This window comes from Saccoglossus kowalevskii, chromosome 9 (genome assembly GCF_978046115.1).
Source record: "Saccoglossus kowalevskii chromosome 9, keSacKowa6.1, whole genome shotgun sequence".
Lineage (NCBI taxonomy): Eukaryota > Metazoa > Hemichordata > Enteropneusta > Harrimaniidae > Saccoglossus > Saccoglossus kowalevskii.
This window is the reverse complement of record NC_140649.1, coordinates 36,619,325-36,691,413: the sequence shown is the minus strand read 5'-3', so window position 1 is coordinate 36,691,413 and position 72,089 is coordinate 36,619,325. Positions and strand designations below refer to the sequence as shown.

General features: G+C 37.5%; 5 protein-coding genes across 5 annotated transcripts; 3 read left to right on the top strand and 2 right to left on the bottom strand.

The window, feature by feature from the left end:
• The first annotated feature begins 10,986 nt into the window (after positions 1–10,986).
• Positions 10,987–13,381, top strand: LOC100378930 (uncharacterized). Its single transcript, XM_078013813.2, has 6 exons — positions 10,987–11,056; positions 11,214–11,508; positions 11,605–11,729; positions 11,822–12,051; positions 12,326–12,473; positions 12,617–13,381. The coding sequence occupies exons 1-6, from the start codon at positions 10,996–10,998 to the stop codon at positions 12,925–12,927; spliced, it is 1,170 nt and encodes a 389-aa protein (XP_077869939.2). The 5' UTR covers positions 10,987–10,995; the 3' UTR covers positions 12,928–13,381.
• A 5,032-nt stretch (positions 13,382–18,413) lies between these two features.
• LOC146739186 (C-type mannose receptor 2-like) lies at positions 18,414–24,907 on the top strand. Its single transcript, XM_085503846.1, has 6 exons — positions 18,414–18,516; positions 18,916–19,204; positions 19,313–19,401; positions 19,916–20,124; positions 20,293–20,467; positions 23,181–24,907. Exons 1-6 carry the CDS (start codon positions 18,456–18,458, stop codon positions 23,255–23,257), a joined length of 900 nt encoding a protein of 299 aa, XP_085359972.1. The 5' UTR covers positions 18,414–18,455; the 3' UTR covers positions 23,258–24,907.
• Positions 24,908–27,295: 2,388 nt separating this feature from the next.
• On the bottom strand, positions 27,296–28,783 carry LOC146739185 (neuropilin and tolloid-like protein 2). The gene is made up of 4 exons (XM_085504087.1): positions 28,634–28,783; positions 28,292–28,514; positions 27,669–27,794; positions 27,296–27,459 (listed from the first exon to the last, which is right to left on the bottom strand). Exons 1-4 carry the CDS (start codon positions 28,781–28,783, stop codon positions 27,296–27,298), a joined length of 663 nt encoding a protein of 220 aa, XP_085360213.1.
• A 6,837-nt stretch (positions 28,784–35,620) lies between these two features.
• On the top strand, positions 35,621–38,896 carry LOC144362673 (proline-rich transmembrane protein 1-like). The gene is made up of 4 exons (XM_078013809.2): positions 35,621–35,762; positions 35,880–35,935; positions 37,340–37,498; positions 38,018–38,896. Exons 1-4 carry the CDS (start codon positions 35,747–35,749, stop codon positions 38,183–38,185), a joined length of 399 nt encoding a protein of 132 aa, XP_077869935.1. The 5' UTR covers positions 35,621–35,746; the 3' UTR covers positions 38,186–38,896.
• A 1,013-nt stretch (positions 38,897–39,909) lies between these two features.
• LOC144362675 (macrophage mannose receptor 1-like) lies at positions 39,910–52,698 on the bottom strand. The gene is made up of 12 exons (XM_085503845.1): positions 52,596–52,698; positions 52,147–52,335; positions 49,675–49,822; positions 49,153–49,226; positions 48,461–48,646; positions 45,772–45,925; positions 44,909–44,970; positions 44,494–44,652; positions 43,843–43,972; positions 43,444–43,514; positions 41,592–41,810; positions 39,910–40,873 (listed from the first exon to the last, which is right to left on the bottom strand). The coding sequence occupies exons 1-12, from the start codon at positions 52,660–52,662 to the stop codon at positions 40,707–40,709; spliced, it is 1,626 nt and encodes a 541-aa protein (XP_085359971.1). The 5' UTR covers positions 52,663–52,698; the 3' UTR covers positions 39,910–40,706.
• Positions 52,699–72,089: the final 19,391 nt, after the last annotated feature.

Sequence of the window (72,089 nt, the reverse complement as noted above, 5' to 3'; positions counted from 1 at the left end):
AACGATGATATTCCAGAATCGGGAAAGTGCATATTCTGCTGAAAACTACCGTTGTTCCGGGAAAGACAGTTAGGAAACATGCATCTACTTTCTTGAACTTTATGTTTGAACAAATGTTATATGGTGTGTCATTACGGCTATAATTTAAAATCGCAATACATTAAAATATAAAATTAGTTAAATATAAAATAAGCGAGTTTATTGTTGAATATGTATTACCATTCAGTTTATTCTTATTTAAAAACAGCAAGTTACATTTGAACATAACGAATATGAACATAGCGAATATGAACATAAGTGGCGCTCTTCTGAACATAATTTGAAAATCATGCAAATTTGAACAGACCTCGTGCTGCATGGGTCAATGTACGGCGCGTGATATGCCACCGAAGGGACAGTCAATTCGTCTATTTTCCCCATATCGAATGATTCAGCGGTTTTGAATCACGAGCCACGGTGTATTAGACGATTTTAAATGCTGGTGACAATGCGTTGAGACAATGGAGTATGGAGTACGAGCGACACTGGTAGACAAAGTTTCTTCACAATATCAGTGGATGATATTCGCTCACATTCGATTATGTTCAGATAATAACGGCAGCGTAATGTACATCTAAACAACACACTATTTATTCGTACAGTGTTACAACAAAGGAACTACAATGTAACAAGGATGCAACTGAAGAAATATACAATGAGGTGTCCTTTTATAGGATTGAGTAGGATTCACACCTCTAGATTAAAGATTGGAGGAAAACACAAATATTAGATAGTAATATTGATATATCAGCTTTAACTTGACCTTGCAACAGATTTCTTTTGCGTTCGTACTGATAGTAGTTATTACTGAATGGCTTATGTGACTCGAATCTGTTTCTTTACAATATAGTCACATGCATTACTGTATGATTTCAGACATGTAACAGTTTTCAATCTCAGCTAATACAGCTTGGAATTGTATAAAATAAGGACGACATAATACAGTAAAATATAGTCTATCATTAACACTAATTTACGGAAACGGAAGAATAAAATTGAATAAACAACTAGTAATATTAATGAATGAGGAAACACACATGTGGATGATCCGTGGTACATCGTGGCCATTTCACAATGTAATCTCATCCTTACAATTAATTAAATACAAATTTAGTATATTAGTCTTATTTTTGACTCGCTGTTAACTCTGTACTATGGTATAACTATGGTATAACTCTGTACTATGGTATTGGTGATATATGAATTGGATGCCATAGGATGGTACTTGATGGCCCAGCAACCTAATCAAATATGTATTTTGCATTGTACGAGTGCAAAATAAGTTATTAGGAAATTAGGATATTAGTGTTACCGACGCGCTCGCGAGACTGTGTGGTTGAACAAGGTGATGGATCCCTACGGGTCTCGTTCTGCGTTCACGTGGCTAAGTTTCTAATAATACCACAAGCTCTGGTTTATGGCCTTTACTACCAGTGCATTCTAATCATGAAGCAGTTGTCGTTATCGCTGTTATGCTTGATCAAATATCTGAAGACAGTTCATCAATTTCCATAACTTTATTGTCTCTTTTACCAAAACATGAGAATAACTGAATAACATGTAACTCAACTTCACTAGATAAAATCACTACTTAGTTGTATTGTCCTGGTTCACATTCAAATGGGTTGTCAATCTGTTGTCATGAGTAGCACTGGCGTATTCGTAAAAAACGTATATCCCTTTGCTTGGTGTCCATCCAAAATACATGTGTTTTCTGGTTGCCTGCTTGTGTTCAACTGAACTCACTAACCTGACCTAATTATGCTACAACTTAGTTGCTAAGCAACAGTGACTGTTGCTGGGCAGACATTCTATTTTGTCCTATATGTAAATTAGTTGGATTTCGTGGTCAGTGACCTAATGGGTATACTAAATTTTATCAGCTCACAATATTTTAGTCCATGTCGGTCTTTAGACGGCAACAACAATTAGTACCAGCTGTTTTATACGCATGCGCATTGGCCGATCCTGTCAAATCTCGTCATCTGTTTTGGGGCGTGTCTAACGATGTGAAATTGCTTCAGCCATTGGGTAACGAAATTAATTGGTGTCGGTGTGAAAACCGCTGTAAATAGGCGGTAAAATGAATTTGCGCGTTTCTGCGCTGCCATTTTTTGAATTATTTGGAGCAGCAATGGATGCCGTCCATTGAATTGATACAAATCTTGTCCAGAATATGATTTTAAATGGCCGAACTTAGAGCAACTTATTTATTTATTTATTAACACACAACATCCCCCGGAGGGGATGAAAAGGGTTACAAATCAGATATTAGTAAAAGAAAAATAACCACATAAAAAGTAAGGGAACAAAAAGGCATAAAAAAAAAAAAAGATAATAATTTGAATACAAGGAATGTATTACTGGCTTAGTTTATGTAGGTGCTGCTGTCTTGTATTAAAACAGTTTTTTAAATATTGCGCTAAAGGAATAGACATTTTCTCGTCACTTAGTAATGATATGAATTTATTTTCATTACTAAATTTGTAAAAATTTGGTATACGTTTATTAGCTACAATGTAAAGTTTTAATCTTATTTTGTTGTAATGAGGACAATTTGTGACAAAATGTTGTTCATCTTCAACATGGTCATTGTCGCACATATTGCAGACTCTGTCTTTAAAATCTGTCTTTAAATTATAGAGAAATCAGTCTCGTATTGGAAAGCATGTTTCCGGGAAGGAGAGGTATCGAGGTGAGTAGATTTCCTCCCCAGGACGCCGAGTTTGGCGTCGGTACCGAGAAAGAGGTGGTGAATAAGGTGTCGGGCGGCCAACATAGTAAACCAAACTTAGAACTCGCGATACTGGTGCAGACGACTATTCGAACAACCATGAAAAATAAATGGCGGGATTTTGGTGTTGCACATTTAGCACAGAAATAAAAGACACGCCCACAGTTTGACAACAAATCATTTTATTATTGGTCACGATGTACCACAGATCATCTACACCCCCTTTGTAAACACCACATACACGATGTGCCACCATCTAATGGCGGAATGAGCGGCTTCCTTTGTGCACAATCAGCGTCAACTTTATGAGAAAAACACGACGCACTTGCGAAGCCAGACCGTCTGGTGGCGCCCTACTATTTCATCAATAACCAAATATACTATTATCCTCTTCCCGAATTGGACATTTGTTTATTTGGAGTAATTTCCAACTCTACGCCAGGTCCTTAGTAATTAATGATTCCACGTATTTATTTGGTCGTTATTTGACAGACGTAAAATGCCATAATGTTAATCCGCGAAAATTTGAACACTGATACTGATAATGAATTACAAATTTGGCAAAAAATACTAAATTTGCTATCTCATGAAAATAATTAAAATCAAAATATTTGGCAATATATTAAGTTTTGCGTCGCATGCACACGATTGAAATATCATATAAAATGGGCTTAATATACTAATGTTGTTTTTAGTTAATTGTAAGAACGAGTTTACATCCTGGAATGGCCACGATGTACCACGGATCGTGGATGAGCATCAACGATAATACGAGTAAAATTACTGCACCCTGTATGCCTGATAATTTTCCATGGGGTTTGTAAAAATAAAAACCTACTTACCCGGTGGTGTGGTATTAGTGCTGCAGTAATAAATGCTAAAGTTTTAGATTCTCACTCACCTCTCAAATCTAGATGAAATGGACGACCAAAGAGACCATACAAAATTGGGACTCTTAGTGATTTAGTGTGCTTGCAATGGAAGAAATTTTAAACTACAAATACTGCAGTTTATATCATAATGGTTTTGATTCTTTGGTTGTCTCGCGTTGGACGAATAAAATGATATCGCATGTACCTGTTGTCTAATTCAAAGCTTTAACATTCTTAACATTTCTTAGGAATATTGGGAAAACCTCTGACATTCGTACTATAATTACTATGGAACAGCATTTGATCTTTTAATTGTCTCAGAGATTTTAATCTTATCATATCATTGGACATTGGAATTTGGACAACATTCCAAATTCACTCCAGGTCCACTATAAAAGACTGTATAGAGTTGTTACCAGTTTCACAAATAATATTGTTGACCATAAGCAATGTATTATACATTATTTGCTTTTTGATATATATATATATATAGATATATAGATATACATCTGTTCTATTTTTTTTTTTATAGAAGAACAGTCTTAAATAAAATTCTAATATTTAAAAAATAAGAGGTAGTCACTAAACCATGTACTTTCACACTCAAGAAAAAGAGACATGCTGGTGAATTAGCCTTGCATTGTGAGTGTTTTATTGTTTGCAGTCTTTAAAATACCAGTTTTTTTTTTACAAATGAACAAATTAAAAAAAAGAACTGCAGACCTCACATCTTTATATTTTTGAGTGGGCCAGCCAAGTTTCCGCATACAAAAAATACAAATAATATTTCTATTTAATTTATTATATTGTATAATATTTTAAAATAAATTTACCATATACAAATTAATTTGTTAGACACCATTTCATCTTAATATTTTAAAATCCATGTCCTTATATTTGAATTTGTTTCAAGACATTTGACAAATTCATTTTAGAAGCATAACAATAAAACGACTAGATTTGGTGGCACAGTTTGCTCCCCAATTCATACTGGAATATTGCCAGCAATAATTAATAAAGCTTGTTGAGAATACCATTATTCCCGACATCATATTCAGTGGCTAGTTAACAAGGTCTACACCAGTAATAAATAAACAGAAATCATTTTGATGCCATGTTTTTTAGAACACACCGCCATCAAATTTGTATTTGGACAATACCATTTCAAGCTGCAGGGTTTCTAAACAATGACTCAACAACCAATAAACACATCTTCTACCACCAAAAAAAATTGTAACCATAAGCAAGAAAGCAACACATATCAGGTTGTATCCTGAAAATATCGAGATAGCACATTACAACCAGTCATTACAAACATGAAATCCTCCACCCCTCCCAAAAATCCCTGTCAAGTTAGTGGTTCATGTTTATTTGATCCAATTTTATCATGCCTTGCTAGGCTCAAACTTGCAATGAACAATGAGTGGATTCCAAATATAAAAGATTCCCCATTAATTCTATAGGAAGCTATAGCCAAACATATATAATTAATATATATATCTATATACTAGTAAATCTATATAGATATAGATTTATATTCTATTATTTATACATTAATATATATTCGAAAAAACATTTGTTCAACACATGATTTTTGTAAAAGCACCATTTCTGTAAAACAGCTTAGATCAAAATATCATTAGGTCAGTAATAGATGAAGTTCAATTTATGCAGTGTAGTTAGTAAACTGGATGTGACGTTGTGACCTAAACAACCAATTCGGTTTAATCAGATCTATATTAGGTTCAATGTTGAATACTGTCAGAATTTTCTGGCAACCCGCACATGCAATATCAATAACAATCAGAAATCACGCCAGTGTGCGGTACAGGGTTGATACGTTTTATTAAGCTAGTAGTGATTTCTATACATAACGGGATGATGCTAAGGGAAATATTACTAGTTATATTAATACATGTCACAATCCACATAACGGCATACAATTATAAGACAAACTAGACTACACGCTCATCAAAATTACAATAATGCGTGAAGCATACACGTTATAAGTACAAGCAGTAAATTACGAACTGGCATTACAAGTTGTTGATACAACCGGTTAGACCTAATGAACACGTCGGACAATAACATGTCCAGACTGTCCTAATGTCCGGTAAGTTCAAACGTTCACTTGCTCGACACTTGCTTCACTCCACACAATCCAGAATTCCACTTCACAGCCTTCCACTCAGACTGCGCTCCATGCTCCGTGCGTTACGACGGCTCACCACTCACAGGTCATCTGGAAAAGGGACAAGTACATTCCATAATACCTGCCGTTTTAAACACAACTAAAAAAACCATAATATGGATGCATTCAATCGGGCTACCGCACCCGGTACAGTTGAATGAACTACTAAGAAACGATTAAACTGAATTCTCAACTTACAGTTTCTATGTGTTGGCGTCTTGTCCATCTCCCTCACCTAAGGTAGAATCTCCAAGTCTCAGGAATATTCCCAAGCTGCAAGACCAATTTGGCAGGTCTCTACTCTATATCTTGGCTGACCTAATACAGCGAAGTCACCACCAACTCCAAAGCCTGAACGCCTTGCCAGATGATAGTAAAATTACGAGTCACCAGGAGTAGCATTACAGGAGATGCTCACTCCTGTACAACTGATTGACAACTAACCATATCACACTGAAGAATTACCAAGCACACTGACCTACTTTGCATCACAAAAACAGTTCTATTCATCACTCCAGCCTAGTAAACTTCCATACACCCACTTGTAAGTGCATACCACTAACTTCCAATTCACACTAGCATACCAGCACACTGCAAATCAAACTATGACCCGATTCATATACACCTGTACACTAGTTACTAAGCAACAGACTAGGCACCATTAAGTATATTATATGATGAGTTTATTCAATTCAATTTTACAAAACTATAACCTACATACACAAATTACTAGACAATAACACGTTTCTCGTTGAAAGCATATTATGAAAGGGAAAAACTGAATGACAAAAAAGTGGTTACAGGTGTGATGAACTGTGTGCACTGCAGCTGTTGAATATGATACTGCTGACAGTGATACAATACTGTGTGATAGTGGTGAATTGGAGTATGTGCCAATTCCGTGTAAAGAAACAATTGATTGTCATGTTGGTCGATTATCCTGGAATGTCTAAAATTGGCGAGCATGATATCAAATTGGTAACATCTGGCCCAGTTAAGTCAAAACCATACCCTTGCTATGACAGATATAGTGAGGTCAGAATTTAAGAGCATGTTAGAGATGGGTGTGATTGAACCATCAAATTCACTTTATGCATTGTTTTGGTAAAGAAGAAAGGATAGGTGTTTGCATTGATTGCATTACAGTGTTCGATGCAGAACCAATGCCATCGTCTGAAGACGATTAAAAGAGGGTCAGTAAATTTATCTAACCAAGGGGTACCGGCAGATCCCCATGCGTGTGGGGGGGGGAGACTAAAAAGACAGCCTTTCTAAGACCTAATAGTTTATTTCAGTTTCGACGAATGCCTCTCAGGCTTGTGACTGTACAAGCTTCTTTTTCCCGCATGATGCGTATTTTGTTGGTAGGTCTTGCGATTATAATTTAATTGATTACATTTTATATCATTCAAAATCATGTACAGGAGCATGTACAGATTGTACAGGTAGGAAGGCAGGATTAAGTGTAAGAACTTTAAAGTGTTTCTTTGGTTTTACTAAATTAGAATTACAGCATGCAGCCCGACCTTAGACACAGTAAGTAAGATAATTTTTAGGCATGGCTCGATACTATCGCAAATTTGTACAAAATTTTGCTACAATAGCAGCTCCTCTCAGTGATTTGACCAGAAAAGCTCAGCCTAGAAAGGTAGTCTGGGGGATCTCCAAGAACATGCCTTTAATCACTTGAAAGTTGTATTGAGTAAGCAACCAATTTTAATGTTGCCTGATTTTACTAAGAGTTGTATTTCAAGATTCGATGCATCAGAAGTTAGGCTTGGCATTGCAACAACATGAGGAAGACAAATTTCCAGTAGCATACGCCAGTAGTAAATTGCTAGCCAGATAGAAGTCTTACTCTGTAAGTGAAAAAGAGTGTTGCAATTATTTAGCTACCGCATTATAGCAATTACAGGTAAAGAAAATATTGATGCCGACTATTTAAGTAGGATTGAGATTGCTTAGAATTACTGTTATAATTTTTTTGACAATTTTGAGAAATGTAAATTTATCGGCAATTGATGCTGATTGACTGACAATGTACCATGGGAAGAAACAGTGTGCATTGCCGTGGGATAACTGTCTTGCTGTTTCTTTACAACGCTAGCAAGACCACATTCTATTTGGCTCTTGTGGAAACCCAGGTGGTGTCCCTGAATCTGGGCCATTTTTGTCTATAGGCTAGACTGAGGACATCATTTCTACTGATGAGTATCCTTAGTGTTCTTGCTACGATATTGTGAGACAAGTGATACAGGCTTCAACTATTAGTTTGTGAGAGTTGTATGAACTTCTCTGCAATATCCTGCTTTCAGCGGTGCCTTCCAGAATAACAGCGTTCCTCTGCAAACAAGACTCCTGTATTTCTTCGTCGTTGTGTTGCAGAAGCCATTGACTGTCACCCATCGCTACATCCTGGAACTGTGAGTTATCACCAATGCACACTTCCATAGGCCATCCCCTATTTTAATTAATGTATTCATTGTAATTTTCTGTGCTTTGTTTCTTGTAATTATTTTGAGAGGTATTAAAGCCAGGAGCTTTAACTTGATATTTTAGTGTATGTGTATCCCATTTCCAGTAATTTTGTCTTGTCTACACCATCCTAGCAGTGAATGAACCCCCTGTCCAGTGTGAGTTCTGTGAGTGCCCCTCTCAATAACAATAAGCAGGCCTTGCACTGTGACAGTAACCATTTTAAACTTGCAACTACATATAATGCATTTGAGCTGTTAGCTATTAGGTGTTATCAGAGTATTCACCTGAATGTCTGGATAGGGTGGGTGATGCTCTCACCAGGATTGGTGGCATCTAGAAAGAAAGTACAAAGCGACGTGTACGTACGAAATAAACAACATGACTGTCAGTAAATGAGATATGATTCTAATACATTACTAATTACGGGTACAGATCTGCCTTAAAAAAAACATCCGTCGTAATTTAAGTCACAATTTTTTCTATTTTGTAACTACTTCAAGTTTGTTCCCATACCAGTATCAGTACAGACTATTTGTCACAAGACCAGCTAATGTAGTAGGATTACCTGTATGTAATTTGCTACATGCACAGAATTTACTTACCAATGCATTTGACTACTACCTAGTACCAATCACTGTTATTGGGCTCTTGCCTTACCCCCAAATCTGCTGTGTTTCCTTATTTGCTCTAAACAAACGACTTTTCGCCTACCACAATCAAAGGATACAAGACCGAGCATAATGCAGTGTAGACCTAGAAACTGATATAAAAATCTAGTGTCAAGTTTTACTCTTAACAGCAACCAATCAAACATCTCCCTAGAGAGCCCGAGATATAAATCAGTGAAATCAGTAACACTTGAACATTTGACCTGCAAGACAGATTTCTAGTTTACTCTGGCCTCTAGCCACCATTAGAGTGAGATACCAGCGCTGTTGTTTTCTGACCGATGTGTTCTGTGGAGAGATGAAGGTGTTACCTTGAAGACCAAACTCGATTCTTTTGTCATATCGCTCGTACCATCATGGGCGTTGTAAGAATTCCCACGGGTGACGCTTGTATTGAAACAATGTCTTCACGTTACTATCAATAAGCATGGTTTCTAAAAACATATCCGTGTCGCTTTTAGCAAGTATGTGGTATATGGGCGGCATTATCACCTGCGACAAATCAGCCTGAAAAGCACTTGTTAAAATCACTTTTGTATTTTTATTCAATGTATTTTCAGGAAACCTACATGTGGGTGTATTGAATCTCTGTTCTATCATAAGAGTTTTTTTTTTATTCACGTGATGTATCAATTTGGATCACGTGATTCATCTTATGAAAAAGACATGTTACTTTATACTAGACACAGACATATTTGATCGGTAAAACACACTATTACTCAAGCATGCAAGTTTCAACCCAAAACGAACCCTCGACTCTCATATCTAGCAGGTCATAGAACTCGTTTACGCCCTAGCTTTTCAGCCAGATGCCTCATCGATTGTATTCTTGTCACAGGATTTTAATAGATGCCTTCATCAGCCATTAGTGAAAAGTTAGGTATGAATTCACTATTTAAAATTTCAATCAAAATATAAGAAAATATAAAATATAAATAAACAACAATAATAAATAGAAGTTGAAATTATTTTTCAATCAATCGGTGGAGAGCTTCATAATTTAGCCAAACGGTAATTAAACGTACGTTGCCCACACTAAAATTGTGCGCATTATTTGAAGTAAAAACTGAACGATAAATATGGACTGGAGTATCACCATTAAAATATTTGGATATGGGAATAGCGTGAAATGGAAATACATATTCATGTACATGCAATACATTTTGTTTACCCAATAAGCATAACTAATTCCAGTTCCTATTATTTGTTACACTACAATAAAGGTTTTATTTATTATACTATCAGCATTAACTATAACAAACTGATCTTTATGGTCAGATGTTTCTTAACAAATTAACATAAGTGCACATTTATATATTATGACGTATATACAAATCTGCGTTGGAGTAGACTGATTATGCAGCGTGCTATGCATATAATAAAACAAGCAGGTGGGACGTGCGTATACGTTAGTGAAACGATGCTCATTTAGAAAATGTCCAGCGAGTTATAATATTAAAATTACTATAAAAGGTATTACTGATTAAAAGTATAACCTAATTAAGTAAAAGTAAATACATAACGACATAACTTATCAGAGCAATTGCACGTAATGGTCATGTGGGCGACATTAAACACTTCACCCTCCAGGTAGTAAGAAAGTAGAAGTTTGAATTACCAACAACATCTGTTGCCTATTTAGATAATATGCAAGTCTACACATTTTCAAACGAAAGTTTATAAAACGTCAGCAGTTTCAGACCTACATTGTTGTTAATTGTTTATTTAAAAAAGCTGCTATATAATAAGGACACTCCTATTTTATTGACGTCATTAATGTTATACTCTATAATCTATTACATATTCGACAATATATTTTTGTATTTGTATCGTGATTACTTTAATGATGTTAATCCCTTGTAATACAAGTTAACAGACTATTGGTGATAAAAATAAAAAGATTGTTTCCTGGAGCTATGGGCGGAGGAAGGAGCATTAGTGATAAAAAGCTTGTTGAGTGCCATATGTTATAACTGCAACGTGGCCATTTGATGTGAACATACTGCAGTAAACATGGAACTTCAAACACGTCTCATCGTGCTATTTTCTCTCTCTTTGCATGGTATTTATGGAGGTAATTATGTGTTATTTCTAAATGACAAAGGCGACATAAATTCATTGATCATATTTAAAAATGTCATATTTTAAAGTTAAATTCGAATTCTCCTTAGAATCTGTATGAATTGGTCTTATACACAATATTTTTTTTACAATTAACTCTTTCTTAACAGGAAATAACGCACGTTTTGAGGTGTTTAAAGACGCGAAAACCTGGCAAGGTGCGATGAGGTCGTGTGAAATATTAGGTGGTGAGATAGCTCTGATAAAGAACGAATTGACCCAACACAACGCCATTGGTACAATCGTCGATTCTTCAGAAAACACTGACGATGATTACTGGATCGGTGCAACTGACAGGTATCGAGAGGGCACGTGGAGAGCCAAGGAAGGAAAACCACTATGGTTTACTAATTGGGGACCACATCAACCTGGATTGGATCGATCTGAAAATTGTGCAGTACTACGGTAAGTAACTCTAGTTGAATATTCCATGATTCTACTCGCTAAAAGTTCTATATACAATTGGCACCCGAACTTTTACTGTTATCTCATGTTTTTCAGTGGTTCCATGTCGTTTAAATGGGCTGCCGACAATTGTGACGATGTGCATTCTTACTTGTGTCAATTTGATAACAGTGAGGACCGTAGTGATGATGACGCCGACGATGCTGCTGGTGGTGAAAATGGTGAATATATGTTGTATGTTCGGATATATCTAGAATTCAATTTGTAATATAGTCTAACTATTCAATTGTCAATAATTGTATTATCTATTTAGATTACTGTGAAGACGGTTGGATATCTTTACATAATTCTTGCCTCTATGTTGGAAATGAACCCTTGGCATGGGACGAGGCAAAAGAACAGTGTGAACTGAGGCAATCAGAACTTGTGATGATGAATCAAATATCAGATAGTGATGTGGCTGCGCTGCTTTACAACATTATTGAATCAGAAAGTGATTCCAACAGTCCAGAAATGTTTTTAGCTTTCTGGGTTGGAATGCAGGTACGTTGACTTGTTCAGTTGCGAAATTTGAATCTATAAACGTTCTGTGTTAGTATTGCCGCCTTTTAAACCAAGCACCTAGTGACATTACAAACTCACTCTTACTACAGTATTGTTTCAAACAGTTTAATATTATAATAATACGATAGTCACAGCTCCACCACATACCATTCCAATTGTACAGAAAAGAAAAACACCATCGCATCTTGTACACATATAATCAATACACAAGACTTCACATATTTTCATGTTGTCGCTTTCCCTCAATAATTAGGAAAGTTCCAATAGACAAAGAGAAATAACTCCATACGAGAAGAAGATTGGACAGTCTAGTTATTGCACAGAAGTCGTACTTGGTGACAATGACGTCGACTTGAGTAATGAAAAGTGTGGTGCTCTTCGCCCATTTATTTGCGAGAGAAGTTAGTATATTTTTTTCTTCAAAGCAATAACCGTACATATAATTGTTGACAACAAATATCAATCAACATTGATAGTTTGAACTATAATATATGTTTTCTTTCATTCTAAACTCCCTAAGATATATTCATTTTTTAAATTACAGATAAGAATACTGCAACTAAGATTTTGCAAGCGATCGCTTGTGAGGATGACAGAGTCGTGATTGACTGTGGTCCCCTGGATATTCACGTGGTCGATGCAGTATTCGGACGAAATCGCAATGATATCTGCGAGACACCGTTACGGCGAGCTATTCGAGACGGTGTCAACTGCAGTGCTATCTCCAGTCTTGGCGTTGTTCGTTCACGATGCGAAGGCAGGAGATCGTGCAGAGTATATGCTTCAGTACGTGATTTTGGCAATCCTTGCCATGGCGTGTACAAGTACTTGGCAGTTGACTATTACTGTAAGTAGTTTAGAGAATCGCAGATTGAAAGATATAAACAAGTAAAATTGGTATTATAATATTTTATGTTCGATAGTTGTTGTGTTGACTGTTAATTACGCGATCTGTGTTCATTTTTCCCACTACTTTATATGGATACTAACAAAGAACCAATCATCTCACATATCATGGCCATAAATCCATAAATCAAAATTAAAATATGTTATTCAGCTGATAATAGTTCGATTGACACATTTTTCTTCATTGACTTCATTTTCGTCATACATAGTTAAGTGTCTCACAAATTAGACCGAATTGTAATTTCAATATATAATAATAATAATATAACATATCTGTGGATTTTCATATTTAATTCTTGTATATTACTAATGTAGGACTAAATTACTGTATTTAAGAGTTTGTATTGTGAACGTATGGCTGTATATAATTGTAAATAAATATCATTCATCTAAAGCAAGCAAACTGTCCACCGTTTGTCAATTATTAAAGTTTAAAGAAGTGATTTCATGTTGTGTAAAAATATTCTTAAAGAAATTGTCTCTCTTCTCGCTACCTTAATCCACAACATACCCTGCTGCGCATTTGTACATATTCTAATGTTCATCAAAGGTTTATCACATAGCAACGCCTGCCAAAGGCGACAATATGATGTTTGAAATGTCGATCCATCTTGGTCTGTGAATTGAACGTATGCCATTAATTAAACCTGTGTTTAATTATAGTTGTCTGTGATTTTAGCAACGATATTATACTGGAAGATTTACGGCTATGTGATGTTTATATGGTTTGTATAGGACAGTACGAATTCAATTCCCCATGTAGAGCACTTTCACAAAGTTTTCCAGTGACACCACATCTCCCACCTCTTCGTATCGTAGATCGTAACTATATATATACTGAAGTCAGAATGTCAAAATTAGGAACAAAGTCGAAAAACGTGGCTAACTATTATTAAAATGTCATGAATTTGTTTTTGCTATCTGTTGACCGACTTAATTAACTGATTATTAGCGAATTGCTGTGTTATGTCTGTCATCGTTCAGGTCTATTTGAAGTTTTGGACGGAACTTGGCTCAGTGGTTTGGAACTAATTACAAGATACTGTCACTATTCTGACATCCGTAGTTATTAATGTAGTGAACGATTAATCAAAAGATATGACGTATTCAGTACTTAGTGTGATTGGCTTTATGATTGAAGGTTACGCCCTAGAGTCTTTTTACTGCTCTGTAATTGGTTAGAGTTTTGAAAATGAATAAAGAGAGTTTGAGTTGGTCTTGGCGAATACTCCACGACAGACGCAGTCAGTCCGAGAGAGTCTTGGGGCGAGCCTTGACGCAGTCCAGTCTTGGGCGAGTCTTGGGTCAGCCTTGCGAGAGTCTTGGGGATTTTTCCCCAGGGCGCTGTGTCTGATAGAGTGCTCGATTGACCGACTAAGACGAGAGCTGAAACGTATTTCGTTGTGTGTGCCTTATTTGACTGTAAAGTTAAAGTGACTTTCCCGATCCCGTACCTCAAGGGGACGAGATAGAGAGACGAGACGAGTTTCCCCCCTGACAAGTGTGGAGAACCTGAGAGAAAAAGAATTTACCCCTGATACGTGGTGTGAGAACCCTGGGCATTGCGTCTTACGCACATTGACATCCTGTGAAGAGAAGTGAATGGCGAAGGTGTGTCTTTCTTGTGAACCGAACTGGCTCGATGGCAGAGACGAAACCGCGCTTGACGACTAACACCGTTAACAGTATGGCACCGATGTACAACGCTGAAGAGATGAAGACTTCTGAACCCCTTCTGAAGGACGCGTATCGGATAGGACTGTATAATTAAGAATTGAGCGACATTAAAGACAAGAAGATGAAAGAACGACCCCGGACTAACGCGACAAGAGAAGAGACGCTTATAGACTTTGATTAGAACTTTAGCTATTTGTATAGAGAACTGCTCGCTGGACACTGTAACTGACACTGTGTAACTCAGGACGTTGAACTCTTTTCCAGAACCCTAACACTATTGCTCAGTAATGTAATGTATTGCTTGCTTTTCCTATCGTTTTTACCGTTTTTTTTTTTGTGATGTCGAATTGTATGTTATGTAAGCGCCCAGATCTTTGTTTCGAACTGATATTTGGTGACGTGCGAGGTCCTTTATAACGATTTAAGCGCGCCTCAGTGGACAAGTATTTGCAACACAGTGTTTTGAATTTTTGTGAAGATTTATGGAGTTTTAATGAGTTTATGAGTACGGATTATGATGGGGAAAGTAATGCCCCAATGAGTTTTTCAGAGTTTTGAGATTTGTCGATGTACAGAGATATCGACGTTTTAAGAGTTGTTTTTGTTTACGTGTTGTTTCCGGAATACTTCTGACGCTTTTTTGAATTTAGAGCACCTTTGTAACGTTTTTAATGTCTTTTTGAGATAGGAGTATGGTGCGCTTATATACGTATTGTTTGATAACGCAAGCTTTTGTTCACGATTGACAGGTTTATATGTGACTCAGTAGTTTCTATCGTTTTGCCTTTTCCCCCGTCTTTTTGCCAGAGGAGTAATGTGTTATGAAAGCGAATTTGTCTTTGCATTCTGTTTCCACGCCGTATGACTTTTGTTTAGATTAACGACTTGTGAGTTCAGTTGAAGTTTATAGGCGTATATGACAGGAGTTTGATTAATAGTTTTTTTTATTCACTGTTTATTAGTTACCGCTTTGCAATGCTTTAACCGAGAGACGCATCCCTGGTAATCACGTGATCATGCTGTCGACTGCAGCGATTGGCTGATCGCTTGGTTACACCGCCACGCCTTAGTTTTTTTTGACCTTTTGATATAGAGTTTGTAACCTTAGTAACGGAGAAAGTGAAGCGAAGGGTTACCCTCAGCGAACCGTTTTGAGAAAAGTGAGTCGTTTGGTAGCCTTTCCCTTGTTTTTGATTTATAACCATTGATATTTGTGACTTTATAACCATTGTATTTAGACTTTATAATCATTGTACTTAATTAGTGTTTTACTCTTTTGATTTATTTCTTTTCTTAGTATTGTATTTAACCTGTATGACGATGAGTAGAGGACGGTATCTTTGATTTGTGAACGTGCAATGCCGAGAGGCATATCTCAGTTTGGGTGAAGGGATGTGTCATGAATTTGTTTTTGCTATCTGTTGACCGACTTAATTAACTGATTATTAGCGAATTGCTGTGTTATGTCTGTCATCGTTCAGGTCTATTTGAAGTTTTGGACGGAACTTGGCTCAGTGGTTTGGAACTAATTACAAGATACCGTCGCTATTCTGACATCCGTAGTTATTAATGTAGTGAACGATTAATCAAAAGATATGACGTATTCAGTACTTAGTGTGATTGGCTTTATGATTGAAGGTTACGCCCTAGAGTCTTTTTACTGCTCTGTAATTGGTTAGAGTTTTGAAAATGAATAAAGAGAGTTTGAGTTGGTCTTGGCGAATACTCCACGACAGACGCAGTCAGTCCGAGAGAGTCTTGGGGCGAGCCTTGACGCAGTCCAGTCTTGGGCGAGTCTTGGGTCAGCCTTGCGAGAGTCTTGGGGATTTTTCCCCAGGGCGCTGTGTCTGATAGAGTGCTAGATTGACCGACTAAGACGAGAGCTGAAACGTATTTCGTTGTGTGTGCCTTATTTGACTGTAAAGTTAAAGTGACTTTCCCGATCCCGTACCTCAAGGGGACGAGATAGAGAGACGAGACGAGTTTCCCCCCTGACAAGTGTGGAGAACCCGAGAGAAAAAGAATTTACCCCTGATAAAAACATCGTTTTACGTCATCTACAATTAGATTCCAAGATTCCATATTATGTTTAAATTTCATCAGAATCTGTGCGACTCTTGTACACTATGTGTGTACTAGTCCTGTGAAGTGATGCACACAAACACTATGTAGTGAACAGGATTTAATAAAAAAATAGGTTCTACTTGGTTCCCTAATTAGTATTATCATATATGACCACGATGAGTATTCTGAAATAGCCCACTGTGTATCGGACAGTGTGCCAGATATGGATCCCGTAAATTTAGATTGATGATAACATTATATTTACGACAATGCAATGCACATACTTGCGACGAAACAACTCCTGGTGATATACAAATAAGAGTAGACAAAAAATAATGTAGCGACCGAAGGGGGATTGGCACGAGAGGGCGCCATCCGATCTGAATGAAACGTTTCGATGTCAGTCGTTCAAAGCCCATCGTCAAATAAATAACGCCCTTTTACGAACAGATGAAATAATTTCAGCGATTTCTTTATAGAATAATCCTCAACAAAACTTAGAAACATTTCATAGAAAAATACAGGCTCTAAAATTATGTCTATTGCAAAGCAACTCAACCGTAAGCCAGTTTGACGCCACAATTTCTTGCTGGAGATCGAGTTCTACGCATGATTTTAGTGCGTTCGAAATTGTTCTATTCCAAACTGCTCATGCACACACACTGTGATTTCTCGAAATGCATATGAGGTAACTTGTCACTGATAAAAGCCATTGAAAACATTTTGAGCAATTTTGAGCAATAGTACTAGAGTGAAATATAAACGTGTATCTGTATTCTCTATGACTTTCGTAATTTGCTATGATCAGGGTAAAGAATAAACCTGTGGTTAATTTCAACAGTTTGCTGGAGTCTGATCATAAACGTGTATCAAAAAACGTCTTTACATTAGTTTTTCGATTATTTTTCAGCTCGTAACGATAGAATCAGTCAATTTAAAACTATCATATATGCTATCGAAAAGCATTTTTCATTGCTCATGAATATTAATTTATGCAAATGAACGATTATTTCTACCAATCGTGTCATGCAACTCTAAAGTCCTAGTAGCGCCCAAGTGCTTGTATGTAAATTACGATATGTTGTTTATTCCCTGACCTGTGTCTATTTCACCCAAAACAACACTCACACGCGTATCTACCTCCACATTGAAATGTCAGTAAAACGCAATGGGTTGCCGATATAACGTTTATCGATACAAATATGATGTATGCATGACAGGACGACCACCGTTTAAGAACTTATAATTCCTATTTTTGTGACAGCCGCAGCAAATCAATTACCGCTATATCCTGGGTGTAACAAAGTAAGTAAGTGTTCATACCATACATTGTATTCGTAGATACGTAATCTTATTGTTGCAGGGCTTGTGTTGCAGCCGTGGGTGGGAGATTTAAAGGCTTTGTCAGTACTAATGAAGTCGCAACACGTAGAAACATAAAAACATAAAATGAAATACAATATATATCCGACATGAATGCCACTTAGTTGTCATGGCAGCATTGTTTAGACACATTTAATGGAGTGGTCTTAACAGTACCATTTATCATATTTGGACATCGCTTTATACGAAACAATAAACAATAAGTGTTTTTACCTACCACACCTGCAAAATATGACTACTGGCATTTTATGTATGCTGTGCTTGTAATAACGCAATTAGTATTCGTACAGTAAGTTCGGATTGGAAGTCTAGTATCACTACTGGTTGTAACTCACGTCAAGACGTATATTAACATGATGTGGCGAATTCTTGTGTGTATACTCTCACTGTGTCTCCATATATCGTCCTCTGAAGGTATGTAAACTTATCTGACACCACAGCGAGTCGTATTTTGTAAACATACAACGGCAAGACAAAGACATAATAATTAGAAACGAAACAGAAGCACAGCGTAGTGGAGCGGATGCCTAGTATGTTGTCCGTACCTAACACATTCAGCTTTCGTCCATAACTGAAGATCAAATACAACATAATTTAGATACGACATTGATGTCATTAGTTCATAAATTCTTCTGCTGTTTCATGTTAATAATTCAATTATTAAAGACACTGAATGAATTCTAGCAATTTGTGAAATATGTTACGATATCCAATGATCAAAACTTGCCAACAATTAGGAAACACAACTTTAAACTAGTGAAAAGAGTATTTAGCAAAACATGATATAACATAGTGTTATGTTTGTGTTGTTAGATTACGTATCCTACAAGGTGTATACGAACGCCCAAGTCGGGTGGCAAGGCGCCATAAAATCATGCAGCAATGAAGGTGCGACGTTAGCGATGATTAGTGACTCATACACACAAAGGAAGATTGTTGAAAAGTTAGTGGAAATGGGCGGCATTACCGGCAAATATTGGTTTGATGGGAAAGTGTCCATGGATAGCGATATATGGAAAAGTAAAAGCGGATCGCCGTTGACTCATTTTAACTGGGCAGACAGGCAACCTATTACTGGTCCAAACAAATGTGCCGTACTCAGGTAATATATTGTAACTGTAATCCAAATGAAAAGCTTCACACTCACAAATGATCTATAAATAGAACAATAGACATATATATTTTACTATTGTCACTGTTCCTTTTTTAGCAATAACGGGGAATATATGTGGGAAGCTGAAAACTGTGGAGAACGAAACGGATACATTTGTACATTTCATGCAAATAACAAGATTACAGGTAATAATTGAATTGATACATATATGAACGGAACATTAACGGTTCGGATAATCTATATAGATCGATAAGGACGTTTAGTAACAATTACACGGCTCAATCCTTATTCAATCAACGACAGAACTATATATTTTGATTGAAATTTTTAACTGTGCTTGTCAACCGATTCAATTTATAATTACTCGTCGAAAACGATGTCAATCGTGTTGTAGTAGTCCTCACCATAAATAACATATTATGATCATACAAATACAACATTCTATGTTTGTATAGCAACACAACGGTGATTCATACCGATGGCTAGCCCGATAAAAAAATCATAGAAGTTTATTTTGGTGTGAATTCAATGCACAATGTCTACCCAATCACTCAGGATCAACACTGCACTCGGATACGTAACCATGGTATATGACGTCACATGTCGCATTTAAATAATACGTGACTTTCCCATAAACTGTATAAGTATAACCGTTGCATGTAATGTGTGATCGTTACCAACACGTGACGTATATTCTAGTTCCATGTGACGATAATTGGATACAATACGGCAATGCATGTTACAGTCTACGAATGGATGGTAGAAACTGGACCAGTGCTCGCGATGAATGTGCAGAGGCAGGTGCCGAGTTGGTGAAAATCAACACGAACACTGCAACCCGGTTACTATCCGTCGTAGAGAAGAAAATTGGTTTGATCATGGACAGATTTTGGATTGGTTTACATGAGGTAACGTGTTATGTCATTATATTCACAATGTCATCTCCTCCATTGTCATATTTTATCTTTTGTACGTATATACACCAGCTAAGCAGTTACGCAACCCAATCTAGTTTATATTGTTTTTATATATTTATAACATCATTGTAAGTATAAATGCTTCCACGCTTATTTCAGGTAAATGGTGAGTACGTTTGGATGGATGGTTCTCCAATCAAATGGAGCTACTGGTTGCCGGGGGAACCAACTATAAGAGATGATGAAGAATGCGTCGCTTGGGTGATCAACGATAAAAACAACGGGTGGAACAACGAAAATTGCGATTATGTTAGTCCGTTTATTTGTGAGAGAGGTAAATAAACATTATTGCCAAACGTGTAAATGGGTCCAGGAACTGTTCAGATTTGTAAATGGGTCCGGGAACTGTTGAGATTTGTAAATGGGTCCGGGAACTGTTGAGATTTGTAAATGGGTCCAGGAACTGTTGAGATTTGTAAATGGGTCCAGGAACTGTTGAGATTTGTAAATTTGTCCAGGAACTGTTGAGATTTGTAAATGGGTCCAGGAACTGTTGAGATTTGTAAATGGGTCCAGGAACTGTTGAGATTTGTAAATGGGTCCAGGAACTGTTGAGATTTGTAAATGGGTTCAGGAACTGTTGAGATTTGTAAATGGGTCCAGGAACTGTTGAGATTTGTAAATGGGTCCAGGAACTGTTGAGATTTGTAAATTTGTCCAGGAACTGTTGAGATTTGTAAATGGGTCCAGGAACAGTTGAGATTTGTAAATGGGTCCAGGAACTGTTGAGATTCGTAAATGGGTCCAGGAACTGTTGAGATTTGTAAATGGGTCCAGGAACTGTTGAGATTTGTAGATGGGTCCAGGAACTGTTGAGATTTGTAAATGGGTCCAGGAACTGTTGAGATTTGTAAATGGGTTCAGGAACTGTTGAGATTTGTAAATTTGTCCAGGAACTGTTGAGATTTGTAAATGGGTCCAGGAACTGTTGAGATTTGTAAATGGGTCCAGGAACTGTTGAGATTCGTAAATGGGTCCAGGAGCTGTTGAGATTTGTAAATGGGTCCAGGAACTGTTGAGATTTGTAAATGGGTCCAGGAACTGTTGAGATTTGTAGATGGGTCCAGGAACTGTTGAGATTTGTAAATGGGTTCAGGAACTGTTGATATTCGTAAATGGGTCCAGGAGCTGTTGAGATTTGTAAATGGGTCCAGGAACTGTTGAGATTTGTAAATGGGTCCAGGAACTGTTGAGATTTGTAAATGGGTCCAGGAACTGTTGAGATTTGTAAATGGGTCCAGGAACTGTTGAGATTTGTAAATTTGTCCAGGAACTGTTGAGATTTGTAAATGGGTCCAGGAACTGTTGAGATTTGTAAATGGGTCCAGGAACTGTTGAGATTTGTAAATTTGTCCAGGAACTGTTGAGATTTGTAAATGGGTCCAGGAACTGTTGAGATTTGTAAATGGGTCCAGGAACTGTTGAGATTTGTAAATGGGTCCAGGAACTGTTGAGATTTGTAAATGGGTCCAGGAACTGTTGAGATTTGTAAATTTGTCCAGGAACTGTTGAGATTTGTAAATGGGTCCAGAAACTGTTGAAATTTGTAAATGGGTCCAGGAACTGTTGAAATTTGTAAATGGGTCCAGGAACTGTTGAGATTTGTAAATGGGTCCAGAAACTGTTGAGATTTGTAAATGGGTCCGGGAACTGTTGAAATTTGTAAATGGGTCCAGAAGCTGTTGAAATTTGTAAATGGGTCCGGGAACTATTGAAATTTGTAAATGGGTCCAGAAGCTGTTGAAATTTGTAAATGGGTCCGGGAACTATTGAAATTTGTAAATGGGTCCAGGAACTGTTGAAATTTTGATTTCAAATGAGTTCGTTGTATATGCGTACACTTCGTTCATATTTATATATCAGACTGAAATACTAACACACCATTCGGCGTGAATATCAATATGTTTGTGATTCAGAAAACACTATGTCACTATACAGCAGTGTTTTAGACATACGCTTCCATTTTAACTCTCCATGGTACAGTGAAACAGATACAGCGGTATTGTATTCAACTCAATGTTAATCTTATGCCAAGGGCGTGTTTCTCCAAATCCCTTTTATAGGAGTGTTGTTAATAATAGCCGTTCAGTAAGTTAGGATTACGTATAGAAACTGTGCACGATCTCACAAGGGCGTATGAAATATATTATAAGCGTTCTCGTAGATTGTTAATATTGTTACTTGCTTTGTATCTAAATACGTGCATATATATAGTTATTTTCATTTGCCATCGGTTCGTCGTGTAGTTAACTAAGATACAGCACGTCAATAGAGAATTACATGTACATGAATTGTTTAATTAATTATTATATTAGTGAACATTCCATCCAATACATAGAAACAGTTACAGAAGTTTGAGGAAAAACTTGATAGCGGGTGGCGCTGTTAGTGTATCGTCTAGTTTCAATATAATGAACAGTGAATGTGCCACTACCACACTGTGTATTCTGTAACACTCACTCATTATATCTTTAGTTTTAGGTTTATTTAGGAATCATTTTAACTACGCGCATTGTAATTATTACTTCAAAAAAAAACAAAAAAACAAACAAACACACACACAATTATATCTCAAATGCTAGATAGCATATATGTGAGCGTATTGGCGTAACACGCCGTCGTTTTTAGAGGCCATTGAAGTGAATTAAATTATGAAAAAAGTTGCGTGAAATTTAGATTAATAAACGAGACTCACTCAATATATTAATATTCGTATACAGGTAACACCAAGTACTAGGTAAGGTTCTAGCTAATCTAATATATATGTTTGCATGTCGGCTAGATCAAATTGGATAAATCAGTGATCTTTGCTCAGCCAATGTTAAAACAAATGGATAACATGCACTTTTCGTCCTAGTTTCGATGCGACACAGTGATGTGCATGTGTTTTCATAAAAACGAGTATGTAGGCGTTCACAACAAAACTGTGAAATATATAAATATGAAATATAAATATATACATAAATAAACATATTATTATCTTTCAGGCTATACGCTTGAACAAGCGGGTGGTATTGATGGACGATGGCACATGTACATCAGTGAACATGACAGGAACACATGAACCAATAGAAAAAGACATTTTATCACTGTATTTTGTGTGCTATCTTTTAAAGTTTTCATTTTTGTAGTTTTCATTTCAATCAAAAATATATTCAACGTTTTTTAGTAGCGGATGCTATATATGATAAACTCACGTGCTTGTATGACACATTATTTACCTAATTCTGCTGTGACGTAATTGATGTCAAAAATAACTTTCATAACATTCCTATCTTTATAATGTGTTCCTTCGAAACAAATGTATGTATTGTTCTCTGTATGAAGACTGAATACAAACGCAAACAAGTATGTGCGTTGTATGTCATGCATCCAACGTACCGACAGTTTATGTCGGTATATGGCTTGAACGCAATATTGCAAATGCGAATGTGTCGGTCAAACAGAAGTACATAAAACAACAACTATTGAAAACGAAGATTACATTACAAATTTAAGGTTCGATGCAATTTTACAATGTTAAATTCTGTCGACTGTTCTGATTATAAGAATTGATTGACAATAATCCATAGAAACTAATATAATTATTACCAAGTGAACCCCTTTATTTCCATTGTTGGGAATCTTCATGTGCGAATCCTGCAGACTGTTTCTTCGAACCTAGAGTTATGGGGAAACCAGGATTATCTTTGCATATTACAGCGTATGACACGGTGGAAGAGTGTACAAATCATCAGCAGTCGCTGGCTTGTCAGTTATTGTATATATTTGGCAGGGTCGCTCACATTGGATGTATGGGCTTAGAATACGAAGACAACGTTCAGCACCATCAATGTGCATGTGGTGAAACCCATTAATGGTGCTGAACGTGACGAAGCATGTAACGTAAATTTCAATTGACCACACTGTTATGACGCTTGCGTTGTGGAATATGGAAAATATCCCATGCTTCGGCATGCGCATCTGCGTACACAATATGCTAAAAACCTTTAACGAGCTTATGATGTACACATATCTGATGAATATTATTTGAAAGTGAAATTATTAATAGAAAGCATTTAGTATGAAACACCGGAATCATGTATTTTCTATTGTGGTTGTTTGGAGACTGTAAACGCTTTCTGTTATACTAAACTGATCACCAAATTTAACAACTCATTTACGTTTTACAATACAATCTGAATGAGCTACGGTAAGCCGAAAAATGTTTCGATTGCGTACAGCGCAACCAGTGGTTGTTCCAGGCTCCATGCGTCCAAAGTTATTTGGAAACCAAGATTGTCATTGTATAATACAGCGTATGACATGGTGGGACTGTGTACAAATCATCAGCAGTTGCCGGGTTGGTTCGGCTTGTTAGCTGATGTATGTATCTGGTAGCGTCGCTTATGTGCTTCGAATACGAACACAAACTTAGCACCATCAGTGTTGTGAAACCAATAACCTGTTTTTCGTTTTACAACCAAATCCATATGAGCTACGGCAATTTGCTGTATCGGCTTTCGAGACATTTGTGTAATTATTGTGATATGTACGACCAATACTATATGTGTACTTGGTTGCAGTGCGATTGTACAGCGTTGAACGTGTGTTTTAGATTACATAAATACAAACAAATGTTTTGTGCGATTTGCTCATGAATAATTCAACGCGTAAGACTTTCTAATAATATTAAAATTTCTAATTTTTATCACGAATAAATCTTGTCTTGTCACCGACTTGTTTTTTTTTAGTTACGTCAGTTCAGTGAACTGTTATTCTTTATTCAAATCTTTTCAAACAGAAAAACAATTTTACAAGAACATTTGAGACAACCAAAGTATACATGACAAAATTGTTAATAAACAAAATAATTATATAACAGTAAATCATAACCTAGAAATACTATCAGTAAAAAGGTTGAATGAAAGTATAGGTAAATACTCAGGAAATAATTTACAATGCAATTAAAAGCCCTAGATCACATGTGGTAAAAAGGAATACCCGATTTAAAATAGACGTTTTTTCTGCGAACCCACCAAGAAACATGAAAAGGAACATCCCCGAGATATATATACTGCGGGTCATGTATGTTATTGATACATTTTATAACACATTAAGTCTAAAACATTTCTACGTGATTCAAAAGTAGGAACGCTAAAATATTTGCACAAATCTATTACATATTAGAGTGAAACAGTGCCTGAGCTTTTTAGAATAAATATTTATTAAATTTAAGCTATACCCGTTGGAAGCTATTAAGTATTTTGTGACGGTAACTGGATATTCGAATATCCCAGTTTACTACGCCCAGTAGAAAGATACAGTGATTTTACAATTCTAATATCTTCAAAAAGAGATTATGTACGCTTAAGGAGACTTAGCGTTTAATTGAAAATGAGTTTCTGGGATAGTATGATGCCCAGGGCTTTGGAATCGTTTACTCTATCGACGAGGATGATATTGACGGGATATTTCTATAACAATTTAGTTCTATAACAAAGTCAAAAGCTTAACTAAATCCAAATATACTGCATCCATCTGATGTTCGCATTAATATATTTTGAAATCAAATCCATATTATGTGGATCTAACTGAAATAAAGCTTTGACATAACATTGAATCGATAAAAGCGAACGCAAAGAAATAGGTCTATAGTTGTCATCTGATTTGAAAATAGGCACGTTTGAAAACACTGGGGTGCCCACACCTACTAGGACTAAGGCTGGTGTTAAAATTCAGTATCACATTTAGATAAAATTGACCAAGGGTTATTATCGGAACCACATGACACAACGATGTTATAGCGTATGAGTCCGTGGTATTGACAGTTAAAATTAAAAAAAAAACGTTTAGGAAGAGCTCCCGTGTGCGGAGAGTATTAAAATTAATTCGAAATTTAAGATTAGCTTCTCAAACAAGAAGCTTGATTTGTTTACTATTAGATATGTACACCATTAAAACAATGTGATATATAGATAGTTTATAATACTCCTAGAAAATGTTATACAACTATGGATTGCAGTCTCATTTATTCCAGATCACAAATTAAGATCAGATGTTTTGAGATATAAGAAATTGGATAATTAACATAATATAATCAATATGCATATTTTTAACAAACTAATTACGTCTGTGGATTACTCCAGGACATATTATGCAATTCGATCTGTTCATTGTCCCAGGGCACCTAACTGCTAAGTTTCATTAGAATGTGATGATTAATTCTTAAACAAATCTGTGAAAAAGTCCCAAAATTCAATTATTATTATTAATTATTATGAATATATTTAAACAATAAAATAATTAGCTCATCGCATTGTCTTAGGGCATTTATATACAAATATATACTCATTGTAAAAAGATGATTAGCACCGCCATCCAAGGACCATTTATTCTGCCGAAGCCTCACCATAAACCCTTTGTAGATTTCACCACTATTTACTGTATGTAAACCGGGTCCATTTGGGCAATTCGATATGTTACAAGTTTCAACAGTTTTGTCAGTTTACTAAAACACGTATTGCACAAAAATTTAGCCATTATATCGTTTTCATTCACTAGCCAACAACGATTTTCAACATTGGAATAGGGAATTTTGGAAACGTGTCAACGAATATAGACCTGTTTTTGTCGCCATTGTTTTAATCTGGGATGAATCCAGACGTTTACATTTATGATACAGCAACGCTGATTGGTAGCACCAGCTCCTTGACGCGCCCAATCAAATGACTCAATTTAACTGCACTGAAATACAGCTTTTCCTAACACGTTCACGCACGGGTTCGTGGGCCGGTTATGAATGGCCGGCTTTAGCGAAACCGTGTGATTCGGACGATGGGACAATAAATAATATTATTAGATTATTGTATAATTATTAATAGTTATTAATTGTTATTATTATCATACAATTTCAAAGTTAACCTGACTTGAACTTAGCAGTAGCAAATATTTCCACCAGTTCAGGGAAGTATAGTGGTGAAATGCCTCACGATCGTCAAAACTGTTTTTTGTTAAGTTGCGTGAATGATTTTTTGTTATTTCCTCGCCTTTGTAATATCAACAAACAAAGACAATATTTTCCCGCTACTGTAATATGTAGGAAATCAGAAATCATACCGGGTTATTCAGTAGCAATGTCTGTTAAGTTAATATTTGACGGAGTGTTCTTAGTGCTCTTCTTGAAAAAATACCGATGTATCCACATAAAAAGACCACACACACCAATACATAGAGCGAGTATAACAACGAGAAGTACAACAACGATTACGACCCAGTTTGTGCTTGCTGCAAAATAACAATATTATAATTGATTATACTAAATTAAGTAATGAATTATTTGATGCAATTACTGGACAAACACACATTACGTACTTTAAACATTTGTAGAAACAAATAATACACCTTACTGATCTGTTTAGTTCAATCAAGTTGCAAAACAATAATATAATTTGGCGTGTGTATCTAAATGGTTCTTTATACGTGGATATACTCACAGGTATCACATGATTCCTCATCGGCAGCATCGCCACAGTTATTTATACCATCACACACCAATTTATTCTGTATGCACCAATCGCTGTATGCACAATAAAAACTAGTATCGCCGCAAGTTATATTTTCTGCTGGAAAAAAAAAACATAGACATTCATTCACATTATGTCGTCATTCTGCCTAACACGACACAATAAAATGATCGGCATTAGCATAACTAAAACACAATCAATACACTAATGCACATCCAACAACGGCCAAAAGCTAGTACGGTACTCATGTGATTGAGATAAATATTGACACTAGTTTTAACATCTCCACGCCAAATATCACCTTCCCATATTTCTTTACATCTAGATGTACGACGTTATTTATGTTTAATATGGAAATACTGCTGATGATGCCCCTTGTAGTCTGTTATCAAAATAGAACCCAAAATGAAATCAGCATTCGTTAATAGTTCTGTATTAGGTGAAATTGATGGTTCTGGCGAATCTATATTAATCAAATATTTTTGACACCATGTTTCACGCCAACTAATCATGGTCAAACATAAAATCTCACAATTTGTATTATTTACACACAAATTTGAAGGTAGAGCTGTACAAGTATGTTATTCACTCACCAGATTGATAAGCAGTGAAAACAAGCGAAAATCCAGAATATTCGTAAATTCCATCAGTAACCAGTCGCAGTGTGATTATACTACTAGACGTAATTGTGGGATAGGTGTCACGTGACTCACAAACATGCTCAATTAACGTCTCGTTACTTATAACATCTCCATCATAAAGATTAAGATAGTCATGACATCCAGCATTGGCTGCTTCCAGGTATATATACTCAAACTAAAAATAGATAAAATAGAATATATAAATATAGTACAAGACGTTAGCTGTTTACTACTAATATCCAGGAACGAACATTTCCATATATACTAAAATACTGAGAAAGTGATTGTATTTACATCGATATTGAATTTATCATAAGGTGGATACGTAATGAGAGTGATGTTACAGTCCACGTTAGGGTCGTACGTATCTTCTTCTTGTGATATGAGTCTATCACCATAGCTGGGGAGAGTGTATTCCCAATTCGAGTTGCATATGTTCTTCATAATGACTAAAATATGAAAAAGTATTTAGAATTCACGAGATTTGACACAGTGCTAGGCATTATTTTGGAATTCAACATGTCAATAAAGACACACGGCATATTCAGACAGCAAACTGCACCTTCCCACATTAAACAAATGGTATAATACATTTTCAACCAGATAGACATTCAGGATTGACATTTTAAATAACGGATTGCACGTGCGAATGACAACGTGATTATATCACTTTCACAATAACGACTAGATAGCACTGACAAGTCAAAGGAGATGTGCTAGATTCTTTAATATTCATATCAACAGTTTAGGACTTACACAAATATATATTGTAAGTATCATGACCACAAAAGGAACATGTGTGCCAAGTTTTGAAGACAATGGTGATCTTTCTCCAGCAGTTTATTATTATATTGTGACCTTTGTTTATTATTATATTGTCGGACGGGTTACACATGGAACCTGTGTGTTAAGTTAGGGTTCTTAGTAATTACCCCTCGTAAAAACATAAAAACATACTGTGACCATGAGCTTTGTTCCAAAAATGCACCCAGGTGTTGTGAGTCGCATATGGAATACGTTTATTATGTTTTTTTCCCCCTGAAGTTATATATCAAACCACAGTCCACTGTAGAGGGACTGTGATTAAACATACATAAACTCTTACTGTGAAATAGACATTTGGCCTCAAAATGTAGCTAGGTCTTGTGAATCACACAGGTCACATGAGAGTCAATTTGACCTTGACTTTTGACCTTTTGTCCTGAAATTTGTCGTGAAACATTTGTTCCAAATTTAAAGATTCTAGATATTCCATGTTGTACCTCAAAACTGAACATACTTACATAAATCAATAATGTGACCTTGATCTTTGACCCTGACAATGCGCACCGGCTTTGTGAGATACATGGGGAACAGGTTTGCCAAGTCTTAAGGCCCTGGTTATTTTCCTGGCTAATACTGTGACCTTGATGTTTGAAATATGGCAAGGTCTTGTGAATATCACAGGGAATATCTTTGCACGCACGCGCGAACTCAAGTGCACACTCAAACACACACTACATTCACAGACGGACACATACACAGACACCCCCACACACACACAGATTCACGCCTTACCGTCGTTGTAACTACACACATGTACTTGAATTAACTTTCAATATAGTTGCGATATGAACTTAATTATAACGTGTTCCTATATAGGGTTGCGTTTTAATTGGAGTTTAATTAAACTCAATTACAATGCAATACAACGTAGAATTACGTTTAATTAAGTTTAATTGAATAAAAGTTGAATATACCGTGACTGAACATAGACATTTTGTGAAGCTTAGGTTTAGTAAAGGGGGGAGGTATGGAACAATTATATTAATATTAATATAAATTGAACCAAACCTTCCCCTTTAATAAACGTAAGCTATGCAAACTTGACTTTAAATTCGATTAAATTTTAATATAAATTTTGAAAATAGCGAGGGTCGTCACAATGTAGGTCTTGTCGTCACAAGTCGGTGTAAAATTAAATTGAAGTCGTCACAACGTTGTACCACACACGCACATACCCCCCCCCCCCACACACACACATACCTCACTATTGCGCAGCGATAGGCTAGGTGATTAAACTGACAGCTCATGTATATACATGCCTGAGTATCAAAGTGCTGCTGCACTCACTGCTAGCTCGACACTGGTGGCCATTTTAAACATTCAAACAAACAACTAATCAATATGCATATTTTTAACAAACAGTCAAACACCAACTACTTACTGAGGCCATTAGAGGATGTCGATAATGACAGTAAGATGGCTTGGTAAATGAAAAAAATGTGATATCCACTTCGATATATATTACGATTCAGGGTTCTTCCTTCCATATATATACAAACACAGCTATCCATGTTTTCACTGTTTTACAAGAATCAACAGCAAAAGCTTAAGATTCAGTAACGTCCAACTGTGAATTAATATCCTAGTGCATCACGTTAGATATATGGTCGCCATCCAGACTAGTGACACTTGAATGAATGGTGTTACTATACACCGTGCTAGGTTGAGTCCTGTAAATCATTGACGTATTAGAATAATAACTAATGCTATTGGACAATGGCGGAGTTTACAACATCTAATACACTCTATTGTGTACGATAACTTTTAATCAGATTAGCGCATTTGCTTGTTAATAATATACACACATTGACTGGCCATCAGGACAATAGCATATATCTATTTCATAACATAAGTTTTTAATATTATTTCAATGACATTTATGGTGGTTTTAATTAACATGAGTGTAAGAAAACTCATATTTATAAAATAGTATCCAAAATTGCAATGTGATAAACATTTGTGGATGTAAGTTTTATAAATGCCGTCGTCTTTATACTATCACGGGGGAAATTCTTTTCCACGGGGTTCTCCACACTTGTCAGGGGGGAATCTCGTCTCGTCTCTCTATCGCGTCCCCTTGAGGTACGGAATCAGGAAAGTCACTTATACTTTACAGTCAAATAAGACACACACAACGAAATACGTTTCAACTCTCGTCTTAGTCGGTCTGTGGAGCACTCTATAAGACACAGCGCCCTGGGGAAAAATCCCGAAGACTATCGCAAGGCTGACCCAAGACTCTCTTAGACTGCGTCAACACTCGCCCCAAGGCTCTCCAGGACTGCCCTCGACTGCGTCTATCGTGCTGTGCTCCCCAAGACCAACTCAAAACTCTCTTTATTCATTTTCAAAACTCTAACCAATTACAATGCAGTAAAAAGACTCTAGGGCGTAACCTTCAATCATAAAGCCAATCACACTAAGTACTGAATACGTTATATCTTTTGATTAATCGTTCACTACATTAATAACTATGAATACCAACTGTCAGAATCGATAGAATAGCGACGGTTATCTCGTAATTAGTTCCAAATCACTGAGCCAAGTTCCGTCCAAAACTTCAAATAGGCCTAAACGATGACAGACATAACACAGCAATTCGCTAATAATCAACTAATTAAGTCGATTAACAGATACGCGAAAACAAATTCATGACAATACGCCGTACATGTATGTTACCTCGATATATCATAACAGTTGTATTTGTGATAACACTTCAGTGAGTTGTCAATACAATCGTTACCACACATGAAAAAATTGTTTCAAAAAATATCTCCTGTCAATTATGAAGAGAAGGAACGTTTCACATGTACATTTTTTAAAACAAATTTCAATTCTGTTTATTTTTATACAGACACGTATACATTGCAAATCTTTGCATACAATATAATGTTACAAATAATTTCACTTACCGTCGATCGATTCAGTCCCTGTACAACTTCCTCGCTGATATAAGACCAGTTCGTTTACAGTAGCAATAATTATGATTTTCAATAGGTGTTTTAGACGATAATGACGGTGAACATACTTCGATTAGCTCATTTGGGAAATCGGCATCGTAGATAACTAGATTATCTATAAAATAACCGGATATGCACCTCGGAACACCTAATAGATTTGTGAGTTTCTATAGTTTCATACATCAAATTTTAGTTCAACAAATCATTGTTGTCTAGAAATCTCTGAATAAAACGCGACCGAATTTATAACCACACAAAAATGTTAATGACGTCACCAATACCAAAATGCGCCCAACAAACTTGGTTCGATCTAAGTCTACTGATTACTGTTAAGGTAGAATTAACGCACGCGCAGTGTCATCCGGTGATGTCATATATAGAATAGGTCAGAGTTCAACATACGTAAGGCACTATTTGCTGGGAAACAAAAGATGATCAGAGACCATTTACTTTATAACAAATATCTAACCCACTTCTAGACCATAAACGTTTTTTTTTTGCGGAAATGTGATTGTGAAAAAACAGGAAGGATATTTATAATATAAATATATTTAAATATAAATATACTCTGCCATTTTGTGCTTGTTTTTATCCGATAACTGTATTCCCAGTTGCGTTGTTATGCTTACAGCGCGGTGTCGTGGCGCAGCGCCTGTTCGAATTTCATGTAAATAAACAATGTATTTTATGGAAAGTCGTACGGGACCCTGCTGCGTCGATATAAATTGCATGGTAAAACATATAGCTTCAAAATTATGCTGCTTCTTCAACAAAAGTGCGATTTCCGATGTCTACGTTTACAAATTGGAGTAGTAGCAATCAGCACAAAACTTATTCACAGTCGTCGCTAATTAATTAGTAGTTGTCGCAAAGCGAGTTGTAGTAGTCGCGATTTAACGGGTGATGATTTGTAGAAGTCACTAACCCACTACAGCGTATTTGTCGTTGATGCGGTTCCTTAATTTATAGATGACGACATTTCATTTTCCAACTTGAAGTAGTCGAAGCAAACAAGTCCCCCTAGTAGACGACGCTACTTGCTATTTTCAAGTTGTCGACGCAAAACGAGTCCCCCTAGGTGACTTTCCTTTTTTTATTTCAAGTTGACGCAGACACATTTTTGCAAGTAGTCGACGACGTACATTAGCATTTTCAAGTTGACGCAGTCGCATTTTTTGCTAGTAGTCGACGACGCACATTAGCATATCAAGTTGACGCAGACGCACTAAACATTCTCAAGTTGACGCACATTGCATTACCAAGTAGACGACGACGCAAATTGCATTTTCAAGTTGACGCAGACACGTTTCCTGGTAAACGACAACGCACAGTGTATTTTATGGAAAGCCGTACGGGACCCTGCTGCGTCGATATAAATTGCATGGTAAAACATATAGCTTCAAAATTTAGCTGCTTCTTCAACAAAAGTGCGATTTCCGATGTCTACGTTTACAAATCAGAGTAGTAGCAAACAGCGCCAAACTTATTCACAGTCGTCGCTAATTAATTAGTAGTTGTCGCAAAGCGAGTTGTAGTAGTCGCGATTTAACGGGTGATGATTTGTAGAAGTCACTAACCCACTACAGCGTATTTGTCGTTGATGCGGTTCCTTAATTTCTAGATGACGACATTTCATTTTCCAAGTAGTCGAAGCAAACAAGTCCCCCTAGTAGACGACGCAACTTGCACTTTTCAAGTTGTCGACGCAAAACGAGTCCCCCTAGGTGACTTTCCTTTTTTCATTTCAAGTTGACGCAGACGCATTTTTTGCTAGTAGTCGACGACGCACATTAGCATTTTCAAGTTGACGCAGTCGCATTTTTTGCTAGTATTTTTTTTAGATTTTATTTTTCATTTTTTTCGTCTGTTTTTTCGAGTTTAGAAAATGTGAGCTGGCTGGAGCCTTCATCCCGTGTCTATTTCTTACACTATATACCAGCCGATACCCCCCCCCCCCGCGCTCATATCGAGTGCGTACAGTTGATCATAGTTCCTGGGCTCCCTGTGAAATGATTGCGGGAAAAACTCAAGAAGCCCGGAGAAAAACTTCACAAGTTGAACCAGGCGTTTTGTAGTCGTGGAGGTTAGTCGATTCTATTTCTAAGGAAGGAACTGGATTCATTTAAAGTTAGGAATGATAACATAAAATGCAATCATTTTTAAGCGAAGACAGCACAATTTTATTGACAAACGCTTACCCACAATGATGATTCCACAGCTGTAAAATCGAGGATGACTGTGATCACGCGATATTAACACGTTTTTCGTAGCGGCATTATATATTTAAAATATTTATATTGTTCTTTTTAATATAAGTGGTCACTATTCCCCTAGATATAAATTATCTAATCGCGTGAACTCAGAATGATTTACTTATGAAAACAATGAAATGTAATCTTTAATTAGACCCGCACTTACAGACGGTAGTCGTCGCGCCACGCATGCGCCAAATATATGGGTCTCATATAAACAAAGATGGCGACTTTGACTGTTGCGCAGATCAACGTGTACAAACTGAAACGTTAAGCTTTAATGGGGTATTTTTATGTGATTGGGAGGTATTGAATGAGTCACTGGCGGTAATTAGTGCGAGTCGCGACTAGGTCAGACCATATTTCCATTGGAAGAGCGCATTGGATTGTGGGAAAATCAATGTTTATTAACACAAATGTCGCACATGCACAGAGCGACGACCACCACCCTTTAACGCCCATGCTAGTCACGCGATTGTTTTACATCTCATCTGACTGAATGCTTTTGCCGTATTTACTCTTATCATTTCTTAACGAAATAAACAACTCAAGAAGAAATAATAACAATGCAGTGATGATAAATATATTGTGTGACAACAAATGATACGTCTTTGTATTCTAGAGTCTTGTAAAAGATAAATGAATGTAAGTGACAAAAACTTTATCTTAAGTCAATCATTACGAATTTGAACCAATGTCTCCTTTCATATAATTCTACTCAATCAATTTATTGTGATAATTGAATACGCACAACGAATCATGGAAAAGACAAAAAACTCCCACTGATTATAGACTTTAAATTTATTGCACCAATCAGTGAGCTTCTAAGCGCGCGTTTTTTTGTCATCAATCATCGAAAATTAATATGAGGACGTTATTGACGTAGCTTACAAGTTTCTGCTTTCAAACCTCTATGTTAACGCGAACATTGCACGAATTTTTAATTGGAGGCATTTTCATCAATTCAAAATTGGTTTTATGATACTGCAAATATTGCTTTATTTAGATTTGTTTCAGAAATATGTCTTCCTTTACACGATTGAAAGGTAGGTGGCATTGGTCATGACTGCTGAGATTTTGCAAACCTGGCTAGACTCATTAGATATTCTTACTTCTTACGTCATATTAATGACAAGGAAACACGCAATATGACCTTAAGTTATTAACAACTAATTGGGACTAACGACAAACAGAAGAGGGCAGTAATCAATTTGCATTGGGTAGGGTAAGTAATTGATTCAGGAAGAATGAATCAATTACTTCCTTATACCAGTTAATTACCTCCGGTCAGGTATTCATTGCGCTGTAAGAACACCAGCCTTCCAGCAAGACAAACCTATCTTTCACCCCTACACAGAACATATTTGTCTATGATGTCTGACAAAGGTATGTCGATTATTGTATGCCTAGACCACTTGCTTTATTAGGATGTGTCAATTACCAGGTTATTATATAGAAATATAGAAATGCACGTTTTAAAGAATATGTCATTTTTTTTATCAGCCAAGTTGGTCAATGATGGTGACCCGCCTCCGTATCTTACCTTCCCTGGAGAACAGGTATTGTTGATAACTATATATATCTTATTTTCCATTTATGTTAACACATGTACCGGTAGTTCGGGTGTTGTTTCGCTCCAGATTTACAATTAGAATGTAGGAAGACTGTAAATCGATCGTATCGACTGATGAATAGATTCATTATTCACAAAAACAGTTGTCATGTGTCCTCTCTTATAAAATCGCATAGAATTGGTTATTTTCAAACTAACGCGCATATGTAACGCATTTAGGGTTGTTTATTTACAACAAATAGAGAACAATGTGTCTTTCTTTCAGAGCGAATGTGTAAAAAACAGAAAAAGGGCGTTTAGGGGAAATGATTGGGGAAATAGTTTTGTCTTTGCGTATAGCAGCTTTGTGAAACTTGATTGATGCAGCAAAAAATATATAAAACAAAGTATAATTTTCACAACTTTTAAAGGGCGTGTTTGGCAGATTTTATAATCCACAAACGCGTTCGGTTATGGTATTCTACTTCCGTCATGCGCGTCGCTGCCCAACGTAGACAAAAGAAAATGTTTGAGCGTAACTTCAATGACCTGGCAAGCACTTAGTGCTGGTGACCTAGTTTACCCCATATTAAACTGGTAGACATACTAGTTAAAATATAGACACGAGATACGGCACAAGACCCAGGAGCAAGAATCGCTAGTTGTATATGTGCCTTAACCGTTAATTGGCCATGATTTTTGGTATGAATGTACATTATACTGTTTCCAATGCTAGGTGTATTATAAATGTAATTTACACTCTTATTCACGATTGTATCCAGTAATATAAACCCACGAAAGAAATGGTTAAAACATTCTTTTGTTGCGGTTAATATGATATTCTACTTCCGTCATGCGCGTCGCTGCCCAACGTAGACAAAAGAAAATGTTTGAACGTAACTTCGATGACCTGGCAAGCACTTAGTGCTGGTGACCTAGTTTACCCCATATTAAACTGGTAGACATACTAATTAAATTATAGACACGAGATACGGCACAAGACCCATGAGCGAGAATCGCTAGTTGTATATGTGCCTTAACCGTTAATTGGCCACGATTTTTAGTATGAAAGTACATTATACTGTTTCCGATTTATTATAAATGTATTTTATTTTACACTCTTATTCACGATTGTCTCCAATAATATAAGCCCACAAAAGAAATGGTTGTTGCTACTTGTGTTTCAGCTAGTACTCGAATTAAAGTATATATTATATTATTCACTTATAAGCATGTACAGAACTTAATAATTTATTATATATTGACACACAGAGTCATAACAAGTTACTTGCTTCAGTAAAGTAACACGGCAACACAATGGAGCGTGTTTGTCCTTTCAGTTAAATGTTGTTAGATTGCTTTTTGGAACTTTTTTGTACAACTTGTGTGACGCATGTATATATTTCGCCAGGTTTTGCCTCCTAGTGATCAAGTTATTTATACCACGACGGGTGCTGGGTACGTACATGTTACTGAATCAACTCCTAATGACTACATGTGGTTATCAGTGTTAACATGTCTTTTCTGTTGCTGGCCACTAGGACTGTTAGCCATATCGAATTCATGTGAAGTAAGTGATAAGCCCTGTGTATTCTCAGTTATATGTCAAATAAACAAACTTAGTCGTAACCCGCCAATTGTACACAACCTTTGGAGAAAAAAGACATGAATACATTTTAATTTATTGAATGTACCGTTATCAACGGCTAAACTGACTAATGAAATAAACAGTATTTACCTAAGAAGACGTGGCAAATTGCGACTACCTTGAATGATTCATTCTAGGCTTTCAATGTAAAAATGAGTATATATGCGTCTTCTCGAGATACACGACAATCACATTTTCGAGCGAAGGAACGAGTCAAAATATCAAACTCACGTGTAAAACTACTAAATACGTAAAACAATGCGTCAAAAAAAGGGTTGTATAATTTTGTGAATACAAACGCTATGTGATAAGACGCGACATTATTGAGTTGTCGGGAAATAATCGACGACTTTCTATTAATTCTGTGAGGAAGTATTTTTAAAAACTATTATCTTCACTAAAACTTAATAACAAACAGTATTGTCTTGACATTGTTATTAGGTTCAATCAGCTCTGGAAGTCGGGAACATACCGCGTGCCAAAGAAAAATCAGTGAGTGCAGTGAAATTGAATATTGCAGCAATTCTGTCTGGTGTCACTATCACCATCGCTGTTAATCTTATCGTGTTCCTGGTGGTGTTACCAAATCAAAATCAAGATGATTATTAAGTGTCGCCATAAAGACATTGTGCCATTGTTATAAAAGTGGTTGTTATTATATCACATATTTGTTACTGCTGTACCATTGCATATCTTAATTAATAATTGTATATTCATTCGCCTGCATGTTATCGCGGCACAAAGGAAACAGGAAAAAAAGAGTTGTTACAAATTATATACAAATTTTATTTTCTATGTTTGTACTCGGTAGTTTTTTACTATATTTCATTTGTACAAAAGTGTATTTATATGCCCAAAGTGTAGTAATTATTCGCGAGATGAAAAACATAATCTCCGCAGTGTATGTAGATGTAAATGATGTAAAATCGACGTCAAATTTAATAATCTATTTAGTCAAGAACGTTGTACAATTCTAAAACAAAAATATTATTCACGTCATTATGAATGTGTTTAATATGTAAAAGGTAATACACAATGGAACAGGAGGTATCACTTAATGCATGCTATCATAAGTTGACCTCCAGTGGAAATTCGGCTGACTATAGTAATGACATTTTGCATGGCGGTCGCTTTCACTCATTCGGGTTGAACGGATTCTGTTTCTCAGCCACTTTTTGAATTCTGCCTCAACTCTTGTACGTTTTAATATTTGTACTTTTTAGTTCCAAGCCAAGTCTTCCAGTGCTTCTTGCATGATGTGTTGTGAGAAAATGTTGAATAAACTTGGTGAAAGTATGCACCCACTGATGTCTAGATTCATTCTAGAGTATTTTCTTTAGTTACTACGACACGGGGAACATTTTTATGTAGTAGCGTATGTATATACATATAAACCAACACCGATTTCTTCCATGATACCAGTGTTACAGTCAACACATTAATACATAGAAATTAAAAATATTAATATGTCTGTTTCTTGTCTAAATTTTTCCTTCCTATACGTACGCCTCAATCTCGTCACAAAATACAGGAATTATAGGCTGTTAATCTTAACTTAAAAATGTTGACAGAACGTCATTGATATTGTCATTGATCTATCTTGCAGTCAGTACGTGAATCATTCGGTGTCAGAAACTGTGAATGAGTGTGCCATGCTAATATAAATTAATGGGTTACTAAAATAAACAATTTACAAACGTTTTAAAAAAAATGTCGAAGAAACTGTAATATCGCTCGTACGGACACTCGTCATGACCGTTGTCGGAATTCCCACGGGTAACGCTTGTATTGAAATATTAATATTAAGCTATCAACACATTGCTATCAACAAGCGTGGTTTCTAAAACAATACCAGTGTCGCTTTCGGTAAGTTTGTGGTATTTGGGTAGATGACAGTGTATGGCACCACGTGTATTATTATAATTTGTAAAACACTGTCACCTGTGACAAATAAGCCTGTAGAGCATTTCACTACGATGTGGAGGTGTTAAACTATTTTTATTCAATTATTTTCTGGAAACCTATGCGCGTGTATTGAATCACTATCCTATCATAAGAGGTGTTTTGAGTCATGTGATGTATCAGTTTGGATCACGCCTGGCCAACGCCCAGGGACAACAATTTTAATCAATGCACTCTATGTCTCATCTTCCCGATATCATAATCCGAATAAAGATCACCAGTTTATACCACACTACGTCACATCCTTCCCTGATAAAACTATGAATATAGCTTTGAATAAATATACCAATATTCACGTACTATAAGACCAAGTAGTCACACATTTCGTTCTCACTATGGCGCGGTCTCACTGCCAAAATTACAATAATACATTTCTTTATTTCATTCGTATACTTGTTTATTTCATTCGATTTACATTTCCTCATGAAATTGCATGAAGTTTCCCTGTCCCTAAATAACAAAATATGAAAGCTGTTTGCTCTCCCCTCAAAAAACGTCTTTCGAACAGCTTTTTCGATGATAAGCTTTATTGACTGCACCTGGTAAATGTACACAAACGATGAATAAAAACGAAACTAAAATATAAATATAATAATTATTATTAATCATGATGTATTTTTATACTATTTTTTATTGAATTAAACTTTATGTTTGTTATTCATTATTAATTTTACCATTTTACGATGCGACGTCGTACTGTCTGAGTGAATAATAACCTCATAGGTTAGCCAAGCCAAGTAATATTCGAAATACATTGTTATAGCAGTGAGGGCGTTAAGTGAAGACTTTATATAAATACAGTAAATGTGAATGTTTCAATACTTATATCCGACAACTATTATTAATAGATCTTCGTCACCTGGTGCGTAATTCAACACTAAATTACCTTCTGGTTAACTCACACCTTAATCTTCCACTTCAGAAGGTACAAGATTACCATGGTTGTAAAAAATAAATGTCAAAAAAATCTTAATAGCCATCGTTGAATAGGCAATTGTAAATAACAATTGCCGATTCAACGATGGCTGCATATTCGACTAACTTATTCATTATTACTAATCATTGGTATATTGTTTTTTATATTGGCTATAACACAAGTAACATTATAAATGGGCAAGTAGAAATCGCGTTTTATTGACGAATAACGTTTACATGCGTGGTCAGAGGATCACACTGTGTCGTCTGGCGTGTCATCTTTTGTTTCCTTGGGTGAAACCTTTGTCTTCCCTTCATTATTTTTCTTCTTACGCTTTATAAGGAAAAGCAAAATACCAGTTGCAGCCAACGCTAAGAGTCCACCTAGTACTCCTGCTACTACTGGAATAATGTCAGTACCTGACGAACGATATAAGTAGACAGAAACACCAGCAATTAGAACAGTTAAATCAGAACATCATGCCACTCACTGTACCGAGCTTAGTAAAATGTGTGCATGACGACCATGGTCTGAACAAAATAAATTGTTAACGAAAATTGAAAATGTAGGTTGTTCAAGGTCATATACATGATATATATATATTAGGTTTGGTGCCCAAATGCGTTTATTTATTAGTTTCAAAGATAGTTCAATAATACCTACTGCTAGTGTAAACCCGAAACATACTGTAGAAGTTGATGTCATGGTAATATTATGGTAAAAATGTAGTCGTATTTCGCCATTGCTCATTGTCAACATTCTCAGTAGGGACAATTGTTATTAACCGCTCAATCGAAACAACCCTTGAAATGACATTAACTTCGAACTAAGACATCAGCCCGGGCTCGTTTAAAGTTAGTGATTATATCAGTTGTTCATTGGACGTTCGTAGTTTTAAGAATAAACCTATTAATCGTTGCATACTGGACTATCCTTGTCACTACTTTGCGTGACGGTTACTAACCGTGATATAATCATTGGATGTCCTGGAAATACGACTTGCACATCCTAATGAGTAGTTTATATAATAATGTAAACCTGATAATTAACACACACACACACACACACACACACACACACACACACCACACACACACACACCCACACACACACACACACACACACAGCAATACTTACCACTTGCATTATTAATTTGGCTACTGACAGTGCTAACTGGTTTCCAAGTCGATTGCTGTGATGTGATTATTTGTATTGGTGTTGTACCCTGGTACGTGGAAACTTTAGTCTCAGGCTGTGTAAACATAGCAGTTGTTTTATTCTGTATACCATGAGTAGTTATACTAATTCTGGCTGTTGTTGGTAGCGGTGGCTCAAGTGTAGTGTACGATGCCTCATCTTAATAATACACAACACAAAACGATTGTTAGATGATCATATGTGCAAAAAAATAAATATTTAGTCCTAGCAATCTCCCCATAAAACTTGTTATGGGATCGGTGGGATCCAGTTCACTAACAATGGCGGTGGCACCTGGGGGGGGGGGGGTCCAAGTCAAGCTGAAACCTATTGTGTAATCAAAATGTGCCCATCATAATGCAGAAAATAGCGTTTGAGAGGGTCTATAGTTATACATACATCATGTTAACAAACATCACCACGCCCATATTTTAGAAACCACGACCACTTTTTCAAAATCTATAACTCGATGTTCAATTAAAAAAGGTATTACCTCCCTTGTCCACAAAACTATATATTTTCAAAAAGCTTATTGTATGAATTTTAAAATTTTGTTAGTATTTTATTCTATGGACACTGTAGTTTGAAATATGCACAAAAATGTGCTTTTTGGTCAAAAGTGATTTAAAAAAATTAGCTTCTAGACCATGCTTTTATTTCCTGTCAAAATTGGTTTATGGGTACATCTGTTTACTATGAAAAAAGTACCGCTTGAAAACTGTCTACCAGTTGTCAATTTTGCAGGGCAGCAGCTCAAATTTCACTACTTCAAGTTCATGCATAAATTAACACCCAGGCTAGTTGTCTGTACGATTGTTGTAACACTGTTCAACCAAAAACAATGCCCGACGGCGTTTCGAAGATAAACACATTGTCAATCATTTGTGAAAATTTCAAAACAAAAGGTCAAAGCGTCTAGGAGCTATTTTTGTTTAAAGTTCTAGGATGTGCACTAAAAAGAAGCTGAAATAATTGCTAATTTGCATAAGAATTCACTCAGTAAGAAGTTTGCTATTGCTCATAATTAAAATGGCTGTAACAGTTCCAAATTTGAATGTGTTATCGTTTTGTTAAAAGTTAAATATAGTGCATAATATGGAGATCCCGTCATTTCTTTTTTTCACTATGTTTATTATTTATGTACAGCCTTGCTAAATCTTGATGGTGGACGTTAAACACAAACACAAAAGTATTCAAAAGAGAGAATATTTGCACCTGTTATCTATATTTTAAAATCATTGTTTGAGTATGTTCCACTATTCACAATTTCACTCCCAAGTGCCCATGAACCTACATCTCTACCATAACAGTGAACAGAATTTACATATATTTGTGTTTATGTTTAACGTCCACCTTTAGTAACTTGAGCCTTAATCAACAGTTAACCGAACTTCGAGATACGGGCAACATAAACTTGTTGTTTTCTTTAACGTTATATATTTCCCGTAACTCGAAGTTCGGTCAACTATTAATTAAAATTTTAGTTATTAAATTTGAACGTTAAACAAAACAACAAATCTATGTTGCCCGTATTTCGTTGTACGGTTAAATGTTTATTAAATTTCGAGTTACTAAAAGTGGACGTTCAACTAAAACAAAAATATATATAGTTCTGTTTACTGTTAATTGAACATCGAGTTATAATTGAGACGTGTTTTTGCAAAACTGGGCGTGGTTACTAAATGGTCGTCATTTTTGTAACATACAAACTTGTATACCATATTAGAACTGACTAAGATAACGTAGTAACCGATTGTAATGTCATATCATAGATTCGAACTAAATTACTAACCTCCACTTTGGCATACAAATTTAAGAGGTATGTTGCAGTCAGCAGCTATAACACGGTCTGTAACTCCGTAACTATTTAAATAAGAAGTGTAGTCATATTATTTAACACCTTGTATATGTTCTGTAAGTTTGTCTTATCGACACATTAATTTGTAGTTGTATATAAGTACAGTTGTTCAATAAAAATAATATGCAAAAACCGTTCACGTTGATTGAAAACTAATATTGACTGCGTATGTGCAAACAATATATAATATTATTGATGCTATCCCAACTATATCTACAACATGTATAAACATTAAATATATAATAATACATTTAGTTATAAACAAACACCACAATGAATAAATGTGTTTTGATTTTCAAGAAATCTGATCTTATGATATGGCGTGATACTTACTCTATGAGCATACAGTCTTCTATGCCATTACTTTGGATTTCAGTAGAAAATATCCCAAAATGCGGTGGCCACCCATTGGAATACGTGTATTCACCATCGTGGCCAAGATCCCGACCATCTAGCCAAAATGCTAAAAAATAACCGGATATATTGTACAATAAAATGTGTTAAATGGAAGTTATTTCGACTCTGAATAGTTGTTAAGACAACTTAAATGCTGCTATACCATGAACACATTCAATATGTTGTACGTATTTGATTATTTTTTATGTCATATGTTATTAATCTGTTATTGTAATCCGCGCTGGCGTGAATGCGTCGCCCTCTATGACAGCAGCCAAACAGTTTTGCAAATAAAGTGATAATTTTGTCATTATAAAATTCATTTGTACTAGTTTTAATCAAAACACTTTGATGGACATATGGTGCTAAATTGTTAGTTAGAAAAAAAAAGTATTTCTGTAAATTTAGAAATATTGTCATTTACAAATATTATAATTAATTTGTGACACCAGCCAGTATTCTACAATCTCCAATTAATCAAAGAATTGTCAAATATACACTATAAAAATATACAATTACTCTTCTTACTCTTTACTGTAATCTTAAGTGCAATTATATTATAATATAATATCGGTAATGTTTTAATACCTCCCGGCATTCCCAAGCTTCCCAGCAACATTGTGAGATACATATGTTCAGTACATGTTCTAAATCTTGCGAGGTGACTTCCACGTTGCACACAGTATGCTTGAGCATCTTCCCAGGATAATTGATCAGTCACAATTTCCCAATTCACATCAGGATACTCTGTTGATAAATAGGGTACAGCAAAACGAAGAGATAATATTATAGTCATATGATGCAAACGTATATTAATAGGCTATTCATACTATCTTATATATTATGTAACATGGCTATCTTAATGTATATACCCCCTGACCACGTGTTTATTTGTATATTACTAATCAGAATGTATACACTAATATGACACGACATTTGCTAACAAAAAAATCATATAACATTTATTTTAATTTCTGAGAACCACATGTATAAAAGTACATACCGAACTGACAAAGTAATGTTCCCAGCAAATCACAGTCTACGTCATTCCATAAACTCTGGTAGCTATAAATATATAAAGTTTATTTATATTCATGACATGTCGTTTATTATCATTGCATTATTCGAACTTGTTTCTTTTTCCAACTGCATCACAGTGTTTAAACTAACATCTCGCAATACTTCTACAAAATGTGTGAAAAACTAGCTCCTTTTTGTAGTTTAACATTTGTAAAAAATAGAAAATTTACTCGATCTCTTCAGATCATGCATATAGGCCAGATCTCAATAGAAACATCTACGTCATTGACATAAAACCTTTTACTTAACAAATAATAGTTGAAACCTGTCAAATATAAACGAAAATATATTTATGTGGAGCCTTGCATAGTAAAATCTACTCAATGTAATTCAGAGCATAACAATTAAATCGAAATAACGATCCACTGTCGAAGATTATTATTGTTCTGCTACCATTTCTATTTTGAAAATATGTTCTAATCACGTGAACCAGACCTCAACAAACGCTGTCTTAGTACTGTTCGTCACAACGATGATGACTGTTGACATGGCATACAACGTCAGTATGAGTTATTTATGAAATCAAGTACACGTGTTTGCTAGAAAAATGCGTAACAACGTGTATATATAGAAGGGTATGGAAGATAACTATATACTCTACGATTTTGAAATTGCTGCACTTCAGGTCAATGGGCGCCGCCATTTTGTTTGTTGTTTCACAAATTATCCAAAATTTGTAATTAACCAAGCGTTGGAGAGAGCTATCGCCCCTTTAACATAAGACAGAACATTGCTGAATGGCAATCCTCTGTCAAATGGCACTATCACTTGTAATCTCAATCTTACTCTGGCAACATTACTGCACAGTCTTCTTCAATCACATTAGCAAGCCCATTATTTGGTTCGCCTGTATTCCAATTTGTATATGTCAACGGCGTCCCATCTGCGTACTGCCAATTTCCCTCTGAATCTATATCATTAGCATCGATCCAAATAGCACCTGTCAACATGATATACTTTGAGATTATGATTTTAATATGATAATACCGCAAAGTATACACGAACAACGTACGACGTACCACGAAGGTGGGTGTATACCCGTACTACCTGGATGCATACTTTGCAGTATTCCGTGATAACATCATTATTACATATCTTTCCCTGCTTGCAATAGTAATTTAATAAGAGATAACAACCCTAAATGGCGAGGAAAACGTATATATATATAAATATAATATTTATGAGTTTGATTCAAAATTTAAAGAGTGGAATCATCGTTTAGGGTAGAGATGCAGTTTACCTGACAGGTATTTTAATTAGTTAATTAGGAAACCAAGATGAGCTCCCTTGTCCACAAAACTATATATTTTCGGAAAGCTATTTGTATGAATTTTGAAAATTTGTTAGTATTTTTTTGTTATAGACACTGTAGTTTGAAATATGCACAAAAATGTGCTTGTTTGGTCAAAAGTGATTTAAAAAAATAGCTTCTAAACAATACTTCTGTTTCCTGTCAAAATTGGTTTACGGGTACATCTGTTTACTATGAAGAAAACGCCGTCTTGAAAACTGTCTACCAGTTGTAAATTGTGCTGGGCAGCAGCTCAAATTTCACTACTTCAAGTTTATGCATAAATTAACACCCAAGCTCGTTGTCTGTACGATTGTTGTAACACTGCTCAACCAAAAACAATGCCCTGACGGCGTTTTGAAGATAAGTACATTGTCAATCATTTGTAAAAATTTCAAAACAAAAGGTCAAAGCGTCTAGAAGCTTTTTTTTTAAAGTTCTGGGATGTGCACTAAAAAAAGCTGAGATAATTGCTAATTTACATAAAAATTCACTCAGTAAGAAGTTTGCTAATGCTCATAATTTAAATGGCTGTAACAGTTCCAAATTTAAATGTATTATCATTTTGTAAAAAGTTAAATATAGTGCATAATATGGAGATCCCGTCATGTCTTTTTTTCACCATGTTTCTTTTTTATTATTTATGCACAGCCTTGCTAAATCTAGCTTAGCATTCAAAAGAGGCAATGTCTGCACCTGTTATCTATATTTTAAAATCGTCTTTTGAGTATGTTCCACTATTCACAATTCTACAAAAGTTTAACAGTCTATATCCAAGACTGTTTGGATAATAAAAAGAAAAAAAAAAAATCACTACCAAGTGCCCACGAACCTGCATCTCTACCTTAAAAAGTGGTTGTATATTGCGATTAAAGATGCTCGAAACGCAGCATAGAAAGTAATGTTGGAAAGTATGTCAGCTCTTGAATGAAGTGTACACAAATTATTCAAGTCAACAATTCAATTAATATAAAGTGATCAAATAGTATTTATGTTAGTGAAATGTGTGCACGTTTGCCTAATAAATCCTATTATTATACATCTGTCACCGTAACGCTATGAGTTACAACGTGCCGTAATTTTGCGGTATTTTACGGGGTATTTTCATCCTACCATATTAGGAAATGCAAACTCCAAATATGGAATGATTACGCGCAATGAGTGTCCTCTAATAATAAAAAACAAACAAACATGACTGCCACCAGAGTTTGACTGGACTCCACACAAAGAAATTCGCTGATTCTGTTCTAAACATTTTGGATTTCGGCATTCCCATGATGTATCATTAATAGGAAAAGATGTTTCCGCTGCGGGTCGGTCGATACTCTGGCTGTACTGTCTTCGTGCATTCTTTGAGGTATCCTCGTAATAACATGCTTTCGAATCCTTTACAATATTTGCAATGTGCCCTGAATAAAAATCATTGGTGAAGACACTCAAATATGAAGTTTATCCTTTCACGGCTTTTTTGTTTGTTTTACACTGAAGTTTTCCACAGTTATCAAAATCATGCGATAATTTCGTATCAGTAAGATGCATTCGTACATATATCCGGAAGTTGGTAGTGCGACTTGATACGCGAATGACATTTTTCAGTAATAAATACTCGTTAGGTTCTTGTATAACGTTATAATATCGTGGCACGTGACCGTCAAAAGTTGACGTGTATGTATTGATACTGCCAAGGAAACTCAATCAAAGGTTTTGTTGGAATCTACCTGTACTTGCATGTTCGTTACATCAATTATAAAATCTATATAGCTCAGAAGAATGGTCTGGGTAGACCGACCCGTGACAAATGCATGCTGAAACTCACTAATTATGTGATCAGACATGAGTTTAATTGAGCTTAAACAGCAAAGTGTTCCGAGGTGATTGATAATAAAACAAAATAAGACGACAATTGGAATGTCATTGATGAGCCTAATGGCTGCGAGAAAAATAGCAGAACATACAAAATTATTAAAAAGCCTATTCATTCATTTTTTGCACATCGTTGAAAACAAAACCTGGAAAACGTCATTGTACATCAACTCCCGCAAAACAAATTAAGAGCTTAAGGTTATCATAAATTATATTGGTTTAGAACTTTGATTTTAATGATAATCGATATATATATTTAAATGATATCCCTTCCCGACAAACACACACACCGCTAATCATTATCATGTTATAAATTCTTACGATTTGCGTCAACATTGTCATGCAATGCAAGCTGATTAGAAAGGTCCACCATTACTTGTGATGATATTTGAATAAGATGTCCCGCGTCTTCACGGCATTCTTCCACAGCTCCGTGCCATGTTGAAAACGCCTGTCGATATTTGTAAATCTTGCCGTCGTAAGGAAACCACAGCAAACTTATCAATGCTAGATAAAATCACAATGCACTAACAAATAACGATATTGAGTAGATTGTCTGTATTTGTATATTAAATCTAACAATTAGAATCGGTCAAACATTATAACTTAGATAAATAATCTTTTTTATTGTTATCTGAGATAGAAATAAGAATACCAAACTAAATTAATGTTGAGAACATTCTATTGCAAGAAATGTTGACACTTTTTTTCGTCAAAGCCATCTGTTGATATTGCTTAAATGTTATAATGAATCAATTATAGACTTGTAGTACAACGCGCAAACATGTAATCCTGTATTTGAAACAGTTATTCAAATGAATCAACAATAATAAATTGATACTATCGTAGTATTTTGATTTTCAGATAAAAATCATTACATAATAAACAAAATGATACATAATCGTATTCTGTATCAACTTAACCCATCCAAACGTAATATATTAGAAAGTGAATAACATTATAAAATGGTTGACTTTGGTTATGATTATATACATAAAAATATATATTCTTACAATTCAAACACGCGAAGGCATGAGTTTCGTCACAAGATACATCTTCCCATCTCAACTCTGGATCTAGTGCGTTTCTATACGAAAAACAAGAAACACAAGGTAGTAAAGTTTCTCCTTAACTGTTACACATGCGAACTCAAACATAATATTTTGCTGGTCATCCATTTAATTTTATGGGATATATATTTAATTCACGTTTTAATGATCTTTGTGATATCAAATGAACTCAAACTGGATACATTGTTAAGGGGATTCATACTACGATTATGTAAACACAGTGCGTTTCTATACATGAAACAAAGAACACAATAAACCCATATTATTATATTTAAAGTACAAAACAGATGGTTTTACTAGGCTACATTGCACAAATTGAAACAGAGCCCTCCTTTCATGTACACCAGTCAACATTGCGTGAATTGAAATATGCCCCCATCATCTAGACAACATTGGGTCAATTAACACAATCATTGGTGATCTGCACTAATATGCTCCAGCAGTTTGGACTTATAGTAAACTTACATCGCAACACAGTGTTCATTTCCACCATAGTTGTCAGGTTGATTGGGAGCCCAATATTCAACACTAGCGTATCCATTGTCTGTATATCTGAAATTACCTTCTTCTCCCAAGTCGCTCAGTCCTATGAACACCTGAGTAATTGGGACACCTAAAATAAATGCTTACATGTTGGTATTTATTTCTATATTCTGTCAACATGGCGAAGTCACCACCTCGACGTATCCCATTATCATTTTGGTTGAATATTTCTACACACATGCAAAACAATAATAAAATAGTTACAATTAAACTCAAACAATATTAATGTAATTAAAACAGTAAATGTGAATTGTTTATTGTTTTGCCGAATTTACGTAAACAACGATAAAACCTTTTTTTCAATTGAAATAATTAAATCATATAATTAAATCATTTAAGACACACACTACATCCCCCATCCTAATATTTACTCACAATCCTATCACCTCGGTTATAATGTGAGCACACCACTTCAATGCAGTCCACACTGTATATTGTAAAAGATTTTAAAACATTCGTGTCTCCTTTGAGACTGAAATCCAGGTTAATTCTAATTAACACTCAGTCAGTGTAGCAGTGGCACTTCGGTATAATATATACATAATCAACAGACAAAAATGAGTAAAATCAATTCCAAAATTATTTAAGAAACTAGAATTTCACTAATAAATTCACATATGTAACAACTTTAACTAAAATCCTTGAAATTATGTATATTAAGCCAATCAGTTACCATAATAGCGTGTTCCGTGTCAAAAACAAAAGAGAAATAAAGAAACTAATCCTATCTACAGAGGGCCTAAATCGCAATTGTAAAGACCTAATTATGGAGAAAAGCTCTGAAAATAAAGGATTACGGTCTACCGTTTTCTGTCATGGTTCATACATGTAATATAAAGTTCAAATTGCAAACTGTGAAAGATAACTGAACAGGAAAACACTACAATACGGTGCCATTATATTTGGGGGTGGGGGGGAGAGTATCAATGGGTATTGAGTTTCCTTACAAATCGTCACCAATCATAACCACATTTGCTCACAACTGTGTCTGTTATGATACAAAAAACTAAGGTTCGACATGGGATGCAATGTTAACGATGTCACCTGGTTAACAATAGGCTATTTTCCGCTTCAGTCGAGATCTCGCGAGACCGTTAAATTTGCCTAGCAACCGGTTGCTAGTCATGTAATACAGGTCAAGCTTTGAATCAAAATAGTGCTAAATCGTGCGTGTACCTAGTGTCGTGCGTTAAATTTCCGAGTGATTTATTGCATTTGTTTCACGTTTTTGACCATAGCTGACTTCGACAGAATGACCGTGCCACAGCTCAAAGACTTGCTGCGTAAATTCGGCGTTTCATCTTCCAAGAATATTCTGGAGTTCGAGAAAGACCCTGATTTTTTACGCCATGATCCTAAAAAAATGACTTAGAAAACTTGGTTGCAATTTCATCAATGCTTTGAAATTACCAGGCTACTCTATATTGATTTCAGGAATGTTCCAGAATTCGGTTTGTCCGATGTTTTAATGCGTTATCGGTCCAACTATGACCGGAAAAGCTCGGGGCCTACAAATCGTGCAAGATTTCAAGTTGTGTGGCGACGGGCATGTTCAAATGTAACATCTATATATGCATCACATGTCAAATGCACATACTTCACAGGACTGCTACTTTCACCATGACTAGCGTGAGCAGCTATTGAGATTCCTAACACATATCGGGAAACGGCCAAACATTGCATGATTCACACATTAGTTCATATGGATAACAACAGTCTGTCGACACTGCATGATACGGACAAGCATCCATACAAACATGGAGCTTCCATGATACAAATAACAGGAACTAACTAACTTCTTAAATGAAAATAAAGCGTCTGCTTACATATGTGAATCAAAACATTATATCCTGCTAGTCATCTATGGGCTGTCTATTGTTTTTTTTATTAATTATGTAATTCATGCTATACTGAGCCAGAATCACCTTTCTAGTACTAAATGAACGCCCATAATGCTGTAATACGTTTTGCTCAAACATCCATCATTATTTTACAGGTTTACAGTAATTATAGTAGTTTTAGCTCAGTATGATTAACTAAAAGTAACCGCAAGGCTGAACAGATTTAACCAAAACTGTGCGTTCGGTTTACTATGTTTTTGTACATAAGCATTGGGATGCTGATCAGAAAAACTATCCGGATGAAAATGGTAGACCCTATACGCGTCCTGCCCGCTACATTCGCCCGTCGACCAGTGCTTAACCACACAATAGAATAGCTACGACTTGGCTGATCTGAGAAACAGCGTTTGAGTCTCGTCTTGTAACTATGACGAAAATTCAACAATTTCAATACAAAAACTCGTAAAAACGGACATTTTTTAACAAAAACATGTCAAAATCTGAATGGTGATACAATATCTCAAAATTCATTTTCAACTTGGAACTTACTTACCATTATCATCGACGAACGTGCTGGCGGCCAGCTGGCTATTAAACAGATCTAATATAGTATCAGTCGGTAGCTTCAATAGCTCTGACCGACGACTTTCGCACCATTCTTTCGCCTGATGCCATGTCATACTCTCGGTGTTGAGGGTGAACATGTCTCCATGTAATGAATGAATCTCCCTCTTAACACGACCTTGACATAATAGCACGCAAACAAAGACAAATATTGATTTTCATACGTATTTCTTCCTAGTAACATAGTAGTGGTGTTAGGTAACAAATAGTAGAGTTAGGGTACAACACAACGTCCGTCGTGACTAAAGTGAAATTTAATTTATCTTCAATATACCATGATAAATAAATCATGTATCCTTATCCATTACACTATACCAGAAACGATGTGTCGACTTTCAGTTGTTTCAATGAGTATCTACTATCGATAACAATAATTACCTGAACGATGCGCCGTTATACCATAGATTGCGCTGACACATATCAGTACAAATATAACGTGATTCATTGTATCTGACAAGATGTGCAGCCTCGTCTGGTCAGCGAAAATAAAAAAAATAGCAGTGACTCGCAAGACCTTATCTGTGAATTTATATTTAGTTGTCATAGCAATTAGAAACACGTCCCAAGGACGCATTTCACTTTTCAATATAAGAGAATCAGACACGAGTATTAATTTCAGGTAGTTATTTACCAATCATTATGATAGCCAGTGGACATTAAACACACATTGAAGTTATACCAAAACGTCACCATACACTCTACAAGTGTACTTTCATAAACTGTTTTTGGTTCCTATGCTGTAGGAAATACTTATTTACATTGAATGTGGGTGTGCATTAAGTTCAACAATAGCAGTATCGTCAGGGAACTAATCTTCCCTTTGAGCGTAGGTGAATATGATACCTTCCCGTTTTAGATTATCGCTTCACAAACCCATTGTTAATACGCAGCTGATTTCACCCTCATTTGCACGGCATAACCGAACTTTTTTACTACCATTTTAAAGATTTGAGCAAAAAAATGCCGATTCACAATTTTCTAGCTACGTCTTTGCAAGGATCGTCTCACATTTACCTTTATGTCCTGAACGTAAACTATATGTTAAGAATACTCAGTACTTACGTCATTCAGGTTTAATGTTATATAATTTGTATCAATCATTGTTATTGTGAAGACAGAAATGCTGATATATCGTAGCCACAACTCTCACATCGTGGCGAACAAGAGTAACTTAAGGTACTAGCTTAGTCATGGCTCAAAATACATAATTTCCGAGATAATAATGGTTGTATTTTAGTAGAAAGTGGTCATTTCGCCAGTGTTATAGCGTTTCTACTATATGTTACTATGGCATATCTCAAATTGTGGGCTGGTGACATGACCTCACCAGCCCACACTCCTAGCCAAGCAAAAATATGATAACATATTTCTACATAGAAAAAAAAAACCTACAAAAGGCAGATGAAAAAACAGTTATGAAATATGGAATGGGTAGAATAAAGGAAACAATTTATGCATACCAAACAAACAAACACAAATGTGTGATACTAGGGATGGAGTTAATGTTGCAATACCAGGATGTGTACAGGATATTGTCAATTATATTATACCAGTATATTGATGGTGTTAATCCATTGATTTGATTGGTCCAAACACAAAATTTGCATATGCAATCCATGGTATATTGGCTGATAATGCACGGCTACACCAAGTGGCCCTGGAACATGAATTGACTACAGGTTTAATACGGAAATATATAAAACCGGTATTATTTGATTTTTAGGGAAATATAGTGGTTGAATTTTAGAAGAATATTGAAAAAAATACTGAATTAAAAACATCTGAAAAGTTATATAACTATAATATTGCTTCTTGTTAATGGTGGGATCCAAGTTGTGAGCGTCGGTCGTTGGGTGATTGTCGTTCGCCACACAAACCTAAACCACCGTCCCTTAACACCGTGAGGTGCCTACATGAAACGCCAGAACGCTATGTTCTCAGTGTTGTTACTTTGAGATGGATTGCGAACTTCCAACAAAGAAAACATGATCTTTAAGTACAAGATATAATTGAGGGATTTAATGACATAAAAATGCAAAAACTATGAGTCACAGGCAAAAATGTATGCCACCAATAACAACCGGTGTCCGGTAGCGACAGCTGACAAAATTGCAGTGCACCCGGGTAATTGCCATCTGTTTCAAAAAAAACACGGGACAACGCAGGATTCGACGACGATATATGATATTGTAATTCTTCACTATGGGTAAATAAATTACAGGAGATGATGAAGGTAATTTCGAAAGCTACAGATTTGTGTCGAGTGTACACCAACCACTGTGGGCCCACTGTATTAGAGCGACGGCGTGCAAAGTCTTTCGGCCTGAGTTGAGACAAGGCATATCATGTACGTGTCACAAAAACGATGCGAAAATCCGATCTTACACCATCAAACTTACCCCAGAACAACGACAAAACTTGTCAGTCATACTGTCACAAAACTTTGGTTATACCAAAGGTATCCAGGTCAGATGTTGGAACTGAGGTCGCTGTGCCGGTCGCCGTACATGATACACCGCGTCCCGCCGCGTACCGCTGAACGTCAAATATCCACTGTTACAAGTAGTATGATGAGTCACAAAACCGGTTTATTTCACAGCTGTACTTTCAATGGGGAAATTACAGTCCAAATTGTACAAAAACCGGAATGAAAACGTGGAAAATCCGTTGTTTAAATGATCCAAACTGTACACGACCCTGTATTTCAAATCGCGTTGTGCGTCAGTAAAAGGTCAGAAAGGTCATCCTTTGTTATGCTAATTTGTGTGTTTACGCTGCTCTATTCAACGTGGATATGTTTTTTTTCATGTGGAATAAAAATTAGTTTGTATTCAATTTGAACTGTGTTGCGCATGTAATTTTTGTATGCATTCAGCGTACAACTACATACTATTCTTATAAATATTCATGTTCAAGGGCCATAGATGTAGTGTATTAACCCATCAGTGGGTTCACATTAGTACATTAACCTTATTAAGCTAAGGAGTCTTATTTGTGTGTTAACCCGGAAGTACTATTAAACGGAGGTCATTACACCCAAGATGGCAGCCCAGAGCTGAGTTTAATCTGTTGTGTCTGTGTGTTTAATCCAGACCATCCGCTGTCTTAATGAAGACAGGGACTGTTCAATTGGCGACGAGGATGATAATAATAGACTAGCCTTTGATCTACCTGGTAATTATGGCAGTGAATATTGAATTGGGCGGAATTCCTGCATTTGATTGTAAAACGGAACCAGCTACACTTTCTACGAGATGGAAGAGGTGGATAAAGTCTTTTGAGTTTTATGCAATTGGAAAAGGTGTGACAAATGATGGCCAGAAAAATGCTCTTCTGCTTCACTGTGCAGGGATTGATGTACAAGACGTGTTTGAAACACTGAGAGACCCTGGTCCAGGAGAATTACAAGAAGGTGAGCAAGATAATGCAGGGCAGTATGATAAGACTGTACGGACATTGAATGCTTATTTTACACCAAAGATCAATGTGCCATATGAAAGACATATTTTCCGTCAGTTAAAACAAGAGGAAACAGAAACGGTTGATCAATTTGTTGGTTGTTTGAGACGCCAGGCCCAGAATTGTAATTTTGCAGATTCTGAAGAGCAGATACGTGACCAGTTGATTGATAAGTGTAGATCTTCAGGGCTCCGCCGTAAATTATTGGAGAAAGGCACTGCACTCAGTCTGACAAATGCTCAAGAAATTGCTAGAGCAATGGAGGCAGTTGATTTTCAAGTAAAACAAATGGAGGGGCTTACATGTCGTACAGCAATTCGTGATGAAGTGAATCATGTACAGCAGTATAGAAGTAGACAACCAGCTACAAAACAGAGAAGAGGGGCATGTTATCGATGTAATAAGGAAGGGCATCATGCCAAAGATAAAGAATGTCCAGCAAAAGGAGCAACGTGTAATAAATGTCACAAGAAAGGGCATTTTGCAGTTGTATGTAGATCTAAATTTATAGGGGATAGAAATAAGCTAAAATCAGATAAATGTAGTGCAAAACAAGCACAATTTAAAGATAGTGATAAGGTACACCATGTTGAAAGTGACATTGAACATGACTATGTTTTTACCGTTGATCCTAGTAAGGAACACTGGCAAGGTAGTTTAGTTGATGTTAAAGTTGGTGGCGTAATAATACATGATATGCTCATTGATTCAGGTGCAACATGCAATGTTATAGGTGAACCAGTATGGTTAGCACTGAAAGCGAAGGGTATCAAGTGTAAAACCGAGCTGACATCAAAGAAGCTGTTCTCTTATGCATCTGAGAAGCCATTAGAAATTTTAGGCAAATTTTATGCCACAGCTGAAATAGGAGATTGTAATTCTAAAGTTGAATTCTATGTAATTAGAGGTAGCCATAGATCTTTATTAGGCTGTTTAGCAGCTGAGAAACTAGGGGTTTTGAAAGTAGGTTTACATGCTTATACAGTTAACACTAAGTATATTTTTGATAGTTTTCCAAGGTGTTTTGATGGTATAGGTAAACTAAAGGGGTATCAAGCTACGATACATATTGATAAGTCAGTGACCCCAGTGGCTCAAAATCCTAGACGTATACCATTCAGCATGAGGTCAAAGCTAGAGTCAAAATTGGATGAGCTGATCAAGTTAGATATTGTAGAGAAAGCAGTGGGTCCAACTCCATGGGTCAGCCCAGTAGTGATAATTCCCAAACCATGTGGTGACATAAGATTGTGTGTTGACATGAGGTCAGCCAATAAAGCCGTGATCAGGGAGCGCCATCCTATTCCAACGGTAGACGAGATACTGCACAATATGAACCAAAGTACAGTGTACAGCAAGTTAGACTTGAAATGGGGATTTCACCAAATTGAGCTATCAGAAGAGTCCAGATATATAACTACTTTTGTGACACACAAGGGACTTTTTCATTACAAGAGGTTAATGTTTGGTATTAGTTCCGCTCCTGAACTTTACCAATACATTATACAGCAAGCAATAGCTGGGTGTGATGGAGCTTATAACATAGCAGATGATATGATAGTGCATGGTCGTGACCAGAAAGAACATGACCAAAGATTAGTTGAAGTGTTAAAACGTCTAGAAGAAAAGGGACTAACACTAAACAAAGACAAGTGTGTGTACGGCATGGACCAACTGACATTCATGGGACATATGCTGTCTAAGAGGGGTATTGGTCCTACACAAGCTAATGTGAAAGCGGTGATTGATGCTAGAGAGCCAGATGATGCAAGAGAAGTTAGGAGTTTTCTAGGCTTGGTTAACTTTTCAGCACGGTATATCCCTGACTTAGCAACTGTGGCGGAACCTCTGAGAAAGCTCACCCGCAAAGAAACAAAGTTCGCATGGGGAAGTGAACAGATAGATGCATTCAAGGCATTAAAAGAAGCACTTGCTACTGCAGAGACGTTGGCATACTTTGATAAAGATGCTAAAACACAAGTGGTTGCGGATGCCAGCCCAGTTGGTATTGGTGCTGTATTGGTTCAAACACAGAAAGGTGAAAGCCGCGTAGTCAGTTATGCAAGTAGAAGTTTGACTAGTGTGGAGCGTCGCTACTCCCAGACAGAAAAAGAAGCACTGGCATTGGTTTGGGCGTGTGAGCGGTTCCATGTATACCTGTATGGAATCAAGTTTGAATTACTAACAGATCACAAACCACTGACCTATATTTACTCAGAGAGGTCAAAACCATCTGCACGTGTCGAGAGGTGGGTGTTACGTCTTCAACCATATGACTTTTCTGTGAAGTATATTCCTGGTCCACGTAACATAGCTGATGCCTTATCTCGACTGGTGAGTGAACAACCCAAGCATGATAAAGAGAGAAATAAAGCTGAGGAGTTCATTAGATTTGTTGCTGAGAATGCAGCACCTTCAGCTATACCAGTACAAAAAATTGAGCAAGAATCTGCAGTGGACGGCGAGTTGACCACACTGAGAAGATGTGTTAAATCAGGTGACTGGAGAGACTGTCCTCCAGGTTATAAAGCTATCAGAACTGAATTAAGTGTAATAGGACAAGTTGTACTAAGAGATACCAGAATCATCGTTCCAGCAAAATTAAGAGGACAAGTGATTGATCTAGCTCATGAGGGACATCAGGGCATAGTGAAGACTAAACAAAGATTACGTACCAAAGTTTGGTGGCCAAGGATGGACCATGAAGCTGAAAGGAAATGCAGAGCATGTTATGGATGCCAATTGGTCAGCCAGCCATCAAATCCAGAGCCAGTACAGTCTACTCCCCTACCAAGCAGTCCATGGGTAGATGTTGCTGCAGATCTTCTTGGTCCGCTACCCTCGGGTGAGTATCTCTTGGTTATAGTAGATTATTATAGTCGATACTTTGAAGTAGAAATACTGAAAACTGTGACAAGTGACAAAATTATAGAAGCCATGGAAAGGTGTTTTGCATCTCATGGTTATCCAGTGTCAATAAAAGCTGATAACGGTCCACAGTTTATATCAGAACTGTTTGAAAGGTACCTAAACGAGACTGGTATAAAGCATAGACGTACCACCCCGCTTTGGCCACAAGCCAATGGCGAGGTTGAGAGACAAAACAACACATTGCTAAAGTGTATGAGAATAGCACAAGCGCAAGGTCAAGATTGGAAGAAAGAGCTAAACAAGTTTTTGTTAGCTTATCGTACAACTCCACATTCGACTACAGGAGTGTCCCCAGCTGAGTTACTATATCGCCGAAAGTTGCGCACAAAGTTACCAGAATACTCAGAAACTTCTTTGAAAAGAGAGGATGATAGAGCTGTACGTGACAGAGATAGTGAAATGAAACAAAAGGTGAAGGACTATGCAGACTTTCGTAGACGTGCACATGAGAGTGATATACAAACAGGTGACACAGTGTTACTACAACAGAAACGAGGGAACAAGTTATCTACACCTTATAAAGAAGTCCCATACAAAGTGGTAAATAAATATGGCAATCAGGTCACTGTGGAGTCACCGCAAGGGGTTAGATATAAACGAAATACTTCTCATGTGAAAAGATTTCTTGATGAAACAAGTGTTAATATGGAACCTGACAAGGTGCTTTATAGTGACATGCCTGAAGATAGTCAGTTAAAAGAATCCCCTGGTATTGAACAATCTGAACTGTTAAATATTCCAGGGACACCAAAATCTGTACCCAACTTGAGACCTCAGCGCACTATTCATGCACCCAGGTATTTAGAGGATTATGTTACTTAGAAAAAACTGGTAATGACATATGGGTAAGAATAATCCCCGTCTTGCCAGTATGGGTTTTTAAAGGGTGGTCCACCCCTTGCCCAAGGTACCAGGTTTTACTTGTGTTTTGTTAAATGCTGTAGTTTGAAGTCTAAAACTTTTACTGTTTATTTTGTTTTGAAATTGTTAAAGTGAACTCCTGTATGCTTAAACTTAAACTGATACCCAAGGCATTTGTGTCTGGAAAAGAAAAGGGATGTAGTGTATTAACCCATCAGTGGGTTCACATTAGTACATTAACCTTATTAAGCTAAGGAGTCTTATTTGTGTGTTAACCCGGAAGTACTATTAAACGGAGGTCATTACACCCAAGATGGCAGCCCAGAGCTGAGTTTAATCTGTTGTGTCTGTGTGTTTAATCCAGACCATCCGCTGTCTTAATGAAGACAGGGACTGTTCAATAATCATGATCTTTTAGTAGATGAAAGTAAACTCTTTTTTACAAGTTTTATCGAATTGTCAAAATACTGGTATAATATAATAGCAATAACCCCCGCCGAAGTTGGGTATACCACTTGATATTGCACAATTCACTCCATATATGCACTCGCCTGCGGCTCGTGCATATATGTCGTGAATTGTGCAATATCTCGTGGTATACCCGCCTTCGGCGGGGGTTATTGCTTAAGTAGTTATTACACAGCGTGACAGCGTAATGTTGTCACTATGCAGCCTGACAGTGTAATGTAGGCACGATGCAGCCTGACAGTGTAATGTTGTCACTATGCAGCGTGACAGCACAATGTAGTCACTATGCAGCGTGACAGCGTAATGTGGTCACTATGCATCATGACAGTGTAATGTAGTCACTATGCAGCATGACAGAGTAATGTAGTCACTATGCAGTGTGACAGCGTAATGTGGTCACTATGCAGCATGACAGTGTAATGTGGTCACTATGCAGCATGACAGCGTAATGTAGTCACTATGCAGCATGACAGTGTAATGGGGTCACTATGCAGCATGACATAGTAATGTAGTCACTATGCAGCATGACAGCGTAATGTAGTCACTATGCAGCATCACAGCGTAATGTAGTCACTATGCAGCATGACAGCGTAATGTAGTCACTATGCAGCGTGACAGCGTATTGTAGTCACTATGCAGCATGACAGCGTAATGTAGGCACGATGCAGCCTGACAGCGTAATGTAGTCACTATGCAGCGTGACAGCATAATGTGGTCACTATGCAGCGTGACAGCGTAATGTAGGCACTATGCAGCATGACAGTATAATGTAGTCACTACGCAGCGTGACAGCGTAATGTTGGCACTATGCAGCCTGTCAGCGTAATGTAGTCACTATGCAGTGTGACAGCATAATGTAGTCACTATGCAGCGTGACAGCGTAATGTAGGCACTATGCAGCCTGACAGCATAATGTAGTCACTACGCAGCGTGACAGCGTAATGTGGTCACTATGCAGCGTGACAGCATAATGTAGTCACTATGCAGCGTGACAGCATAATGTAGTCACTATGCAGCGTGACAGCGTAATGTAGTCACTATGCAGCATGACAGTGTAATGTAGTCACTATGCAGCCTGACAGTGTAATGTAGTCACTATGCAGCATGACAGCATAATGTAGTCACTATGCAGCATGACAGCGTAATGTGGTCACTATGCAGCATGACAGAGTAATGTGGTCACTATGCAGCATGACAGCGTAATGTGGTCACTATGCATCATGACAGTGTAATGTAGTCACTATGCAGCATGACAGAGTAATGTAGTCACTATGCAGTGTGACAGCGTAATGTGGTCACTATGCAGCATGACAGTGTAATGTGGTCACTATGCAGCATGACAGCGTAATGTAGTCACTATGCAGCATGACAGTGAAATGGGGTCACTATGCAGCATGACAGAGTAATGTAGTCACTATGCAGCATGACAGCGTAATGTAGTCACTATGCAGCATCACAGCGTAATGTAGTCACTATGCAGCCTGACAGTGTAATGTAGTCACTATGCAGCCTGACAGTGTAATGTAGTCACTCTGCAGCATGACACTGTAATGTGGTCACTATGCAGCATGACAGTGTAATATGGTCACTATGCAGCATGACAGCGTAATGTAGTCCCTATGCAGCATAATGTAGTCACTATGCAGCATGACAGCGTAGTCACTATGCAGCATGACAGCGTAATGTAGTCACTATGCAGCACGACAGAGTAATGTAGTCACTATGCAGCACAACAGTGTAATGTAGTCACTATGCAGCATGACAGCGTAATGTAGTCACTATGCAGCATGACAGTGTAATGTAGTCACTATGCAGCATTACAGCGTAATGTAGTCACTATGCAGCATGACAGCGTAATGTAGTCACTATGCAGCATGACAGTGTAATGTAGTCACTATGCAGCATGACAGAGTAATGTAGTCACTATGCAGCGTGACAGCGTAATGTGGTTACTATGCAGCATGACAGCGTAATGTGGTCACTATGCAGCATGACAGTGTAATGTGGTCACTATGCAGCATGACAGCGTAATGTAGTCACTATGCAGCATGACAGTGTAATATGGTCACTATGCAGCATGACAGCGTAATGTGGTCACTATGCAGCATGACAGCGTAATGTAGTCTCTATGCTGCATGACAGCATAATGTAGTCCCTATGCTGCATGACAGCGTAATGCAGTCACTATTCAGCATGACAGCGTAATGTAGTCACTATTCAGCATGACAGTGTAATGTAGTCACTATGCAGCAAGACAGTGTAATGTGGTCACTATGCAGCATGACAGAGTAATGTGGTCACTATGCAGCCTGACAGCGTAATGTGGTCACTATGCAGCATGACAGTGTAATGTAGTCTCTATGCAGCATGGCAGTGTAATGTAGTCACTATGCATCATGACAGTGTAATGTAGTCACTATGCAGCAAGACAGTGTAATGTGGTCACTATGCAGCATGACAGAGTAATGTAGTCACTATGCAGCATCACAGCGTAATGTAGTCACTATGCAGCCTGACAGTGTAATGTAGTCACTATGCAGCCTGACAGTGTAATGTAGTCACTCTGCAGCATGACACTGTAATGTGGTCACTATGCAGCATGACAGTGTAATATGGTCACTATGCAGCATGACAGAGTAATGTGGTCACTATGCAGCATGACAGCGTAATGTAGTCACTATGCAGCACGACAGAGTAATGTAGTCACTATGCAGCACGACAGTGTAATGTAGTCACTATGCAGCATGACAGCGTAATGTAGTCACTATGCAGCATGACAGTGTAAGGTAGTCACTATGCAGCATTACAGCGTAATGTAGTCACTATGCAGCATGACAGCGTAATGTAGTCACTATGCAGCATGACAGTGTAATGTAGTCACTATGCAGCATGACAGAGTAATGTAGTCACTATGCAGCGTGACAGCGTAATGTGGTCACTATGCAGCATGACAGCGTAATGTGGTCACTATGCAGCATGACAGTGTAATGTGGTCACTATGCAGCATGACAGCGTAATGTAGTCACTATGCAGCATGACAGTGTATTGTGGTCACTATGCAGCATGACAGAGTAATGTGGTCACTATGCAGCATGACAGCGCAATGTAGTCACTATGCAGCATGACAGTGTAATGTAGTCACTATGCAGCATGACAGCGTAATGTAGTCACTATGCAGCCAGATAGTGTAATGTAATCACTATGCAGCCTGACAGTGTAATGTAGTCACTATGCAGCATGGCACCGTAATGTGGTCACTATGCAGCATGATAGTGTAATGTGGTCACTATGCAGCATGACAGAGTAATGTGGTCACTATGCAGCATGACAGCGTAATGTAGTCACTATGCAGCATGACAGCGTAATGTAGTCACTATGCAGCATGACAGCGTAATGTAGTCACTATGCAGCATGACAGCGTAATGTAGTCACTATGCAGCATGACAGCGTAATGTAGTCACTATGCAGCATGACAGTATGTAGTCACTATGTAGCGTGACAGCGTAATGTCACTATGCGGCATGACAGCGTAATCTAGTCACTATGCAGCATGACAGTGTAATGTAGTCACTATGCAGCATGACAGGGTAATGTAGTCACTATGCAGCATGACAGCGTAAAGTGGTCACTATGCAGCATAATGTAGGCACTATGCATCATGACAGTGTAATGTAGTCACTATGCAGCATGACAGCGTAATGTAGTCAATATGCAGCGTAATGTAGTCACTATGCAGCATGACAGCGTAATGTAGTCACTATGCAGCATGACAGCGTAATGTAGTCACTATGCAGCATGACAGCGTAATGTAGTCACTATGCAGCATGACAGGGTAATGTAGTCACTATGCAGCATGACAGAGTAATGTGGTCACTATGCAGCATAACAGTGTCATGTAGTCACTATGCAGCATTTCAGTGTAATGTAGTCACTATGCAGCATGACAGCGTAAAGTGGTCACTATGCAGCATAATGTAGTCACTATGCATCATGACAGTGTAATGTAGTCACTATGCAGCATGACAGCGTAATGTAGTTAATATGCAGCATAATGTAGTCACTATTCAGCATGACAGCGTAATGTAGTCACTATGCAGCATGACAGTATGTAGTCACTATGTAGCGTGACAGCGTAATGTAGTCACTATGCAGCATGACAACGTAATCTAGTCACTATGCAGCATGACAGTGTAATGTAGTCACTATGCAGCATGACAGGGTAATGTAGTCACTATGCAGCATGACAGAGTAATGAGGTCACTATGCAGCATAACAGTGTCATGTAGTCACTATGCAGCATTTCAGTGCAATGTTGTCACTATGCAGCATGACAGCGTAAAGTGGTCACTATGCAGCATAATGTAGTCACTATGCATCATGACAGTGTAATGTAGTCACTATGCAGCATGACAGCGTAATGTAGTTAATATGCAGCATAATGTAGTCACTATTCAGCATGACAGCGTAATGTAGTCACTATGCAGCATGACAGTATGTAGTCACTATGTAGCGTGACAGCGTAATGTAGTCACTATGCAGCATGACAACGTAATCTAGTCACTATGCAGCATGACAGTGTAATGTAGTCACTATGCAGCATGACAGGGTAATGTAGTCACTATGCAGCCTGACAGCGTAATGTGGTCACTATGCAGCATGACAGTGTAATGTAGTCTCTATGCAGCATGGCAGTGTAATGTAGTCACTATGCATCATGACAGTGTAATGTAGTCACTATGCAGCAAGACAGTGTAATGTGGTCACTATGCAGCATGACAGAGTAATGTAGTCACTATGCAGCATCACAGCGTAATGTAGTCACTATGCAGCCTGACAGTGTAATGTAGTCACTATGCAGCCTGACAGTGTAATGTAGTCACTCTGCAGCATGACACTGTAATGTGGTCACTATGCAGCATGACAGTGTAATATGGTCACTATGCAGCATGACAGAGTAATGTGGTCACTATGCAGCATGACAGAGTAATGTGGTCACTATGCAGCATGACAGCGCAATGTAGTCACTATGCAGCATGACAGTGTAATGTAGTCACTATGCAGCATGACAGCGTAATGTAGTCACTATGCAGCCAGATAGTGTAATGTAATCACTATGCAGCCTGACAGTGTAATGTAGTCACTATGCAGCATGGCACCGTAATGTGGTCACTATGCAGCATGATAGTGTAATGTGGTCACTATGCAGCATGACAGAGTAATGTGGTCACTATGCAGCATGACAGCGTAATGTAGTCACTATGCAGCATGACAGCGTAATGTAGTCACTATGCAGCATGACAGCGTAATGTAGTCACTATGCAGCATGACAGCGTAATGTAGTCACTATGCAGCATGACAGCGTAATGTAGTCACTATGCAGCATGACAGTATGTAGTCACTATGTAGCGTGACAGCGTAATGTCACTATGCGGCATGACAGCGTAATCTAGTCACTATGCAGCATGACAGTGTAATGTAGTCACTATGCAGCATGACAGGGTAATGTAGTCACTATGCAGCATGACAGCGTAAAGTGGTCACTATGCAGCATAATGTAGGCACTATGCATCATGACAGTGTAATGTAGTCACTATGCAGCATGACAGCGTAATGTAGTCAATATGCAGCGTAATGTAGTCACTATGCAGCATGACAGCGTAATGTAGTCACTATGCAGCATGACAGCGTAATGTAGTCACTATGCAGCATGACAGCGTAATGTAGTCACTATGCAGCATGACAGGGTAATGTAGTCACTATGCAGCATGACAGAGTAATGTGGTCACTATGCAGCATAACAGTGTCATGTAGTCACTATGCAGCATTTCAGTGTAATGTAGTCACTATGCAGCATGACAGCGTAAAGTGGTCACTATGCAGCATAATGTAGTCACTATGCATCATGACAGTGTAATGTAGTCACTATGCAGCATGACAGCGTAATGTAGTTAATATGCAGCATAATGTAGTCACTATTCAGCATGACAGCGTAATGTAGTCACTATGCAGCATGACAGTATGTAGTCACTATGTAGCGTGACAGCGTAATGTAGTCACTATGCAGCATGACAACGTAATCTAGTCACTATGCAGCATGACAGTGTAATGTAGTCACTATGCAGCATGACAGGGTAATGTAGTCACTATGCAGCATGACAGAGTAATGAGGTCACTATGCAGCATAACAGTGTCATGTAGTCACTATGCAGCATTTCAGTGCAATGTTGTCACTATGCAGCATGACAGCGTAAAGTGGTCACTATGCAGCATAATGTAGTCACTATGCATCATGACAGTGTAATGTAGTCACTATGCAGCATGACAGCGTAATGTAGTTAATATGCAGCATAATGTAGTCACTATTCAGCATGACAGCGTAATGTAGTCACTATGCAGCATGACAGTATGTAGTCACTATGTAGCGTGACAGCGTAATGTAGTCACTATGCAGCATGACAACGTAATCTAGTCACTATGCAGCAAGACAGTGTAATGTGGTCACTATGCAGCATGACAGAGTAATGTGGTCACTATGCAGCCTGACAGCGTAATGTGGTCACTATGCAGCATGACAGTGTAATGTAGTCTCTATGCAGCATGGCAGTGTAATGTAGTCACTATGCATCATGACAGTGTAATGTAGTCACTATGCAGCAAGACAGTGTAATGTGGTCACTATGCAGCATGACAGAGTAATGTAGTCACTATGCAGCATCACAGCGTAATGTAGTCACTATGCAGCCTGACAGTGTAATGTAGTCACTATGCAGCCTGACAGTGTAATGTAGTCACTCTGCAGCATGACACTGTAATGTGGTCACTATGCAGCATGACAGTGTAATATGGTCACTATGCAGCATGACAGAGTAATGTGGTCACTATGCAGCATGACAGCGTAATGTAGTCACTATGCAGCACGACAGAGTAATGTAGTCACTATGCAGCACGACAGTGTAATGTAGTCACTATGCAGCATGACAGCGTAATGTAGTCACTATGCAGCATGACAGTGTAAGGTAGTCACTATGCAGCATTACAGCGTAATGTAGTCACTATGCAGCATGACAGCGTAATGTAGTCACTATGCAGCATGACAGTGTAATGTAGTCACTATGCAGCATGACAGAGTAATGTAGTCACTATGCAGCGTGACAGCGTAATGTGGTCACTATGCAGCATGACAGCGTAATGTGGTCACTATGCAGCATGACAGTGTAATGTGGTCACTATGCAGCATGACAGCGTAATGTAGTCACTATGCAGCATGACAGTGTATTGTGGTCACTATGCAGCATGACAGAGTAATGTGGTCACTATGCAGCATGACAGCGCAATGTAGTCACTATGCAGCATGACAGTGTAATGTAGTCACTATGCAGCATGACAGCGTAATGTAGTCACTATGCAGCCAGATAGTGTAATGTAATCACTATGCAGCCTGACAGTGTAATGTAGTCACTATGCAGCATGGCACCGTAATGTGGTCACTATGCAGCATGATAGTGTAATGTGGTCACTATGCAGCATGACAGAGTAATGTGGTCACTATGCAGCATGACAGCGTAATGTAGTCACTATGCAGCATGACAGCGTAATGTAGTCACTATGCAGCATGACAGCGTAATGTAGTCACTATGCAGCATGACAGCGTAATGTAGTCACTATGCAGCATGACAGCGTAATGTAGTCACTATGCAGCATGACAGTATGTAGTCACTATGTAGCGTGACAGCGTAATGTCACTATGCGGCATGACAGCGTAATCTAGTCACTATGCAGCATGACAGTGTAATGTAGTCACTATGCAGCATGACAGGGTAATGTAGTCACTATGCAGCATGACAGCGTAAAGTGGTCACTATGCAGCATAATGTAGGCACTATGCATCATGACAGTGTAATGTAGTCACTATGCAGCATGACAGCGTAATGTAGTCAATATGCAGCGTAATGTAGTCACTATGCAGCATGACAGCGTAATGTAGTCACTATGCAGCATGACAGCGTAATGTAGTCACTATGCAGCATGACAGCGTAATGTAGTCACTATGCAGCATGACAGGGTAATGTAGTCACTATGCAGCATGACAGAGTAATGTGGTCACTATGCAGCATAACAGTGTCATGTAGTCACTATGCAGCATTTCAGTGTAATGTAGTCACTATGCAGCATGACAGCGTAAAGTGGTCACTATGCAGCATAATGTAGTCACTATGCATCATGACAGTGTAATGTAGTCACTATGCAGCATGACAGCGTAATGTAGATAATATGCAGCATAATGTAGTCACTATTCAGCATGACAGCGTAATGTAGTCACTATGCAGCATGACAGTATGTAGTCACTATGTAGCGTGACAGCGTAATGTAGTCACTATGCAGCATGACAACGTAATCTAGTCACTATGCAGCATGACAGTGTAATGTAGTCACTATGCAGCATGACAGGGTAATGTAGTCACTATGCAGCATGACAGAGTAATGAGGTCACTATGCAGCATAACAGTGTCATGTAGTCACTATGCAGCATTTCAGTGCAATGTTGTCACTATGCAGCATGACAGCGTAAAGTGGTCACTATGCAGCATAATGTAGTCACTATGCATCATGACAGTGTAATGTAGTCACTATGCAGCATGACAGCGTAATGTAGTTAATATGCAGCATAATGTAGTCACTATTCAGCATGACAGCGTAATGTAGTCACTATGCAGCATGACAGTATGTAGTCACTATGTAGCGTGACAGCGTAATGTAGTCACTATGCAGCATGACAACGTAATCTAGTCACTATGCAGCATGACAGTGTAATGTAGTCACTATGCAGCATGACAGGGTAATGTAGTCACTATGCAGCCTGACAGCGTAATGTGGTCACTATGCAGCATGACAGTGTAATGTAGTCTCTATGCAGCATGGCAGTGTAATGTAGTCACTATGCATCATGACAGTGTAATGTAGTCACTATGCAGCAAGACAGTGTAATGTGGTCACTATGCAGCATGACAGAGTAATGTAGTCACTATGCAGCATCACAGCGTAATGTAGTCACTATGCAGCCTGACAGTGTAATGTAGTCACTATGCAGCCTGACAGTGTAATGTAGTCACTCTGCAGCATGACACTGTAATGTGGTCACTATGCAGCATGACAGTGTAATATGGTCACTATGCAGCATGACAGAGTAATGTGGTCACTATGCAGCATGACAGAGTAATGTGGTCACTATGCAGCATGACAGCGCAATGTAGTCACTATGCAGCATGACAGTGTAATGTAGTCACTATGCAGCATGACAGCGTAATGTAGTCACTATGCAGCCAGATAGTGTAATGTAATCACTATGCAGCCTGACAGTGTAATGTAGTCACTATGCAGCATGGCACCGTAATGTGGTCACTATGCAGCATGATAGTGTAATGTGGTCACTATGCAGCATGACAGAGTAATGTGGTCACTATGCAGCATGACAGCGTAATGTAGTCACTATGCAGCATGACAGCGTAATGTAGTCACTATGCAGCATGACAGCGTAATGTAGTCACTATGCAGCATGACAGCGTAATGTAGTCACTATGCAGCATGACAGCGTAATGTAGTCACTATGCAGCATGACAGTATGTAGTCACTATGTAGCGTGACAGCGTAATGTCACTATGCGGCATGACAGCGTAATCTAGTCACTATGCAGCATGACAGTGTAATGTAGTCACTATGCAGCATGACAGGGTAATGTAGTCACTATGCAGCATGACAGCGTAAAGTGGTCACTATGCAGCATAATGTAGGCACTATGCATCATGACAGTGTAATGTAGTCACTATGCAGCATGACAGCGTAATGTAGTCAATATGCAGCGTAATGTAGTCACTATGCAGCATGACAGCGTAATGTAGTCACTATGCAGCATGACAGCGTAATGTAGTCACTATGCAGCATGACAGCGTAATGTAGTCACTATGCAGCATGACAGGGTAATGTAGTCACTATGCAGCATGACAGAGTAATGTGGTCACTATGCAGCATAACAGTGTCATGTAGTCACTATGCAGCATTTCAGTGTAATGTAGTCACTATGCAGCATGACAGCGTAAAGTGGTCACTATGCAGCATAATGTAGTCACTATGCATCATGACAGTGTAATGTAGTCACTATGCAGCATGACAGCGTAATGTAGTTAATATGCAGCATAATGTAGTCACTATTCAGCATGACAGCGTAATGTAGTCACTATGCAGCATGACAGTATGTAGTCACTATGTAGCGTGACAGCGTAATGTAGTCACTATGCAGCATGACAACGTAATCTAGTCACTATGCAGCATGACAGTGTAATGTAGTCACTATGCAGCATGACAGGGTAATGTAGTCACTATGCAGCATGACAGAGTAATGAGGTCACTATGCAGCATAACAGTGTCATGTAGTCACTATGCAGCATTTCAGTGCAATGTTGTCACTATGCAGCATGACAGCGTAAAGTGGTCACTATGCAGCATAATGTAGTCACTATGCATCATGACAGTGTAATGTAGTCACTATGCAGCATGACAGCGTAATGTAGTTAATATGCAGCATAATGTAGTCACTATTCAGCATGACAGCGTAATGTAGTCACTATGCAGCATGACAGTATGTAGTCACTATGTAGCGTGACAGCGTAATGTAGTCACTATGCAGCATGACAACGTAATCTAGTCACTATGCAGCATGACAGTGTAATGTAGTCACTATGCAGCATGACAGGGTAATGTAGTCACTATGCAGCCTGACAGCGTAATGTGGTCACTATGCAGCATGACAGTGTAATGTAGTCTCTATGCAGCATGGCAGTGTAATGTAGTCACTATGCATCATGACAGTGTAATGTAGTCACTATGCAGCAAGACAGTGTAATGTGGTCACTATGCAGCATGACAGAGTAATGTAGTCACTATGCAGCATCACAGCGTAATGTAGTCACTATGCAGCCTGACAGTGTAATGTAGTCACTATGCAGCCTGACAGTGTAATGTAGTCACTCTGCAGCATGACACTGTAATGTGGTCACTATGCAGCATGACAGTGTAATATGGTCACTATGCAGCATGACAGAGTAATGTGGTCACTATGCAGCATGACAGCGTAATGTAGTCACTATGCAGCACGACAGAGTAATGTAGTCACTATGCAGCACGACAGTGTAATGTAGTCACTATGCAGCATGACAGCGTAATGTAGTCACTATGCAGCATGACAGTGTAAGGTAGTCACTATGCAGCATTACAGCGTAATGTAGTCACTATGCAGCATGACAGCGTAATGGTGTCACTATGCAGCATGACAGTGTAATGTAGTCACTATGCAGCATGACAGAGTAATGTAGTCACTATGCAGCGTGACAGCGTAATGTGGTCACTATGCAGCATGACAGCGTAATGTGGTCACTATGCAGCATGACAGTGTAATGTGGTCACTATGCAGCATGACAGCGTAATGTAGTCACTATGCAGCATGACAGTGTATTGTGGTCACTATGCAGCATGACAGAGTAATGTGGTCACTATGCAGCATGACAGCGCAATGTAGTCACTATGCAGCATGACAGTGTAATGTAGTCACTATGCAGCATGACAGCGTAATGTAGTCACTATGCAGCCAGATAGTGTAATGTAATCACTATGCAGCCTGACAGTGTAATGTAGTCACTATGCAGCATGGCACCGTAATGTGGTCACTATGCAGCATGATAGTGTAATGTGGTCACTATGCAGCATGACAGAGTAATGTGGTCACTATGCAGCATGACAGCGTAATGTAGTCACTATGCAGCATGACAGCGTAATGTAGTCACTATGCAGCATGACAGCGTAATGTAGTCACTATGCAGCATGACAGCGTAATGTAGTCACTATGCAGCATGACAGCGTAATGTAGTCACTATGCAGCATGACAGTATGTAGTCACTATGTAGCGTGACAGCGTAATGTCACTATGCGGCATGACAGCGTAATCTAGTCACTATGCAGCATGACAGTGTAATGTAGTCACTATGCAGCATGACAGGGTAATGTAGTCACTATGCAGCATGACAGCGTAAAGTGGTCACTATGCAGCATAATGTAGTCACTATGCATCATGACAGTGTAATGTAGTCACTATGCAGCATGACA

Bases quoted from the DNA above. Each gene is read 5' to 3' on its own strand.
- LOC100378930 (XM_078013813.2), top strand. From the start codon at position 10,996: ATGGAACTTCAAACACGTCTCATCGTGCTATTTTCTCTCTCTTTGCAT. The intron at 11,730-11,821 runs GTGAATATATGT...TTATCTATTTAG, and splicing joins TGCTGCTGGTGGTGAAAATG to ATTACTGTGAAGACGGTTGG. The intron at 12,474-12,616 runs GTTAGTATATTT...TTTAAATTACAG, and splicing joins CCCATTTATTTGCGAGAGAA to ATAAGAATACTGCAACTAAG.
- LOC146739186 (XM_085503846.1), top strand. From the start codon at position 18,456: ATGATGTGGCGAATTCTTGTGTGTATACTCTCACTGTGTCTCCATATA. The intron at 19,402-19,915 runs GTAATAATTGAA...CGTATATTCTAG, and splicing joins TGCAAATAACAAGATTACAG to TTCCATGTGACGATAATTGG. The intron at 20,125-20,292 runs GTAACGTGTTAT...CGCTTATTTCAG, and splicing joins TTTGGATTGGTTTACATGAG to GTAAATGGTGAGTACGTTTG.
- LOC146739185 (XM_085504087.1), bottom strand. From the start codon at position 28,783: ATGAAGAACATATGCAACTCGAATTGGGAATACACTCTCCCCAGCTAT. The intron at 28,515-28,633 runs GTAAATACAATC...ATCTATTTTTAG, and splicing joins ATGATAAATTCAATATCGAT to TTTGAGTATATATACCTGGA. The intron at 27,460-27,668 runs GTGAGTATATCC...GTTATTTTGCAG, and splicing joins TGAGGAATCATGTGATACCT to CAAGCACAAACTGGGTCGTA.
- LOC144362673 (XM_078013809.2), top strand. The intron at 35,936-37,339 runs GTATTGTTGATA...ATATTTCGCCAG, and splicing joins TTACCTTCCCTGGAGAACAG to GTTTTGCCTCCTAGTGATCA. The intron at 37,499-38,017 runs GTAAGTGATAAG...CATTGTTATTAG, and splicing joins CCATATCGAATTCATGTGAA to GTTCAATCAGCTCTGGAAGT.
- LOC144362675 (XM_085503845.1), bottom strand. From the start codon at position 52,662: ATGAATCACGTTATATTTGTACTGATATGTGTCAGCGCAATCTATGGT. The intron at 44,971-45,771 runs GTAAGATTGAGA...ATATATTTATAG, and splicing joins TGTGCAGTAATGTTGCCAGA to CTACCAGAGTTTATGGAATG. The intron at 43,973-44,493 runs GTATTAAAACAT...GTTATTTTTTAG, and splicing joins AAGCTTGGGAATGCCGGGAG to CATTTTGGCTAGATGGTCGG.